This window comes from Gossypium hirsutum, chromosome A06 (genome assembly GCF_007990345.1).
Source record: "Gossypium hirsutum isolate 1008001.06 chromosome A06, Gossypium_hirsutum_v2.1, whole genome shotgun sequence".
In the NCBI taxonomy this organism is placed as follows: Eukaryota; Viridiplantae; Streptophyta; class Magnoliopsida; order Malvales; family Malvaceae; genus Gossypium; species Gossypium hirsutum.
The window spans coordinates 12,143,847-12,215,935 of NC_053429.1; the positions used below are offsets into that span (position 1 = coordinate 12,143,847).

The following is a 72,089-nucleotide window of genomic DNA, read 5'->3' on the forward strand; positions in this document are numbered from 1 at the left end:
TTTGTTTTATTTGACTGTGTGACGGGATATGTGATATGTGGAGGAAGTATTCTGTAAGGCGATATCTCGCCAATATACATGTAGCACGGCTGTTATTATTTTGATAAGTGTCGTATGGACACTATGTGGTGTGTAGGGTTGGGTGGGTGTTTTATACCCCACGTGGTGTGTAGAGGATGGGGTTAGGACTATGCATATTTGTATCTATATCTGTATGACATTTTAAAATCTGATTCTGAAAATGATTTATGTCTGTATCTGTTCTGTTATGCGATAAAATCTAAATTTATGTTTCCGTTGAGTTATGCACTGAGTTTTCTTAAAAACTCACTCACTATTTACCTGTTCTGCTAAGATAATCCTCAGGCTTAGCGGGTTGGTGTGATAGAGGCTCAGTAGTGACCACACATCCATACACTTCATTTTCATAAAAGTGTATTTAAATTTTTGGTTTACTTTTAGAGTTTTTTGTAATTTTGAACTCTCTGAACTGTTTGGTTTTAATTTTGGATTTTTTTTAAATTTTCCTGCGACGTTAGACAAAATGGTTTACAAAAACAAATGTTTTATACGATCAAACATTTTTGAGAAAAGAAACTCAGTTTTAAAAAATATAATGACTTTTAAACTTTCGCTACAAATTATTGTTTTGTCTGAAAGAGTAAACAATCGATGGTTTTATTAATGAGTATAATAACATATTTTTAAATAAGTGGACTCTTCTAATAACAAAGTATACTAGGTTTTAACATGATAAGTTTGGATTCTTGACTCTTCTTCTTAACAAAAATAGGTCATAACGTCTAGGCCGGGTTTGGGGTGTTACATTTGGTGTCAAGGCGTGTTATCGGTTGGATTGGCTCGTTTGAGCATTCGATGTGTTTCTAATGGATAATTGTGTACTCATATCTGTATATCATTCATTAGGCAATGTTTCTTGTGTTAAATGTCTTGTTGTTAAATTCGTTGGATGATTATTCATGAATTCCTTGATAGTATTGTGGCTTGTTAATGAATGATCTCGTATGAGTATCTCATACTCGTTTGTATATATACTCACATGTTATGGATTGTGGTTGATAGGAAATTCTGACTTTTTAGTATTGTTATGTTTAATTCGGTAAGCTTTATCATTTTAACCATCGAACTTACTAAGCTCTATAGAAGCTTACTCGTGTTATTTATCTTATTTCCTTAAAGATAACGTTTTGTGAAGTCAGGCGATCGGATCAACTTGAAGATCACATTATCTAGATATATTTTGGTAGATTTTGATATGTTTATTTTGGGTTATATGGCATGTAATAGGTTTTTTTGTATACGTTTAGATACTAATTACAAATGTTATGTTTTAAGCTTGGTATAAGCTTACTTGTTTAGGTCCCTTTAATCTTGGTGTGAATATGTTCATATAAAGTTGTTTTGGTCATGTGATATAAACCTTATTTAAGTGTTTGAATCATGGTATGAATGAATGTGAATGATTAAGAAGAAATGATAAGTTTGGCATGAGTTTTATATATAAACTCATGAATTTGAATGCAAATTAGTTGTTGTGTCATGTGAATTGAGGTTGATAATTGAATTGTGGTGTCAATGAGGATACATTAGTTAGGCACTTATGTTGATTGTTTTGGCATGTTTAAATGTGTTTTTGAAGTATGGAAATGGTTGATTTTGATTTGGCTTTGAACCTAGGTGTTGGATGAAAGTTTTGCCTTGTTTTGGAAGCTTTTTAAGGTGCACAGTGCCTGAGCTTTGCCACATGGCCATGTGTCTTATTAATTTTTAAGTGCAAGTTTTTTCACATAGACACAGTTAGTTACACGGTCTTGCCACACGGACGTGTGGGGAAGTCGCCGCACGGGTATGTGTGAAACCACACGGCCTAGTCTATTCAACACGGCCTGACCACACGACCTTGTGACCCTTGTTTTCAAAATTTTTAATTTTTTGCATATTTTTCAGTTTTGATTCAAATTAGTCCTGAATTTTTCCCAAACTATTTTTAAGGTCTCGTAAACTCGATTTAAGGCCCATAAGTGTATTTGTACCTTATTTATCATAAACTATTGAATGTTATCATTTATTTTATATTTTTGTTTATGTTTAATGATAAATGTCCTGATTTGTACAATAATGCTCCATAACCTCAATCTGGCGACAGAAACAGGTTAAGGGTGTTTTAGGACAAGGAAAAGGTGATGGAAAAAGGGGGATAGTCCCAGAACAGTGATCATGGAATCCGGTAAGGCATTAGTGTGATAACCTAATATGAAGTGATCATGTGAAATATTCGCCAAGGTGGATCTAGCCTGAAAGGTCGTTTAGAGGGTAGGCCAAAGAACTCTCTTTATAGTAAATAGGGGGAAAAGAAACCCACCCTGTAGTAAGGTTGAAAGAAAGGATATAAGTAAAGGAAGGACAGAGCTTGCAAATTAGAGGAGTCGTTCAGGGAACCATTAAGCTCGAATGATTTCGAAAAGGGAGGTTTGATGATTTATCCATCAATAGATAAGTTCGACAATAAAACAAAAATCGTCGGGTTGTCTCAAGAGAAAATTCTCCAAACGAATAGGGAGTTTATTTTTATTCTAGTATTATTTATTTGAATCCTTACGTAGTGGGGTATGTTTTGGTGTAACGAAGAAACTCACTATGTTCATGTGAACTTACCTAATCTGATTTATGTATGCAGGACTCGTCGAATAAAAAAGGATCTTAAGGAGGGACCCAGTCAGACCAAGGCAGATTAAGGAGCGATTAAAAGATAATGTCATGCACGTAGGGAAAGGGGTACGCTTAGAGGCGTCACCTCGTGGTGGAGTATTCTATAGTTACGTAGATTCTTTCAGGAACAAGTTTAAAGATGGTAAACCTTTGCCTTAAAACTTAGCGATTTTGTTGTAATCAAATGGTTCTAAATAAATAAAATTTGTCCATAAGAAATCAAGCTTAAAATTTGGGAATTAGTTCAACTCGACCCTATTGTGGCACGCCACACCTGGATTTGGCAATTAGGTCGAGTGAGGGTGTTACATAATTGAAGTTTGAAGTGAGAATTAAATTTATTAGTCATCAAAGATTTTTTGAATAAAGCAATTAAATATATTTTCCTCATAGATTTTAATACCGTAAAATTGTCATAACTATTAGAATTAGATTGAGAAAATAATTTAATAAAAAAATTAATTTAGTTTAATTTAATAAATTAATTAATTAGTATTTTGAAATAGAAAATATAAGTTGGATTAAAGTCCAGTAACACATGTAATTGGACCCAATACATGAAAGGTCTAACTAGGCTTTATGGAACACAAAGGGCAACAAACCTTAGTACTGTATAAGGCATGTCGCTGCCCCTACTACTTCTACTTAGAGTAGAAGTTGTATTTTCTATGAAAATATTATTATTTAATCAAACTTTATTCGAACAAAACCCTTGTACTTATGCTCTATCAATAGGAACTATGTGTTGAACTATTAACACACTTTATTTACATCATTATTCTGCCAAAAAACGGTGGCAATTTATTTTACAGAATAAATTCTATTTTCTAGAAAAAAAATGCATAATTTTAGTTGAAAAGAGAATTAACTTTCCTACTAAAAGTTAAAAAATTTTCATTATGTGCTATTAGTTCATGATTCTTGAGTCCACACTCAAAGCAACTCATGATTCGGGAATAGTAAAGAAAGACATTAGGTAGAAAGTTGGGATCAACTTAATAGTCTCGTATAAAGCACAAGTATAATTACAATTAATATCTATTGCTCTAAATATCACAATACTCAATTTAAAAAAAATTAAACTTCCTCTATGCCTAAAATACAATTTTCTAAACCAATTTTTCAACAATACCAACAACCAATTATCATCAAGCAACAACTAAAAAAACATAAAGAAATAACAAATCAAGAGAATCAAAGGAAAAAGAAGAAGAGGACTCCACCATGGATTCGGTAGTTTCTAGAATGTTTAAAGACAATCCCGACACTGAAGAAAGGAATTTCAATCTGAAGAACACCATACCTTAGATTCGAGGAGATTCAACGGGTAGATTTGCATATTTAAGGGGTTAAGGTTTGAAAATGGGTATTGAGATTCGAAGATCTTGAATAGCTTTTTCGGGGAATTTGACTTAAGAAAATGAGTGAGAAAGTGTTATGCTCTTATTTGGTGGCCCTAGTTGGTCGAAAAGGCACAAGTGATCGTCGAAGTAATTGATGGTTAAACCCTCACTACAGCAAAATAGGTTTTTGGCAGCGTTTTTTTGGGCTAAAACAATTTGCGGCGTTTTGATAAGCGTCTCAAAAAAAACCGCTATAGAACATGACCTTTAACGGAGCTTTTCCCAAAAATGGTGCCAAAGGTCATGTTCTTTAGCGGCACTTTTACCAAAAAAGCTACTAAAAGTTATGTTCTTTAGCGACATTTTTAGTAAAAGCGGCGCTAAAAGTCATGCTTTTTGGCAGCGTTTTTAGCAGATTTTTAACAACCCGTTTTCATTCATATAGAACCCTAATTGTCAACATAATTTCTTGTAACATCAAATCCAACTAAAAACTGAAAATTTAAATGATACTTCAAATCCAACAAAAGAAACATGTATATGATCTAAATTAATAAATGAAATAACAAAATATATTATATTCAAAAGTTAGATTGTTAAAATATTCTCATAATAAGAAAACAAACGTCAAAGATGGCATATTCTGCGACTGCTGAAACATCTTCATCATATTTTGAAGCCGTAGCCGGAGTTCGTCATATTTTTTGCTTCCCTCACTGCTACCTCCGCTTTAAGTTGTAAATGGAGTTCTTTATATTTTCTTTGAGCCTCTGCTTCTCTCGATGCTGCCTTCACTTTAAGTTGAGCAATCTACTTAACTGTGCTCTTTTGCATCTGAGCCATTTGGTCTCTTAACCTCTGAACTTCAGCTTGAGCCTAATTCCCCTAAGGCATGTATTGTTGCGAACTGGATCCAAAATATTGGGTTGGGTTAGCAAAAGATCCTTGAAATCAAACCCGACAGTACCTTTCAGGATCCAAAACTTCAGTAATAATTCAGTTATCAATGTCATCAAGATTAACAAAACTATCACTTGAAGCTATCGCTTCATACTCCGTTGTTTTATCCTTTAGTTTCTCCTAATAATTCAATCAACGAGTTAGAAACAAAATATATAATCAAAACAAATGCAACATAACTTAACATTATTTGCATTACAAACGACGATTTAAACCATTATAATTAAACATGATAAATATTTAAAATAATTCAAATTTTATTAAGTAAATATACCATAATTTTTACAGCTTCAGCAGTCATAGAATATCCTTCTTTCTTTCTATGTGTATTCTCAAAAAGCTGAAGGTGTCCAACTTTTTGACCAGACGACAGTTCCTACAATATAGTAGGAAAAATATTAATTTGTATAAAATAATTAATATTTGACACAATTAATAAATTCAAAATACCTCGTCATCAGCTACACAAGCAAAACTTTTCGACCCAATTGTGTGCGTGAATTTTGCTTTTGCCTACTTGTAGTTCCAACTTGCTCACAATCCTACATTATGAAATTATTATTACGTATATAGTAAACGCTATAAATCGAAACAATTATAAGAGTTTGGAAGTACATAATACCTTCCATTTCTTTGAATTCCAAAATCGAACTGCATCTTCCCGTTGGTACCTCAGCATTCCCGGCGGGACATTTCACAATTTCTCTTCGAGGCTTATATTTTTCCTAAAATATTCATTCTTTAAAGCATTTTTATGGTCTCTCCATTTTTTTCCTAATGCCTTCTTCACATAATTATCTGAGACCTCTAAAGCAAATCTCTCCTACAAATAACACAAGTTTAGAAAGTAAATGTAAATGAAACTTAAACCAAAGTATTATAAATTACATTAACGTTATTACCTTAATATTATCAAGAGATTGATTTTTGTTACTATCAGGCATATGATGCCATGACTCGTAGTTGATAGGCAACAGATTGACATTTCATGCTATAATGCCCAAGTATCCTGTTAAAAGTCGACCTTTTGATCCAATAGGCTGACCAAGACTGTTTCTAGCTACTTTGACATGCTCGACAGAATTTTACTCGCATAAATCTTTTAATAGAAAACGTCGTCGAGTTTTACACCTCCCACCACTTTCAGCTAAAAAAATGGTATATTATAATATAAGAATTTGAAACAAAAATCAATAATAAAAGTCAACATGCATGTAAATTAAAGTTAACATTACTTTAAATTTTTGCAGGTTCGTCAGTTGTATTCGGAACATTCGAAGATCCAATAGCAGACTGTTGTTCACTATTTATTTTTTTCCAAATTTGGAGGATTTTGAATAATACTAAGATCTTGCAATCTTCTTTTAGGCATTTTATTTGCAATACACATAAAAGTTCTTAATAAATAGATATTAAGGGAGAATTTATGAAAAAAAAATTTGTACGTGGATATTTTGAAAACAGTATTTTAAAAACCCAACCATCTCTATTTTAGAAGTGGAAACACAAAAATATACACATTTTGTCATGTCCTTTTTAACTCAAATTCATGCAGTTTCTGTTAAATTATTGTCGAAAAATACATAATTATTATAAAATAATTATTTTAGACATAATTTATTAACATAATGGATTTTAAATAATTTTATAATAAATTTTGATTAATTTTGATCATTTTCGACAGGTTTGCACAAAGGGCGAAAATTAGCTCGGCAAACACTGCTAGAAGTGCAAAACTGAGAAGTGATTTTTGAAGCATCGAGACGAATGAGTTTTTCAACTAAAGACAGTCCAAATTATGTTGGCCCAGTTGAGCTAAACCGAGAGAACCGAACCTATCAAGCTTTGGGGAACCCAAAACTATCCAGCATGCTGACCCAATCAGCTTGCTTGGCTGATTAATTGGCTTGCAAAAAAGCCCTTAAAGACTTCGTCAAACAGCAAACAAACCCCTCCACTATTCTTACCTTTCTAAATTTGCCCCAGCCTTAATATAGCAAGTTTGAAAACTTCAAACTTGCCACTTATGTGGCCGGCCATGGGAGGGCTCTTTGGTTGCTGATTTTGGCTATTTTTAGCATCCCTCTCACCCTATAAAAACCCCCATTGGCTGCTCATTTCAACACACCACAACTTTCTTATCTCTTCTATTCCTTCTCAACTTTCTCTCTTTATTTTTTCCATCTGTTTTCGTTTTTCCTCTTGCCGATTTCACCTCTTGAAAAAGAGTCGTTCATCCATCATTTGAAGCAGCATTCAAGTATTCATAAAAGCCTTGGTTCGACAAGAACAAGTGAAGAAGGAAGAGTGGAACAACCCAGCCAAGCCACGGAGAAACACCGGATTTGCTTCTTGTTCCCTATCTTTTTAAATTCTATTGTTGTTATTATGAACATGTCTATGAATATTTATGTTGATATGATTTATTTAATTAATATGACTTAGATTTTATTCGTGTTAGGTTGATTGCATTTCGTCTTCTTAATTTATTAAAATTATGTTTGTGTTGTTATAGGCCTCGGTAAGATGTTTGATTAAGTAAAACCATGACTAAGTTATTCTTGCATTACAATTGTAAGCTAACAAATGTATTAATTAGTTAAACAGATTGAAATTATAATTAATTGACACGATACTTAATCAGTGCATGTTTAATCATCTAAGGTAGCTGAGGGTTAAATTAGCAACGGTATCGAACGATACAATTGCCTTGCATAACTTGCAAGAATATTGTTACCTCACGTAATCTTTTATGTGCTTATGAGATTGAATTAATTGTTTGAATTAGCATAGAGATATGTACAAGAGATTATTTAAATTTCATAAGTATGTATTGCATTAATACATTTTCTTATTAAAATCTGTTTAATCAGTTGAATTGACATAGAGATATAGTCAAAAGATAAATGGATTTTGGTATGTAAGTATGTTCATAAGTTAGCAAATTACCGAGTTGCCGTGAATTTATTCGTAACAACATAAACATGAGCTTAATATTTCTAAGTTAAGAAATGTAATTAATCTAACACAGTTATGTCATCTTGATTAAAATCAGCTTTTGAAATCGTGCATTAGGACTTTACTTTATTTTATTTATTTTACTTTGTTTTCGAGCTTTTAATCACTTTTCAAATCAAAATATTTTTTCTTCACCAAAGTGTTTTAAACTGCATTCATAAATAATTCTTTTTACAATCCCTAAGGGTACGATAACTCGACATTTACTTGTCACTTTATTACTTGTTACGATTGTGTACACTTGCACATTTTTGTCGTTCCTAGAAGCAAATTATTATAAATTTAATAAACATATGATATATATTAAGTAATTTTTTTCCGACAAGCAATATATTTAACAAATTTTAAGCAAACTTTAAAAAAAAAAAGCATTCAACCTTAAACAAATTTCCTAAGAAGACCATCACTTGTGTTCATCATTCCCCAATCCTAGAGATAGATTGGTTCAGTGCAGAATAGCATCAACAATGACCACCAAATGTGAAGATATCCAAATTTAATCCATATAAGGTATTCAGACATTTATATACATAACAAAAGTTTGAAACAATAATCAACTAAACTAGATCAACAAAACATAAAACCATAAAAACGGCACAGATGAACTAAATTTGAACTATAAAACATTAAGGAGGAACCAAAATCAAGAACTAATGAACATCCACTAGCAGCAGAAATAAGACAACAATTATTTTTCTCCTACAAAAAAGAATCCGAAAAGAAAAGCAAAAGCAAAAAACATAACATAAAATAACAAAAAAAACCCCTAAACCCATAAATATACAAGGCCTGGCTTCACTACTGTACTTTTACAAGTTCAAATTCTTCATGGGATAATTCCATAAAATCAAATCTGATGCTAAAATCAAATCCGAACAATAGATGAAATAACGAGGGACCTATTTCTAAGCAAATGAAGAGCAATCTTATTCAAAAAGGTTTCCATGTTAACCAAAATAAACGCATGCAGAAACCCCGACTATTCTTTACATTTGGAACATACATAGGAAGACTTACATGGCGATGCAGCGAGGAGTATCGACGGTGATGAGGCAGAGGAGTGTCAACGGCGATGCTGCAAAAGGGACAGTCAACGACGATGCAGGAGATGGTCTAATGATTTGGGGAATTAAAGATTTGGGGAAATTTTTTAAGGGAAAAAAATAATGGATTTCAGGGATGAGTTAGGGATAAAACTGAGCATAGCAAAACGGCGTCGTTTCGTTTAAAATAAAAATATACTTTGCGGCGTTTTTCTCCTAGCACGGCTAATACATGACCTTTTGTGGCGTATTTCTGTTAGCGCAACTAATGTATAATATTTGCAACATTTTCCGTCCAAACGCCGCTAAAACCTTAAATTCCTGTAGTGCCTACAATTAGGGCGAAAAGAATAAGAGTGTAAAAAAAAAGAGAGAGAGAAAGAAATAAGAAAGAAGTGTGGGGGAGAGAAAAAAACGAATAAAGAATAAATATGATAAAGAAAAAAAAGAAATAAGTGGTAAAGCCTACAATAAACAACTTGAAGAATTAAAGACATAGCATCCAAGTAAGCATTTAACAAGCTACATGTGATTTTCATTACACCTCTAACGGCAAATAACAACACAGTGACCAAGTTGTTATAAATTGATAACATTAATGACCAAACAATAACAATAGAAACATCAATGACCAAAACATAAATTTAAACAAACATAAGGGACTATTTTGCAGTTTATCTTTAATATTTCTCAATTTTATATATAGTTATAGGTTATAGATATTGTTCCGGAAACAAATAACCAACTAAAGAAGGATATGTTGTGTATTTAATCAAAGCAAGTTTTCACCATTTGTTATTATTGTTTATATAAAAAGGGCTTGAAATCTATTCAGGGTTTACATTGTGAAGTCGAGAGCTGTAGAGAGAGGTTTCGAGTGAATCTTAAGAATGGGAAAGAGAGCTTCAATGAAGTTTGGTAAAGCAATGATAAAAGAATGAATAGATTGATGGGAGGTATTTAAATAGGTTGGTCTTCATTTTTTTTAACTTCCTAGTGTTATATGAAAAAAAAAAGGTAGGTTTTAAGTCATGATGAGCCTTTTATATAAGTCTTAGATCAACTTTAACAAAGATCAAATGAGGTTTACATGTGAAGGGACATGTATCTATAATCATGCAAGGGGGTCAAACCCCTCTAAAATGGAAAATTCGCTTTTAGGTCTCTTCAAAATTTATAAAATTATAAATAATATATGATAAAGTTATAGTTTGTGAAATACTCCATACTCAACCCGATTTTCAAATCCAAGCATGTGATGTCTTATTACGTTACCAAAGCAACTCAAGCTAATCTATTTCATAATCATAAAATTTAAAACATAATATAGCAATTAACCAGTTTAATCATCAATCATACTCACAATTATTCATTTATTATGATTAAGGTTCAAAATCATTGTTAAACGGTGTTAAGAAAGGTCAAATGTCGAATTCGAACTCAAATGTCAAATGTCAAATGTCAAATTTTAAATTCTTTTATTGAAACAGGTCATAAATTATTTTGGGATCTTTAGATTCAAAGTTATTATGTCTCAAGACATTACTAATTGTCTCAAGACGAACCTCCCCTATTTTCTTATTTTTGCTTCAGTGTTTGAATGTCTCGAGACAAAGATCACTTGTCTCGAGACCTAAGATCAATTGTCTTAAGAACATTTATGTCTTGAGACCTCGTGCTTTTAAATGTAAAATTTAAATGAAACTTGTTATAATGATCTTGAGACATGTTCTTTCTTTCTCGAGACTCAATAGTCAAATAGCCTAAAATGCACATTTTTTAAGCATAAAAACCTTATCAATTGTACCAAAAACATACTCAAATATTGCACCAATAAAAAGCCACCAATTTAGCACATGTAAACACAATCAAACATCGTTAAATCAGAGCATCCAAAGCATTAAGGTTTAATCTACTAACTAACACATCCAGACATATATAAACAAACATAGATAATCATAATTCAAGTGATGAAACTTAGCCTTTAGAAACGTTATCGGTCATAGTGCCAAAAGTATTAAATATTGACTTAAAAGCATACCAATAAACTTAGGTACATGCCACATGACTCAAAACACATATATACATTCAAAAAGGATTGAGATATCTTCTGAGTTGAGTTTGGAGAAATTAGATGCTTGAACTTGAGTCTACAAAAGCTTTCATTCATGACCTACACACAGAAGAAACAAACCATATGCTGAGCAATAGGGCTCAATGGTACTAATGTAACACCCGAAACTCGACCTGATCGTTGGGTCCGAGCTATAAGGTGCCACATTCATTGTCGGAGCAACTAAGATTAAACTACAAAAAAATGAATGATTAATTTTAGTAAATACATGCATACAATACAATATAAAACTATTTCTAGGTCTTAAACGAGCTTACTAAGGCTTTCATGCTAACTCGAGATCTAAACTGTAATGTTTACAAAATTTTAGGTTGACGTCGCGAAGTTATAGGGTCGCGAAGTTATAGGGTCCCTCGTCGCGACACAACATACTAGCTAGCTTTCATCTCAACAACCTATGCTTGACATCGCATCGTGGCATAGTGTCCTGATCTCGTCGCGATGATCTACACTCAACATCGTGACATGACAAACTGTAATGTTTACAAAATTTCAGGTTGACATCATGAAGTTATGAGGTTCATTGTCGCGACACAACATATTAGTTAGGTCTCATCTCAACAACCCATGCTCGACATTACGTCATGGCATGGTGGCTTGATCTCATCGCGACGATTTACACTCGATGTCGCAATGTGACAAATTGTTTCAATCTACCAATTTGCTTAAACACAATCTAGTTTCATCTAAAATATGATATTCAAATGAACCAATTCTTGAACTATAACACTTATTCAATGATACACCAATATCATATTTTTTATTATTTAACCATTTAACACAAATCATCCCTAACTTCAAGCATAAATACCTATTCATCAATGCCATAGAGCAAAGCAACATTTCATACCATTCAACCTTATATTTTGAATTCATCTAAACATTGTATTCAATTGACCAAATTCATACTTTAAACTTCTAAATCAAAAGTGTATATAGACATAGTTTTATACAAAAATTGACTCAACCTAGGTATACACCATACTTAAAACAAAACGAGATTTACAAACGTTGTTGAGTCGGGGTTGCTTCTTGGATGTTGGATCAATTGCTCAAACTACCGGCAATCTATTTTACTTGTGCACGGAGAAAACAAATCGTACGTTGAGAAAATACACTAAGTGGTATTTCTATGATTCAAGCCGACATTACACAAGTTTAATACATATGCATACATTCAATCCAATTTCAATTCATAGACTATTCTTAAATAAGTTTATACCAACAACTTACAATACATTATAAACATACAAATCATCATTTTAACATACTAACTCAATATGCATACATATCAACTTACCAATACCATTCATTTCACATACTACCTAATCAATTCATAATGCCATTTATATGTACTTATGGTTACTCTATTGGAGAAAATCTGGTCTAAAAACAGTTTTCTTACACAACAGAAAAACAAAATTTTAAAAATTGAGCCAGTTTGTGATATTTATAGCAATAAACCATTTACCGAAATCACAGATGTGTTTTCAGCTAGAAGGATCCTTGTTGTTCCTAAATTTTAACCGAACAGACTTTTTCGCTATTCTCGTACCATGAACTGCTTTTAGTGTGGGCTCGAACAATTCAAATCAAACACAGAACCAAAAATAGTTTTCTTTACTTTCAATGTGAAAGCAAAACTTCTCTCAATAGAAATCGGCAGAATTATTATTCTCGAAAATAGAATTAATACTTCGAGAATAAACTCTCACTATTTTTTACCAAAATGACAATATCTAAAAGTTGTGTATTTTTAGCCCTATCGATGTCATCTATTTATAGGGAGAAAAGGTGAAAACCTAATTGAATTGTAAAAGTCTATTTCAAATAGAAAAACAAACTCCTTGTCTAATTAGGAGTATAAGGGGTAGCAACCCTAGTTAAACAAACTAGGGTTTGTCGTCCCTCTCTTTAAACATGAAGGCTTTTGGGCCTCCCCATATTAGGTCCAATTACAAGTACTTTCTGGACTTTTAACCCAGTACTTTATATTTCAATTCAACCGGATATTTTTTTTATTTCCCAAAATAAACATCTTAAATAAATTAATTTCTCAATTAAATAATTTTCTCAGCCAAATTTTAATTCCCTTAAAATTATGACGACTTTACCGTAAAAGAATCCATAAGAAAATATATTTAATATTTTTACAGTCAACGGATTCAATATGACCAAATGACATATTTACAAACTTCATTTAATTCAAAAACCATAAATTCATTTCCAAGTCATTTTCATTTTCATTTTAGAGAAAACCAAATTCATTTCCAAATGTTTCCCATTTCTCCATTTTTACCATTTATGTTCATTTGATTCAACATGCAATTCATTTTTTGTTTCAACAAGCTAGCGGAAGACCGATCAGGGCTTAAATTATTTATAATTAAGTTTTAAATTTTTGCTTATTAATTATAATCTCATTTAGTCATGAAGTCATTCCACTATAGCATTGTGATTGAGCTCTCTCCAATGGCATACCATTACTAAAGTAACTCGATCAGTGCTCGTCCAATGAACTTGTCATAAATGTGTTACACTTATAGGATATCCTTAATCTCTTTGGGATAAATTTGTTCTCCTAATATGACCCTATTTTATCTCATGTTAATCCTTACATCTTCCTTTATAAAAAGTCAATTACTATTAATTAGTAATCAAGTCATTCATCACAAAGATAAACGACCCGTGACCACGTTTACTGTAACACTCCTAACCCGTATCCATCGCCGAACTAGGGTTAAAGGCGTTACCAGACGAATCGAAACATTTTAACTTTCATTTCATATTCATCAATGCATCAGAGAACAACATCAATGTAGAGTCCCTTATATAGGTCATCGAGACCTTAAACATGCTTTAGAAAGGGGTCGGGACTAAACTGAACACATACAAAATTTTTCCAAAACTTAAACATTTTTCAAACAAGTACAGGTCACACACCCGTGTGAACAGTCCGTGTACCTCGCACGGCATTAGACACACCCGTGTGTCTAGGCCATGTCAAAACAAGGCATACATACTGACTTGATCACATGGCCACAAGACACGCTCGTGTGCCTTGGCCGTGCTCGAGCCTGATTTATAATTGTAGGATACCCCAGGGGACATACAGCCGTGCAACATAGCCATGTGTCGCACACGGCTGAGACACACGCCCGTGTGGACAAAAACAGGCCATTTGATTAGCCAATTTGCCACCCCAATTTGGGTCAACCTACAAGCAAAGGAACAAGCATATTTGCTCAACCAATTCAGCCAAATACAATACCAATACATAAGCCATTGATACCATAACATTATCAATCATTTACATACTTATCAACCTTACCAATTTATACCAAAACATAAGGTAAGATCATATCAAAACCATCATTCAATCTCATGCCATGAACTTACCAAACTTACCATCTCTTTTAACCAACCAAAACATACCAGGATTTAACATTGCCATCACATATTATATACCATTATCAACTATAAGTTCAAACATAAACTAGCCAAATCACATGGCTAAAAATATATGTACATCACAAAGTATAATCCCACAACTACTAGCCTATACATGCCATACTTCAAAATTTACATTTTCAAAAGTACCAAAATGAAGTTCGATAGTGTGGTGTCGGTCCTTAACGATCCTCGAGCTCACAGTAGCTTTGATATCTATAAAACAATGCAAATACACACAAAGTAAGCTTTCAATAGCTTAGTAAGCTCGTACTAAAAAAAATCATTAACAGAGTATAAAATATAAAACATCAACATATAAGTATTTATAAATTCTCAAAACAGCTATCCAATTATACCAACACCATCCACATGTTTATACCATTTCAATAAACTTTATATATATAGTACCATCTACCACATAGGTATTATACGTACCTGAACCTTCCCATATTCATTCATTTTCATTCTCACCTCTCGTTTAGGATATTTTAAAACTTTCCGAAGATTATTCATGCTATAAACATCTGTACACTTAGTGCCTTAAGGGTTAGCCGAAGCTATAATAATTCTGCACACTTAGTGCCATCTGAATAAACCGAAGCTATATCGGTATCGCACACTTAGTGCCTCAAGTAGCCGAAGCTAGTTTGAACTGCACACTTAGTGCCAAATACAACTGATTTATCATCGTATTCATCCAAACCAAATATGTATACAATCTATGTATCATCAAAGCATCAAAATATACTTACACATCATGTTTTACATACGAACTTACCTCATACTCAGAATTTGTCGACTTAGATCATCTACTCTATAATATTCGACTTCCTTCGGTCTAAATCCGAATTCCTCTTTTCTTGATCTATATGTATTCAAAATTAACCCTTTTATTCACCAAATCATTCAAAACAATCCATAGACACATATTTAGGGCATTTTGCAAACTAGCCCTCACATTTTCACATTTTGACACTTTAGTCCCTAATTCACAAAATCACAAAATACACAAAATTTGCTTGTACACAAGCTTAGCCAAATTTTCATAATTCTCATAAAAGTCCATACACTTCATTTATTTCACATTTTAGTCCCTCAACTTCTCATTTTCACAATTTAATCCCTAATATGCATTTTTACTCAAAATCACTTTACAAAACATATATATCAAGCAGCAAGCTTTCATAATTCATCATTTAACATCACAAAACTCATGAATTCATCAATGGGATCTCATAAAATCATCAACAATTTCATGAATTTAAGCATGGGCTAGCTAGAGCACTTAACAACGATCACAAAAACGTAGAAATTATTAAAAACTGAAACAAAAACATACCTCAATTAAGCTTTGAACTAGTCGAAACCCTAAAACTCTTTTTTTTCTTTTGTTCTTAAATTTCCGGCACCAACAACATATAATGCCTTATTTTCATGTTTTGTTTTAGTTATAATTCATTTAATAATTATTTTACCATATTACCCTTGCATTAAAACATTAATATGCTATCAACTAATGTCCAATAATGTCATTTAATCATAACTTTGGTCAAATAACCTCATAAGGACCTCACAATTATAAAGCCAAGTCAAATAGGCACTTTTAACATCTAGCACACATCTTTTACATTTTACGCGATTAGGTCCTTTTCAAAATTAAGCACACAAACATTCAAATTTTCATACGAGACTTTTACATATACTCATTCATACATCATAAACACGAAAAATAATATTTAAATATTTTTCTAACTCGAATATGTGGTCCCGAAACCACTATTCCGACTAGGGTCTAAACCGGACTATTACAATTCTCCCCCTTAGGGATTTTCGTCCCCGAAAATCTTACCATTGAACAGATTCGGATATTGCTGTCTCATAGAATCTTTAGGCTCCCACGTGGCCTCTTCAATACCGTGTTGATGCCACATCACTTTAACTAACGAAATTTTCTTATTTCGCAGCTCTTTAACCTCGCGAGCTAAAATACGAATACATGGATCATCCAACTATCATTCCAATATATCTAGCAGTCAGTGCCTCATCAGTACGTCCAAAGTATAAGATGCGTTATGCACCTCATCGATATAAACTGAAGTAAAATCCTATACACTAATCCTATTGCATGTCAACTATACCCAACCCTATCTGAGACCGTTAATAAGATAATTATTATCTCAACATATATATATTACATTATATCAACCATCATATAGAAAGTTCATATCAATCAAACCATTTACGTATCAATACATAACATTACTTAACACGTCACATATCTTCAATTTAATCATAACATGAATATTTACCAGATCATGAGACAAGTATTGATGTTACTTTAATTAAGCTATATTTAACGAATCACATACATATTTAATTCAAAGTCATGAAAGCACAGACTAGAATTGGCTACTCGTCTACGGCTTTTACCTATGAAAGCACAGACTACAATTGGCTACTCGTCTACGGCTTTTACCTTTCTTTTATCTTGAGACAGTCTGACATCGTCTTTAACTGCATAGAATAAATTTGATAATAAAAATAATATTAGTTTCACACAAACATAAGAAACACAACAATTTAACGTAATTTTTATTTTATTCATTTTAGTCCCTATATCTGAAATGCTCATATCTTTCAATATTTAGAATCAAATCAAAATTTGGTTTTATATGTATTCACTATGGACTTCATACTTTTAATCTATCCTAACATGCTAAAAACTCATACTTCAAAATCTCACCAAAATCAAACTTAATTTCATCAATATCCATTAAAGATAATCAGATTAGAACTCAACAATTAAAAAATCTAATACATGGACATGAATTGTTAAGCTTATATAATTAAAATTCTATAAAAATTATTAAAGGAAACAATTCTCGCATTGATTAATTGATGACCAAATAAGGAAGAAAACTCAAAGCCTTTATAATTTCTTTTTCTTTGTTTCGGTTGGGAAAGATGAGGAAAATGATATTTTCGTCTTCTCTCTCCCATTAAATAGCTATATATATAATTGGTAGTTTAATTACTCATCACTAATAATGTGTTTAATGTTAATTAATTAATATTAGTGGAGAAAACCATGGAATTTCACTACCACCATATTAATTATGGAATTTATTTTCAAGGACTTGGTTATTAGCTTATTAAGGACTTATAAAATTAAAAACCAATTCTCTATTCATTTTTAATCACTATGCAATTTAATCCTCATACCAATTATATACTAGCTTAATTTCTTGAATTATTATCTAAGTTTGTTTCTTGATCCCAAATTAGACTCAATTTTTTTTCCATTCAACTTTCTGAATAACTCAAAATTTTCCAAAATTGACTTTTCCAACATTAAAAAGAATTAAATTGTTACAATTTGTCCCCCTAAAAATGATAAAATTTTGATTTAATCCTTTTAAAAACTAAAGATTTAAATTGACATATTGGTGAAATTAATTTTAGTTCTTATAATAAGATATAACTTAATTTCGTACCTTTCAAAAATAAAAATAAAAATCTGCCTTCCCCCCTTATGCAAGCGGTTTCTTACTCTTAATTGAGGTGGTTGTAGTGAAATGTTCCAAGCAAGACCTCTGGTGAAAGAAGTTGGACTTGATGAAATCCTACAAGCCAAATGATTTAAAGTTACAATTCTGAATGTTTTTTATTCATTACGTAAATTAAAGTTTTGGGTGTAAGCAAACAAAAACCTTTAATCGGAGTTGAGACAATGTTGTGTGTTTTTGCATGTTACATCAATAAATTAAAAGCAATCAAGATGAACATTTTAACACGTTGGTGCCAACCAAAAATGAAAAGGAATCCACCAATCTCACATTCTAGAAGTCTCCTTTGTTAAATCCAATTAAAAAAAGTCTCCATTGTCCAGCGCTTATAAAAAAAGAAAAATCATATTCAAATAAACAATCCTTTTTTCTTTAACTGAATTTACAAATTAAAATTAATGAAATGTAACTTTCCCTTTAAATAATGGTAATTTTTTTATTTTTCTCAGTTAAATTCTATTTTTAAACAGAATTATTACTTTTTTTTTAAAAATTTATACAACATTTTTTTCACCATAAAGCCATAAAAACTATTTAATTTTAAATTTATTTAGATATTATCAAACTAAAATTATATTCTAATTTTAATACACGTTAAACATTTAAATTTTATCTATAGATAAATACATTAATTTATTTTTATTTGAAATAAATAAATTATTAATATTTAAAAAATAAATATATTAAATTATACTTTGTTAATAATAAACTGAATTTTATTAATAAAATGGTAAAATTAATAAAAGTTGTAATTTATTTGATAAAATTAATTCCGAATTTTATTATCATGTTTTTAGGAAAATATAATTTAATCTATTTATATTTTAAATATTATCAAATTAAAGCTAATAAATTAAGACTAATTGAACTAAAATTTTCACACATGAAGAGATTTAGAAACTTATTGCGTATGATATGTCTCAAATTGCATACTCAAAATTTAAGACCTCGGCCTTTACCAAATGAAAATGCCACCTTAATTTTAATTACACATGTGATATTCTTTTTCTATGATAAAATATTAAAAAATTGAAAATTACTGTAATTGTTTGAATTGAATTATATATAAAAATTGTTAAATATATTTTTTTTAAAAAAAACACTTTAAAATAATATAAAAAGATGAATGTTATTTTGATAAGATAAAGTTAAAAACTAAGAATCGTTTAAAAATCCAAAGCAATCTATTTCTATCTTTCCTATAGCTGAAAAAGGAAAAAAACGAAATCCATAGAAAAAACAAAACGGCTGCGTCTGCATGGCGACACAGCTTCCCCTCTCTTCTCCCTGTAATACAAGAAAAAAATGAAAAGAAAATTTAGAAAATCCCTAGATTTTCTCTTTCTAAATCTATAACCTACATATAAATGGAAGGTGAACTTTCTTTATTTTTCCTTTTATATCATTTTTGGTCCATCTACAGTCTACTATATCTAAAATTAAGATTTAATTTTTACAATAATTTGATCCCTATTTTTTTATAATATTTACTCTATACTCTATTCTCATTAAATTATTAATGTGGACTTTTTTTAAAATATTATTTTCATAAAAAAATTATTTTAGGAATATATTTTTTAATCCAAATTAATTATCAGTGCTAATTATTTGGACTAATGACATGATTTTTTTTCATTTTTAGTCATTATAAAATAATGGTTAAATTGTTGTTTCAATTTCACTACTATGCTCATATTTCACATTTAGTCTTTATTTTTTAATTTAACATAATTTAATTCTTTACTTTTATAATATCATTAGTTAGTCCAAAGAATGTACATTATTGTAAGTGATAGTTATCTTATTATTTTACCATCACATCTTTTGTATGCTAACAAGTATCCAAAGATAAAAAGGTAATTTGAAGTTGAAAGGTCAAAAGTGATTCTTTTTTCAATTATATATGAACATTTTAGTAAAGAGAGAGCATGAACGTGACAAAGTGCCATGGCACCGTATTTTCTACTAAATATGGTCAGATATCAATTTTAGTCACTATACTACTCTTAAATTTAAGTTTTAATCTTTTTACTATAACTTCTTGACATAATCGAATACCTCAACTTTTACAATGCCATTAATTAACCCAAATATCTTATTTTGATTAAAATGATTATGTAAATTTTATGAGTTGATAACACCATTAAATTTATTTATTAAATTCATGTCGATTTTAATTTTTTTTTTGTAATTTTAAATGTGACTCCAATTAATTTAACAAAAAAAACCTCAGAACTGAAAATACAAATTTTGAAAAGGAGTGAGGATATAGAGTATAGAGGGACTAAATCCATCAAAATGCATGGTACAGGGATTTTATAGAGAATTTGACCTATGTTTTATTAAGGGAAAAAACTTTAAAAATAATAAAGCGGTAAAGCAGCCATTTATTTGATTGTTTTACTTAGTTCTTAGCTGTAGCAATTAGCAAAGCTACCTTCTTTCGAAGATCTACAATATTTTCTCTCTCCTTTGTTTCTATATTATATTTATATTTATATTTAATCCAGTTTTTTTTGCTCTGTTATTTACATAATATTCTTGGAGTTGGATCGGAATTTATTGAATAAGAAGCCACCACACGTAAAGCTTGAGAAAATTCATTTTTCTCTTTGATTCCTGGTCAGTCCTTTTCTTTTTCCTTTTCTAGAGTTCCAAACACGTCACTATTTATCTATTTGCGCTGTTTTCTGTTGTTAGGGTGGTTTGATTGTTCAGATCGATTGGTTTTGGTTAGTTGAATTCTTTTTTCTTTGTTTTTTTTTATATTACCAGCAAAATGTTGGTCTAGTAAGGAAAAATAAGAGATTTGTCGTTTCGATTGTTTGATTTTGCTTGGAAGTGTAGGGAAGTTAATGTTTAATCAGTTCTATGGAATTGGTAATAATGTAGATAGAAGGATTAAGCCAAAAATGAAAATAATGTAGAAAAAGGAATTTTGGAGTTAACTGGGTTAGAATCTAGTGATTTTTTTTTGTGCATCTGCTGGTGATTAATTATGATTTGGAGAAAATTCATGCGGACTCAATATATATATATGTACATTTAATTTTTATTTTTGTCTTTACTTATTTGATATAGGAAGAGTGTGATGGCGAGTCGACTAAAGGAAGATGAGAAAAATGAGCGAATAATTCGGGCTCTTCTCAAACAATCAGAGAATCGTAGATGTATTAACTGCAACAGTTTGGTATGGATTTCTTGTTTTCTTATAGATTGATGAAATAAAACTCTAGGAGTTGTTCATCAAGTGACTCTTTCGATTTAGTTACAGATATATACTTGCTTGTATACATAGGCTTTGAATTGATTGCTCGTTTGCAACTGTGATGTTGATGAAATCAATAATGCTTCTGGTCCGTTTGTGATTTATTGTATGTTATTGATACTTCTATATTTATATCCCTGCATTAATGGAAAATTAACCCCTGAGTTCTGAAGAAAAAAGAATGCAGGGTTTGCTGGGGTTGGTACTTATGTCTAGTGAATGTAGCTATATACGTTTGAATACTGTATGGATTTGTTACCATTAGAAAGTCTGATATAAGTTTTGATGATTTCTGGAATCTTCACTCTTGAACCTTTTGGGAACTTCTTATTGTTCCATAAATATTTGTTTGAATATCCTCCTGAAATGTTGCTTTTGCAGTTCAAATATGTTTTTGTAGCATTTTCCTTATGCTAAATTGAATATGATTTCTTTATAATGTGTAAATGTGGGAGTGCTTATACTTTGTCATAGTGTTGCTATTTGCTAACTTGTCAGCTGAGCAGGGGCCTCAATATGTTTGCACAAGTTTCTGGACATTTGTTTGCACCACCTGCAGTGGAATACAGTAAGTGTTCAAATTATTTTGGCATATTAAGTTTTCTCAACATATTGCCTGCTGATTAGCTTTTATCTGAGACACTAGTACCTAAAACTGGCTACTGGTTTAAATTGTTTACAGTCGGGAGTTCACACACAGAGTTAAATCAGTATCTATGGCTAAATTTACTTCTCAAGAAGTTAGTGCTCTTCAAGAAGGGGGAAATCAGGTAAATATTAACATTCTCTCTCCCTCTCTCTTGATAAAGAGTAAAAGGAAGAGATTTTTTATGTAAGTAATTCTCTTTTCATTCTATTAATCCATTTTCTCATTCTTGTTCTTTTTTTTTTCCCTTATTTGCAGCGTGCAAAAGAAATCTATTTTAAAGAATGGGATCCACAGCGTAATTCTGTCCCTGACAGCAGGTTATCACTTAAAAATCCAATCTTTTGGTTCTGTCTTTATTAGTTACAATGCTTCTAAGCCTAAGTTTTGTTGTCAGCAATGTTGAGAGGCTCCGTGACTTCATTAAGCATGTCTATGTGGATAGAAGATATAGTGGTGGGAGAAACTATGACAAGCCTCCTAGAGGAAAGATGGTATGGTGCCCTTCCCTGTTCCTATTTTAAATTGAATGTGAATCAGTTATGAAGCCTGGGATATGATATGATGGGCATTGAATTTATATGTTAGGTTCCTGCTTCTGGAGGAGGGAATTTTTATACTGTTGAATCTTTAATTAGTGTTATGGTTTTTTTAATTTTGGGCTTTGCAGGGTGACAAGGAAGACTTTTATGAGAATAGGAGGACAGATGGATATCAAGGAGGGTCCAGAACTCCACCATATGAAGATACATATGAACGCCGTTTCAGTGAAAGGTCCAGTCCAGGAGGAAGAAATGATGACAGAAATTCCAGATATGGTTATGATGAAAGAAGCCCTGGATATGATCAAGAAAGTCGACAATATAGTGACTACAGAAGTCCTGGTCGCCATGAAGTTGTCAATGACTGGCGCCGAGAAGATAGATTTGCTAATGGGAGGAAACCTGAAGATCATAGAGTATCTGACGGAGATCCAAAGTTGGAAGGTAGGTCACCTGAGCGACCAAAAGATCTAGAGTCATCCAGTCCCCCAGTGGCTCGTCCTGTTAGAGAAATTTTGGGTGAAAATGTAGTCTCCCTTCGTATAAGTGAGCCTCCAAAAGTAAATGGCAGCAGAACTATTGATGGCCCTCAAACACAGGTAGTTTCTGCTGGTGCCTGTCATATTAGTTTATTGTTATAGTCAAGGTTCTGTTTTGGTTTAGTTTGCAATGTTCACAAAACTTTTCTTTGTTTTTTTGTGCTGTTCTGATCCTGCAAAAAGACAAGTTTTTCATTCTTCATCCTCTTAAAGCAATTTTATTTGTCTTAGCCTGATGCATTTTTCTTTTCCCAAAAGTATGTATTTTCTGTTTGATGCCATTTACCACAATTAACTACTTGGCACAGTTTCTATTCCTTTGAATTTTACTTTTTCTCCTCATTTTCTGCAAGTGTATTTAGAGTATTTGTCCTACTTTTAGTTTGACTTAGTAGCTCTTGTCCTGTTGGAATTCCATGTATTTCCAAGTTATTCAGAATTATTGTCAATTTGATTATGATACCATGGTTCTTTGCTGCATCATCACTTTTATGATGTTTGTCATGATAATATCTACCTCAAAGTTAAATTAAGTTGTTTGCAATCGAAAAATCAGTAAATGAATGTTTATCACTGTTCAAAAATCATATTTGTGAACTTTTTGTAGTCACTTTTTAAGATTTTTTCCCTCCTAGTATTGCATGAAGGGAAAAAAATGTTGCCTGTTTTTCTTTACTTCTGCTCAACTTTTGTGATGGTACAGAGAAAGGAAATGGACTTAGGGGTGTGTAATCAAGTTAAGTTGAGCCGGACACAAATAGTGCCAAGCTCGAGCTTGACTTGAAATTCAGGGCTAAATACTTGACTTGAGCTCGGCTCGAGACATAATTGAGCTACTACAGCTCAAGCTCGATTAAGCTTGTTTATTAATTTTTGTACTCATAAAAATGTAATTTCATAAATAAACATATATTAAAATGAAAAGCTCAATTAGGCTCAGGAGCCATTCGAATCGAGTATTACGCTGTTGGAATTCGGCTTGAGCAGGTCAATAATTACCAAAATGAATTCAAGTATTTTTTTAATCGAACTCGAATAACTTGCGAGCAGCAGGATCTCATTTACACCCATATGACTTACTATTATTTTACTTTTGCAGAGAACTGCATCTTCTAGCAGCTTAGGATCTACAGGCAGGAATCCAGCAGAAGTTAAGCTGGAGATGACTGGGAGCTTAATTGATTTTGATGCTGATCCAGAACCTCCTGTTGCTTCCACAGTTACTCAGGCACCACAAACAACTGAGACTCAATCTGTTGTACAGACAATAAGTTCTAGCAATGACCAAAACTGGGCCTCTTTTGATTTTGCTTCTCAGAAAAATGTTTCTCAGGCTCGTTCAAATATGAACACCCTGGACTCCGTTCTTTCTCAATTGTCCGTTCCAGCATCTGTACCTGGTGATCAATCAGGAGTTTATAGCAGTGGCGGTGGACAAATACCTGCTTCTATGGCCAATGTGAATGGAACACCTCTTGGCATCAACACCAATATTGCATTCACAGGGCAGATCGAAATGTCACCCTTTGGTACTGCTGCTCCTGCAGCTGCACCAGTTAGCAATTTCACAACACTGCCTTCTACTGGTGCTTTGGCAGCTGCCCCTGGATTGATGCCTGTCAACGGTGGTAGTTCCCAGGTTGGTGGTTATAATGCTGAACAACAGCCTAATATGCAGCAGCAGCAACAGACTTCTTTTTTCTCTGCAGCTGGTGGTCAGTGTACTACCCAACAATTTATTCCACCTGTTGATGGAGCTTCAACCAATCAGGTGGGAAGTATTTTCTAGTATTGTGGTATTTTATAGATAATCAACTCTTTGTTCATCTAACTTCACGTTGCACTTTTTATGGCAGCCATGGAACTTTGCTCCTTCACAGCATATGCTGGGGCCTTTGAGTGCATCAGTTGCACATATACCTCAAGCTGTCTCAAAACCTGCCCAAGATGCCACTTCTACAGTTGCATCAAAGCCGCCTACAGAAACAAAAGAAAGTGGAAGAAAGGAACTACCTCCGGTAATATCTATTTAGGCCAAGGACATCCAAGTTCTTGGTTTTGAGGATTATTTATTGTGTTGGCCTCTTGGTTTTTGCAGGACCTATTTGCTTCAAACTATCCTTCCTATACTGCTGCTGCACCAGGGTGGCAAACTGGCCCACCACATGGGATGGGTTTGACGATGCAATATAATACTGCAGTGGTACTCCTACATCATAAGAGCAATTTCGTTCATGAGTTCATTCTTTCATACTTAACTGAATGTCCAATTACTTGATGCATCACTTATATTTCTACATGCTTTTTGTTGTTACAGCCAATGTCTTCATTTCCACAGTCATCAAGGTCAATAAACCCATTTGATCTTGGCAGTGAAGCACCTGCAGTTCAAACTCAAACAGTATGTTATTCACATCTTTTGAACTATTCCATTGCTTCTGGCCATGACCGACTTTTTTTTTTGGTTTAAGGATTCTGCAATAACTTTGTGACATACTTGTAATGCCGGCATGCTTCTCTTCTGCATTTTTTTTAGAATTTAAATCTCGTTGTTTCAGAGAGAGAGAGAAAGCAAGGTTATTTCTTTTATGCATGAGTGCCATTTTGATTGTTAAATCTTTTATGCACGACGATTCATCCGATAATCACTTCCCAACCTACTCTTACTTTTTGAAATTGGAACACAAAGCTAGCTATCTCTCCTTGAACTTACCCAGGACTTGCTCATGTATGGTGTTTGACAATTTCTTTATGTAATGTTGCTTCTGATGCAGTTTCCATCAATGGCTTCCTTACAAGGTGCACTACCAAATATGTCACCTCCTTCTGGCCCAGTGCGTACTTCTGGCCTTGGTACTCCATCACCAGCATGGATGTCACCTCAGTCTTTACCTTATGCATCAGGGATGTCATTGCAGTTACCTTATGCATCATCAGTGGCACAACGTAACGCTTTTTACCCCTGCCCCCCTTTCTTCTTTTTGCTTATTTTTATTTTGATCTTTTTGACAAGCTGAATTTCTCAAAAACTTATAGGGCCGTACCAAGGAGCACAGTTACCTAATAGCTTGCCACCTTCCAGGTAATTCATTCCTTATCTCTTCATTGCACTTGTTTCTGCATGTACGTTGTCCAATGTTTCTTGACATTACTGTGTTAGCCCACGCAATGGCCATTTTATGTTTAAACCATTGTTCTGTTTTATGCTGTGGCTTCAATCTGGGTTACTGGCAGTGCCTCAAATTGCTGAGCACCACCTGTTAAAAGTTAATTATAGGTTTATGTTCCTAATCTATGAAATATTCTATGCTTTGCAGCCATCAAATTGGCGGCACCGGCAGTGAAGTGTCTTTTAGTTTCGTAAATACCAATCAACAGGTGGCTGGTAGATTGGCAGCACCAGCTGCCCCACATCCATTCTCTTCTGTTGGGGGTAACCCGTTTGGCTAAGCATCCCCTTGCTGCCTGTAAAATTGATGGAAAGTTTTGGTTTTAAAGTTGGAATCATCCAAGCCCTGTATGAGTTTTTCAATATTTTTCATTTCGGGGTTCAAGGATTTGAGCCGGTATTGGCAATTTATAGTTAGTTTGAAGCTCATAACGGAAAAGCGAGGTGCAAAGCTCAAATGTAGCGATGGTATTGCAGCTAAGTTTGTGGGGATCTATTTTACTTTTTTAAATTCTTTTGTGCAGATATGATGTTTTATTCTAATTGTGATCAAAGTGATCTGTGCGTTTGCCTACAAATTTTATGCCCCCCCCGGATGTTGTATCATTTTGCAGTTGCTATTTGAACTGTAAAAAGGTAATAAATATTTGACATAATGATTTATTTGCCATCCAATTTTAAAAAAATTTATTTTAATTATGTATTTAATTTTTTGTTTTTTTTAATCTTTAAATTTATGTTGTTTATAGTAATTAGATTAGAAAAATTAGTGTTTGTTAATTTTGTTGATGTAATATATTGTTATATTGATTTCACGTGAGTAATTAATTAATTTTTTAAAGTTTAAAAAATTCACAAAAATTATAAAAGTATTTAAAAAATAATTTTTTAATTTTAAAAGAATAGTTAATTGCAAACATAACATGTGGCAATTCATGTGTATGTTACATCAACAAAGCCTCTCGAACTCACGTATTACTGTGTTGAAAACAATGTCTATATTAATCAATTTAAGACTCAATTGACTAATTTTTAATAATTTTTATATTGATAGTTTTAATAAAATTTGCAATAGAAAGGTTTTACATATATAATTATTTATGGAAAAATAGTAATAAATATTATTTTAAAATTTTACCTAAGCTTTAAATGATACGGAATTTTTTCTAAAAGTATATCCATCGTAAATATTTTTTAAGGAGTTTCCATATACAATTATGAGTATAAATTATAAATAATATAAATTCGGTAATCAAAACACATCAGATAAAAAATTAAACTATATCTAAACTTTATTACAAATACAATATTTTTAAATTATATTTTTGTTATATTAATTCAAAACCTTATGGCATCAATGTTGTTATGAATTGTGATCCATGGTGTAAAGGTATTGTAAATGTATAGTTTGGAAACCCAAATTTAGTTATGACCTAGTTTTGCTGTTATCATTAATTTAAGAAAATTATTTGATATATTGTGAGTGATGTTTTTAGATTTTACAAACAACATTAGAAAATTGATAAATATTCAATAAAAATATAATAAAATATTAAAAATAAATATTTAATAAAAATATATATTAAATTTTTGAAGGGTAAACTATTAAAATAGTCACTTTTGTTTACCTTGATTTTTATTTTAGTCACGTTATCACGTTGTAACATTTTAGTCACTGAATCGTTAATTGTTGTTAACAGTGTAACCGTAAGCTGACATGATACGTTAAGTTGTCATTTCAAACAAAAATTTTAGGTTAATTTAGACAATCGGTCCCTATATTTTTTCGTTTTGAGTATTTTTTTCTTTTATTATTTTTAACTTTCTTTTTTTTCTTTATTTTCCATTCTCTTTTGCTTCTTACTCTGTTTTCCTCCCTTCTTCATTTCATTTAACATAATTTTTCTATGTTTTCTATCTGTTAAAACTAGCCTCTATACTTTCTTTTTTTTTAAGTGAAGCAAGTTTGTGGACTAGTTTTAGCAAATGGAAAATGTAAAAAAACTACGTTAAAAGAAATAAAAAAAAGGTAGGAAAACAAAAGGGAGAAGCAAAAGAGAATGGAAAAAAAAGTTAAAAGAACATACAAAAAATTAAATTGCTCAAAATGAAAAAATATAGGGACCAATTGTAGAATTTAACCTTAAATTTTCTTTTGAAATGATGATTTAATGTGTCACGTCAGTTTACCATTACACCGTTGACGGCAATTAACGGCTCAGTGACGAAAATGTTACAAACGTAAGTAACTAAAACGTAACATTTCAAACATATATAAGTGACTAAAATGTAATCTAAAACAAAAAAAATGACTATTTTGATGATTTATCCATTTTTAAAATCACTTATAAAATAAAAAAATACATTATAAATATACCAAATAATAACCCACAATTTAATTACAACTAAACATTTGTTGTTGTGTGGAAATATTATTAAAAGTGAAGGCAAAATAAGGACATTAGTAACTAACTAAAAATTATTTTTTGAAGCAAATGTGGTCGGAAATTGAAAATAATAGAAGTATGAATTGAATTGAACAAGTAATTAATTCATGTTTTCTTCTATTCAACACGGTTGCCCTGGCTGCCTACATTTCCTGCTCGGCCGCCGCCGCCGCCAAATCCTCCTCCACCGAAACCAGCACCGCTCCCAAAACCTCCTCCTATCCCGCCTCCACCACCACCTCCTCATCCTCCCCCACCATAGTAGTGCCCTTTATCATTTTCCTTATAATGCTTTCCAAATTAAAGGCACCAATTCCACCACCACCACCATTCTGAACATAACCAGGACGTCCAAAACCAAAGCTGAAGCCTACACCCTTGCCGAAGCTAAAGGAATGTCCAAAACCAAAGCTGTTCCCCCGTCTAAAACCACCTCCGCCAATTCCCCAACTGGGGTTACCATCAAAAAACCATTCTGGCTTTTTCTTCTCCGCCTCTACCTTCCTACTCTCAACACTCTCATATCCCACCACTACCACCAAACAAACCCACAACCCAACCCAACTTATAAACTTATTCCAACCCATATTTCAATGCAATGCAACGCTCTCCTCTTTCACGGCCATACCAGCTGAGCTCACCATGTTTATAAAGCTATTTCTTCTCTCTACAAAATTTAAAAAAAAAATGATAACCATAGTTTGGAATTAGTTGAGATGGATTAATTTCTTCACCGCTGGCTATCTTTAAAACAATGTTCCACTTTTACGTGATTTGATATTGGTGTTTGCATTCAAAGCCACCATTTGTCGAGAATCACGTTCTACCCATTACCCAACCTCCAAAAGTTGGCATGCCATGCATGCATGATTTTAAATTAAATGGGAACCCCATAAATGAAGATGCAATGCAATTATTCATCTTCATTTTGACTTCTCACATTACAAAATAAGCAGCTTTAGCAACTTAGAAAGAATCGGTCCTTGATTAGCTTTTGTTCCTAAACTTAATTGAAAGCCTCCAATGATCGTCCGATTCAGGTTCATCTCCTCCTCCGCCCGAAAAATCCAAACCCTATAGGGTTTATTCTCCTATTTACCGCAATCTCTTATATCCATATCGGTTCTATTCACCTTTATTTTATACAGTGATTGAGTTAGTCTTACGAGTTAATCGAGTACTAATTCGGTTAGGAAATAATTAATATACCATTTCATTAAATGGCTACTATTATTATTTTAGTTACCTTTTTGTCTTTTCATATTTTTAATAATTTTTAAATAAAAGAACTAAAATTAACATAGCTAGAAGATTGAACTTGTGTTTAATAAATTTATAAATACTTTTTTTACCACTACTGATAATAATTCTTAAAGATAATTTTACCGATTGAGTTAATCTCTTAAGTCACCTCGATACTAACTCATAATTGATGACATCACCATAAAGTTAAATAGGTAAATACATGTAATTAAGAATATTAAACACACTCAAATTATTTTCTAGCTTGTACTATTAATAAAGCTTTAGTTGAAGTGGAAAAGTTAAGGTATTGTAAATATTGGTGGCATAGGCTCAAATCTTGCCATATGTAATATTTTTACCCGTTTTATTTAATATAAAGATAAAAATATCATTGTAATAATATATCTTATTTTAAATATGAATGGTCGACATTATAATAACCTAATCGAGTTGGTATCTGATTGACTTGTAACATCAACTCAATTAGGAGATTAAAATCTTAGTATAGATACAAACGATGTGGGTGAAAAGGTTTGTTTAATAATATTAAAATGTACACAATTATTAAAATAAAGCTTTAGTTGTTGTGGTAAATTTAAGGTTTTGCAAATGTTGGTGGCATGAATTCAAATATCACTATATGTAAATTTGTTGTTAGTTTTATTTGAAATATAAAAAGACAAAAATACCATAGTAATAATGTAACTTATTTTATATATGAAAGTACATTTTAGTATTTTTTTTCAATCGAGCTAGTGTCCGGTTGACTCGTAACACCAAATCAATTAAGGATTTGAATAATAGTAAGTATAGATATACAAACAATGTGAGTAAAAACAATTTGTGTAATAATATTAAAAATGTATAAATAATATTTATTGCTTTGTAAAAAAATGGTAACCCTCAATAGTATATAGTCAAACATTGTTATGTGTCGTATCTTTTAAGGATTATTATCTTATACATAGCTAATGGAGTAAAAAAAAAAACACTCCACAAGTGGGTTTAGGTAAGGATAATTATTTGACACACATGCGATGAAAATATTAAGATTTTTTCATGTGCTATAGATTCGACAAAAGGTCTTAGTCATAACATAAATAACATAAAAATGGATTGTGCAAAAATCCATAGTTTATTTATTTATTTATTTTAGTTATTCTAGTAAAATATAAAATAAATGGAAATAAAAAGATATAGGAAGAAAGAAAAATAATAGAAATAATATTTGATTTTATATCATAGGAACGGAAATAGGACTTTTGCTTTTGATTGTTGATTTAATGCAATAACAAGATTTTTTTGTTACAACAAGTCAGATCGTAAAATCATAGGAAAAATGAATTAATTGAATTGAAAATAAAAAAATGAGCCCAAACGGGTACTGACCAGGCCGGTCTGTGGAAATTGAAAATAGAAAAGTTCCATTTTGCGCGAAATCAAAGCGATATTCTTTCCTTTTTTTTATTTGAGATATTTCTTTAGCTCCTTTATTTTATTTAAAAATATAAATGATATAGAATATAATATAAATGAAATGGAATTACTGATAAAAGTTCTATATCTCTATAGAAAAGTTAGATGTATCTATATAATCAATCTATATCTATATAATAATAAAAAAATTTAGAATCTATATATCTATGGATTAGTAATACTCGACCAATTGTCCAAAAAAAGCCCATTTCCAAAAAAAAAGGAAAATGGGCTTTTTTTTCAAAAATAACGAGAATAGTCCAATTTTTTTAAAATGTGCTAAGCTGGCGTCATTTTCAAGGAAAAGTCAGAAAAACGTGTACAACTCAGCGCTTTTTTCCCTTTGACATGTAAAACGCGTCCAAGTCAATGCGTTTTGTAACAACCCAATTTTCAATGGTGTCAGAAACAGTGATTCGAGATTACTAAATCTGACGAGTGAGTTCAAAAATTTTATTATTTAAATATTATTTATGAGTCAAATATAATTTTAGAAGACTTTTGAATTAGTAATTTGTGGTTTAAAAGAATTTATTAGGTCAAGTGGTTCCAAAAATGAGGTATCGAGACCTCGATTTCATAAACCGAGCCGTAAATATTTTTATAAATATTTACGTAGTTTTATTAAGTTAGTATAAATTTTCGTTAGAAAATTTTAACGTTTTAATAGTTAATTAATTAAAAAAGACTAAATTAAAAAAAGTGAAAAACTTGCCAGAGTGATAAAATAGGCTAAATGTTAAACGAGGAAGAACTTAAGGAGAAATTATGCCTAAAATAAAGGCATGAGGCGGCATAAGCAGAAAAGAAAACAAAAATAATGTGATTAAAGGGTAAAATTGTAAATTTTATGAAGTTAACTTAAATAAATTGAATTCTAAACTTTTCTTGGCTATTCTTCTTCAATTTATCGGCTAAAAACGCCATAGGATAAGGTTTTAAGCTGGTTTTATTTATTTTACTTCATGTAAGTTCAATTCTTGCCTTTTTCTTGTAATTTTTGTGTTTTTAAGACTTTTGCAATTAGGTCCAACTATCTAATTCATTAGTTTTTTATTTTATGGGTAACTTTTAAAGTTACCATTGATGAGTGCTGGATGTTTATGATGAATTAACATGGAATTGAGGCTTTAATTTTGTTATATGATGATCTTATCAAGTAATTTTAATAGAATTGATTTTAGAACCAATTTGTGAAAAAGATTAAATCTTAGGGTTTGGTATTAAATTATGTTTATCAAAGGCTGTGTAATAGCTTATAATATTTAGATAAAATGTTAATTGAGAAAAATTAGCTCATTTGATGGGTTAATTGGTGAGGGACTAAATTGTAAAAATTGTAAAAGTTAGGTCAATTGTGTAATTTCAAAAATTAAGGGGTATTAATTGTGAATTAAATTGAATTGAAATGTATGATAATGAATAAATAATTTTACATTTTAGATCAAGAGCCCGTAGATCAACAAGAAAAAGGGAAATTAACAAAATAGTCCCTAACTACTACAAATTCCACAATTAGCCCAGGTAAATTCGTTTGGTTAAATTTTAATGTTTATTTAATAATTCATGAATGTTATTATGTAATTAGTCATATTTTTGTTGTTGAAAATAAAAATTATTATTAAATTGTAAAATCGAATTGAATGATTAAATTGAGTAGAAAGCGGGATTGAGTATAATCGTTTTGTGACAAAGGATGATTTGACAAATAAAACCATGGTTGGGCCATGGCAGTGTTTATATATAAGACCATAGTTGGGCTATGACATTAATGTAAAGGATGAATTGACGGATAAGATCATAACTGGGTTATGGTACTCTAAACGTAAAACCATGGTTAGACCATGGCAGTGTTTATATATAAGACCATAGTTGGGCTATGACATTAAAGTAAAGGATGAATTGACGGATAAGACCATAACTGGGTTATGGTACTATAAACGTAAAACCATGGTTGGACCATGGCAGTGTTTATATGTAAAACCATAGTTGGGCTATGGAATTCTGATGATTAGACCATAACTGGGTTATGGTACTACGAATGTAAGATCATGGCAAGGATTATGGCAACATATATGTAAGACCATAGTTGGACTATGGCACAAAGAAAACGATGTACTCATATATGTAAGTCGTTCTTCGATTTAGTAAGAATTGGTAAAATACTTATGTGATTGGAATTTGAAAGATTTATTTATCATTATTGTTATTAATTTGAAGGAAGTGTGTTCATTGATTTATGTTGTGTTTGACAGAAAGAATGTATGATTTATTTGCAATTTAATTTATTATATTGAGTTCGATAAGATCAATGTTTAACCTAATGAACTTACTAAGCTTCGATAAGCTTACACGTGTTGTTTAATGCTCTTGTAGATTAACGTGAAATTAGAGGATCGGATCAACACATCGAGCCACACTTTCCAGTTTGTTCCGGTAGATTTTATGATTTATACTATGGTTTATATGGCATGTATAGGGATTGGTATGATTTTAAGTAAAGTTGATTTGTGTAATATTATGATGTATATTTTGTTTAAGTTTCAAATCAACTTATATAAGTATGAATTAAACATGAATGAGATGTGTTTAAAATGGTTAATTAATAGGTATAACGAGGTATAATTTGACTTAGTAAATTTAGTAAAATATGCATAAATGTGTATATAGTTTGATTTGGTAAGATTGGATATTTGAATATTTGTAATGATATGTTAGTTATAAGACTTGGTATTGGATTGAATTGAAGGTCTTATTGTATTTCGTGAATATGTAAATGGTTGTGCCTAGGTTAATACCAAGATGGGGTGAGACAAATGGCCTATTTTCATCCACACGGGCGTGTGTCCCTTGTTCTTAAGAAAATTTTTGAAATTTTGAAAAAATTTTCTGAATATCCGGTTTTGTCCCGAATCACTTCTAAGGTGTATTTTGGGTCTCGAGGGCCCATCTAAGGGACAATATAAATATTATATAATTGATTCTTAATATGAATAATAAAGGTGGAGAAATATCCGTATTTATTTCATAAAGTCCGATAATACTCTATAACCCTGTTCTGGTGACGGATAAGGGTTAGGGGTGTTACACATTTCATATGTGCATGTACAAATTTCATATGTGCAATTTATTCTTCTTTTTCTTTTTTTATTATGGTCGTTTTGTATATGCTAACAATTCTAAAATGCAAGAAGATCAAAGATCTCAAAATGTAATTTTATAATATGAGAAAAAGTTAACAAAATATAAAAAATGGAAATTATTTTGTAAAAAAATTATTAAATATAATGTAACGTTTAATCTTATGTTGTTAGTTAAAAAAAATAAGGAATCTCGCATTATTTAGAAACAAGCTACAAACCTATTCATGAATTTATATATACACATATCTCACATCTCACATTGCTTAAGAAAACAAAGAAAATGAGACATTGGATCTATATAAAGTTTTGCTTTGTAAGTTTTATGTCCACATTAATTAGTGGCACAAAAAACTTAAAAGAAAAATAGTGTTGCCACTTTGGGTCTATATAAAGGCTCATTCTTGTAAAATTTCAAAAAATTGGCCTATTTTCGTAATTCTTTTAAAAAAATGTATTTTTTTGGAAATTTAGTCATTGGAACGTGGGCAAAAAGAGTGCTGACTTAGAAGTGCTTTAACAAAACGTGCTGACCTTTATGCGTTTTACAGGTCAGAGGGGAAAAAAGCGCTGAGCTGGACATGCTTTTTTTACTTTTCCCTGAGAACGACACCAGCTCAATGCGTTTTAGTAAAATCAGACCATTCCCGTTATTTTTTAAAAAAGCAGTCCATTTTCATAATTTTTTTGGGAAATGAGATTTTTCTAGTCAATTGGTCATAATACTCTATATAAATAAATAATAATCTATATATAACAAAGTAAAAAAGGGCTTTTCTCAAGCCTATCTTTTTAGGTGTTGTAACATAGTAATTATCTTTTCTCAATTAGGAGAGATAGTTGAGTGGAGTAAAGAAGTTGTATTTTAAAAAATAAATAATAAATTAAGAGGAGATATGACAAAACCTTAATTTTGTTTGTGTTTTTAATAAGTTTTCATCGCCAATATACTAAATAAAAAAAAGAGGACAATTATATTTTTTTGAAAATTTTTATATATTTCGTTAAATTTTTTTAAAATTTGGACAAGTTAAGAATATTTGTAAATTTTGAGATTTAATTTTTTAAAATTATGATTAAATTAATATAATATGTAAAAGTTAATTGCTAAATTTGTTATTATACCAATTTTTTTAACTGTCATGTTAATCGAACTATGTACCGTGGATACTTAAATTGCAAATTTTTTATTTTGAGTCACTAAAATGAAATTTTTTTTGTTGGATGATTGTATAGTTTACTAAAAAAAACAAAGGGGTAAATCTCAAAACTATACATGAACTTTGGTCTAATGTGCAATTTTATATATAGACTTTGATTTTGGGCAATTTTATATTTGAAAATTTGAATTGATACAATTATCACAAATTATTAACACAAGTATTGATTTAGCATCATTTTATGTTTATATATTGCATACATATATAATTATATTTATCAAATATAAAAAAAATTGATGTATTTATTTCTTTAAAATGTGTATGATTGAATCAAAATTAAACTTCTATGTATACATTTGAACCAAAATTAACGTTTCATGTGTATCATTGCACCAAATCAAAGGTCGTGTCTCAAATTGTAGAATAAATCAAAATTATTGTATAATTTTGAGATTTATTTCAAAAACAAAACAAAATTAAAACACGGTGGGCAGCGACTCGAATCCGAAACACGTTGAAGTTTTACCCTATTCATTGAAAATTTAAAACTTCTCAACAGATGACACTAAAGATGGAAAGCATAGAGGATACGAGTCGAAAGCAACCTTTGCAGTGTCCATTGAGAAGGCTGAACTTCATTTAAAATTGAAGCTACGCAACGACCAAATGGCCCTTACATATATAACTATATATATATATATATATTTTTTTTTTTATATTCGATTTTGTTCTGTCAAGATTTACATGCGTAATATAATACAACATTCATGACTGTTTCAAGAACAAGAACCGAAGAATACATTGATATCAATACAGGGATTTCCCACATACAGATTCCCCTGCATATTCTCAACTCAAATACACACTCAACTACCCTCAACCCTATGTTGCTCAACAATGCCATCATTAAGCCTGTTTGTCGTCTTCCTTCCATAAGCTTTTTAGCTTTCCATAGTGAGCCAAGTCCGTCACATTCACTCTCCAATACTGCTATCACGTTCGCCATGTTCCCCACCACCATTACATGTGCGAACATCACGCAAAAAGGTATCCCTAGCAACCCCACAACACCCCAAAACCCCATTCCAACTGAGCTGATTCCAAATGTGTAAAGCATCTTTGGTGCCACTGCTAAACCAACCACCATTGCTCCAAACAGGCCTAGTATAACGAGGAGCTCCAAAGACCTTGTGTGGAGAAGCTTAATCCAAGCCAAACCACTTCTCATGAATAGCCTTCTTCCATCAAGTTGTATGCCATTGTAACTATCTGAAACTGCTTGGATGGTGGCTGCTCTTCCAAGAAGAGAGAACGTAACGGAAGAAGGGGTGCATACCATGATGTGAACAAGTGTTTTGGACGGGCAATTCGGCAGCCCTTGTGCGAATAAATGATCTGTGATTGTTATAGCTGAGGAAGGTATTTGGGGGAAATGGTGAAGGAGAAAATGCGATAAGAAAAGAGAAACAGGGAGCGGCGAGAAGAGGAAAACAGAGATGGAATGAAAATGAGTAGGGTGAAGAAGGATCACCCTGATGGATTCTCTAAAAATCTCAACAGTGTTCATCAGATAGATGGAGTCAAGAACTTGTGTTGTTCTTCTTGCCATATTCTATGTAATAACATTAGAAGCAAGAAAGAAACATAGATAGCTGAGTTAATGTGAGAATTTGTATGGGTGTTAACCAGTGACAAGGAGAGTATAATAAGATCAGATTGCTGATCGCTTGCGTGCAAATTCATCATGATTGAATAGGTTTGTAGGTCGGTCGTGTAAAAGTTGGTTGTTTTTTTAAAATGCTTTTAATCATATGAATGAGAGGTAACGTGTTGGAATCTTGATATTTTCTCAATATATAGATAGTTGAATCTATAGCTTTTGCTTTGGAGTCTTAAAGGGGGCGTATGTTATGGCTGGTAGTTGCCTAGTAAATCATTCGTTTGGCCTTAAGTAGATGTGTATGCTCGTTCGAGAGCAAGAAAGAAGATAATTGTGGGGTCAAAGAGAAAGGTTAAGGTGATAATTTTGCCTTGTTGTAATGAGGTTGTGTAATGATTGGAGCTGATGCCTGAAATATAGCAAAAGGGAGAGAAAATTTTAATACCAACTTGGGGGGGATTAACTTGAAAGCAAAGGCAAATTAGACATGTGAAAGCGTGGGGGCCAATTGAGGACCCAATGCCAAAGCTAAACGATTAATGTCAAAAAGTTGGAAAATGTTAAAAATGAAAAGTTACTAGCTACTGAAGAGCTATCCCAATTTGTATTAGATATGCAAATCTGATCATATGTCAATCATGCAGGTGTTAGCTCTTTTCATGCATACAGCTTGGGGATTTTAACCAGATTCTTTTTGCTTTTGATAAGCTTTCCCCTATATGTTGGAGGTAAAAGAAAATTCGGAACTAAACAGAGCCTGGACTAAGGGCAACTTCTTCACACGGACTAGTAGTAGGGATGGTGAAGAGGTGATCTGGGGATTTGCCTCGATAGATGGTTCATGGCTCCAAAGAAAACTACCGACAGGCAGCAGTTACAAGCCTTCCAATCGTACATTCTGATTACAGAATTGTAAAACAAGAGAAAGAGACCTTACCGTTCGAGGCTACGTGTTTATCCCACCCCCAAATGTAAAGTCAATAAAATTATGTTGTATCGAAGATCAAGGAGATATAGCAAACTTTTAGGGCGTATTAAAACACTCGAGCCTCTTCTTGGTGATCCGATCAGCCCGTTTCCCAACACTTGTACTGGAGGCAGACAAACTACTGACCGAGGCAAGGTGATCTGGCTATCCCCTTACCGTTTTATCCCGTGTCAAAATATACTGTCTGCTCTCCTAGAAGGAATTAAAATAGAGCAGAAATGCACGGCTATATAATCATCTGCAAATTGCAGATGATTGTTTCTTCTTCAAAGTAACCGAATACATATCAAGGATAGCTGACATGATGAATATTAAAACTAAAAACCAACAAAATATATAGACAAGAGTTTAGTACGACTCTTAGCAAAGAAAAGAAACTGTACAATGGAGTTTTAGTGGCTGCAGCTGAATATGTACCTATGACCCTTAGAAAACATGGTTTCTGCAATGCAATCTGACAACCAAATGCTATTATTGTATTTAGTTGCTGGCCCCATATGAATTTTTTAGCTCATGCCACAAGCAAAATAATGTGTCGTAATCGCAATCATCGAAGTTACAATTTTCAACCTGTGAGACACTTACTAGGCTCCTTAACCACTCTTCATGGAGACTTGAGAACTCTGATCTCTGTTCACTTGACTTAAAACTTTCCCCAACACTTATTTTCATTACTTGTCCAGCCTTTGAGGCAGCTTCAACTACCTTTTCTGGGATCCCAGCCATGATTGCAACTTGCAAACCATAACTCTCCGGGCATGCTCCATTAGTAAGCCGATAAAGGAAACTTGGCTCTTGCTCACCTTTAGAACAACCTTCAGACTTCACCTTAAAAGAGCAAGCCATGTGTTGCAGTATAACATGTGGATGAGATGCAAATTCCTTTGTGAGTGGATGGTAATGTGTTGCAAATAACAGCCGACAATGAACCTTTTCAACAAGATGGCGGAACACCTACACAAACATCAAAGTAGGTTGTTTGAAAGGGGCATGAGTATTCAAATTCTAGAATACGTAATAATTAAGTGCTGCAGAACAGAACAGAAGAAATCCAGATCATTCTCAGTTAGATTTGGCTAAGATGTTTCTCTGAAGCTATCAAGTAATATTTCTCTATACTATGAGCATAAGCAAACTTCATTTCTCAAAGATTTGCAACATCATAAATACAGTAGTGAAACCATTTGTGCCTGCCTTTCACAAACATGATTCATGGTGGCACTAGATTTTTTCAGTCTAAAAAAAATGCAATATTTATTCTCATCATCAATTGGAGCACATAAAACATAAATATTTTGCTTATTATACCATATGTTTTTGTTTTGTAAAGAGACTAAGGGTCAATATCTAGCAATGTAGCATATTGGTTCTCCTACTTTAGGGGGAATACGTAAAGTTGAAAAAGATTATTGAAGTTTGAAATCTCACAGCATATGCAATAGCATATCCATCAAAAGTGCTTGTTCCTCGACCCAGCTCATCGAGAAGAACAAGAGAATCTTGGGTGGCATTTTGAAGAACTGATGCCGTTTCAGTGCACTCCACAAGGAAGGTACCTACAAAAGTAGGTTGCACAATCAGACTTTGCAACAGAAAACGTGAATGTAGTCATGCACCACATACCCTAATGAAAGGCTATAGACAGATTAAGGAAACATGTTTTTAACTGTTTGAGAAACCCCGGAAAACATGTAGACTTAATTGAGGTACTCAACAATAGAACTATGTATTAAGCACAATCTGGAAAGGCAATTTTGAAAATTCCAACAATTAACTGTATGTATAAGGATCAGAAAAGTACACAGGTGATGCAACTCCCACTTCAATTAGGATATATTTGACAATAAATTCAGAAAAGCAAAGCATATTCATTTGGAACAGATAGTGTTGGACCACGAGAAAAGTACGTTAGGAAACTGTTGTACTTACTCTCGCCAGTCATGATCCGGTCAGTAGCACCAAGCCTTGTAAAGATTGTATCCACAAGTGAGATAACAAATGTCTCACACGGCACAAAACTTCCCAACTGCATGTAAAAAGATTAATGTGTGAAACACTGCAGCAACAGGTGAGACTAATAACAAAACATGCTGATCACCAGAAGCCTGTGGAAGCAAGTGTTTAATTAATGGCAGCTCTTAGGGACCAAGAGAAACAAACCTGGGCCAGTATAACAGCCAGACAAGTGGCACGCAAGAGAGTTGACTTTCCACCCATGTTTGGTCCAGTCAATAGCAAGGCACGAGGAGTATAGTCATTTACACCTTCACCAAGGAAAATGTCATTTGGGACAGGCAGTACACCATTCTCCCCAAGGGCAAATGGATGCCAAAGCCCTGTAATTTTCAGTATTGGTCCTCCTTGATTAGAGGTCATGGTTTTTGATTGGGGCAATACAACAGGCCTTCCCATAGTCCCAGATGAAAAACTTGCAGTTACTGCAAAAGATCTTAGTACATCGATGCAGTTTAGGGCATGAATAACTTGAGACCATTGAGAAGCTTTTTCAATAAATAACTCGATCAGTATGGAAAGTGTTTCAGCATCCGAATCTGTTAAATCATGGTTCTGGCAGATATCGTGTCAGTTAGGTACCCAGAAAGCAAAAAAACTAACTTAAGTCACTGCTGAAACCAAATCTGTTACTAGAAAGCAATCAGTTTCTAGACAATCGACATGCATACCACATTGAAATTGATCGGCTAGCACTGCCTAAATGACAAGCTAAAGATGGGCCTTTTCCACCATTATCAACCCTATTATATTTTAGATATAATTTGAATTTAGAATATAAAATGCATAATTTCTACAAGAAAATATCAAAATATAAATCCATAGCTACATACTCAGCCTAAGGATTGCCTGCTTAGAGGCAATATCCAGTAAAAATCAGAACTAATAGGATATTAGTGAAAGCTTAATACAAAAAATACTCCCATTGATACATAATAAGAAAGCAGACCTGGTAATTTGGGAAGTCGCTCTCTATGGCTGCTTCAAATTGAGTGAGGAATTCATCAAGCCCATTAGCACCACTTAGAATTGGAAACTTAAAAACTTTTGATAATAGAGATACCATATCTGCATCCTTTTGTAATAGCCTTAACAAATCCATTCCACTCCAGAGACCTTTGACAAGTGTACCAAAAGCCTTTACCTGCCCCACAATAGGAAACGTTATATATCAAAATGTTTAGAAAGGAAGTGTCCCTGGCCAAAAGACCACAAAAGCAACATGTTTAACTTATGAGTCCAATATCTTCCTTTTCTACATGGAACCTATCAGTGAAACAAAATAAAAGAACATGGACTGTTGTTGCCAAAAAATTTGAGGAATAAATATTTTTAGGTCAACCATGCAGTTGTAAAAATATTAACAGTGAACGAGATGCTTTCCAAACACTAGTTTCCAAAACATGCAAGCAATGACTCATTTAGCATTTACTTTCCAAGTTATTTTACCCAGACAAAGCTAGAGGAGTACCAAATGGAGAGGGGGGGGGGGGTGACGATACAGATGTAGAGTTGTTTGAGTACTTTTTTGCCTATCATGGGAAGAGCGAGAGAAGCTGATGATTGTATGCTAGCCTTAACACATCCAAGTAACCTTTCTAAGTCTGGAAGTTTGCGAAGATATTGACCAATGATTAACATAATTTCTGAATGTGACATAAGTTCTTCAACCACGTCTAGCCTTTTATTAATGCTGTCAACATCTTTCAGTGGATGACAAATCCAGTTCCTTAAGAGGCGCTTACCAGATGATGTCACACAGTTATCAAGATACTTATACAATGTACCTGAAAATAAGATAATTTTAAGGACTAAAAAGCTAAAAAACAACAGCCAGCAAAAAATATTGCTAAGCTAACAACATTCACCACTTGCCTGAAGAACCACCATCAGCACTATTACTGAAAATCTCAAGATTTACTATTGTCTGCCCATCAATTCTGAGGCAACCTTGATAAACATGGTAGGGTAAAACATCTCCACTCTGTAAAATGTCCTTCAGCTGTATGAAATAGAATTAATTAGATATCTAATGTGTATACTGACATGCTTATATAAATGCTAGTCCGCAGGCTTACCATCAATCGTGACATATGACTGACTAATCCACCAAGAGCACACATTGCAAAATCATGGTGCACCACACCATCAAAAGCATTAAAATATGAATTAGGCGACCCCTTAAAGTAACCTTTTGACTGAATCATATTTCTAACTTCAGAAGCATCCAGAAAATCAGTAGAGAATCCGGGACTCAGTTGAACTGCTTTAGTTCCTGCAAGATAAACAAAAATCAATATGCAGTTTGACTAACCATGATTAACATAGTTTCTCAGCATTTAAAGCTACATGAATCTTCAAGATAAAGAATCTAATTAAAAATGCAAAAAAGGAAGGGCTGATTTATGACAATTTTCAATTTACAGGTGCAGATTGTCCATAGAGTAGAAGGCTTTTTAACCCTTAAATGCACATGGACAAATTCATCTTTACCATATTGAATTACTGTTTTCGAAATTTAAACAAGACTTATATAACATAATTAAGAACCCAATAGGAAAGCAGAAGATGTAACTGTTTTCAAATACAAGAATCTCAATTCAGCTTTACAATATACTTCCTCTTAGGGATAGAAGGTACTCAAATAAAGCTAGACATATAGATTCATACACATAGAGAGAGGTATTGTTCAACCTGCAGATAAAAGAGTTGATAAAATGCTCACCGCTAAATGAGTACTTCTTTAGTGCTTTATGAGCTTCTCTGGACAGCCCTGAAATACTTGAACATATGCTTCAAATTAAGAGGCAAAACTTTTATAAAACTAGAACTCAAAAGAAGAAATATTGAAAGAAAAGTTCACCTCTATGTTCATATAAGACTTCCTTAGGAGACACCTACATCAGATTCCAACCAATACATTAGAGCTTATTTTCCAAACATAAAAATCCATCATGGGTAAATACAAGAACCTACCTGCATCAATAAAGCTCCCAGAGCAGAACAAGTAGCATCATCACTAATAGAACCAACCCAAAATTTTAGAGCAGCACAATCAACAAAAGCAAACCCATATGTAGTTGAACCATTCTCAAATCCATAGTTGCCCTAAGTAAAAAGGCAGTATGTAATCATAACATGTATATTCCAATAAATATTCAAATTACAAATAGAAAAGTAATGCACTTTAAAATGGAAAAACAAACTGCAATAACTTATGCCTAAGAACTTTGAAGATCCAAAATAAATGGTGCAACACTGGGAAAACAACTATCAAATCAGCTCATGCGGAAAAGGAAGCATGCATGATTACATAAATATTTCAACAATATGCAAATACTTAACACCCTGTCCCAGACCCTGACAATCCCACCTACCTAACCCGTTAAAGAAAAGAGGAACAGAGAAAAGGAGAAAGATAATATCACTTCAAGAATTCAAAAAAATGAGAACGAAGTAATATATAAACTTCAAGAAAACAGCAAAAGATTCCACCACGAAAATATGGTATGATAGATAAGCAATATGTTCATCCGATAGATAACACCTTCCAAACCCATATCTAAATAAATAAATAAATATATTTTAAAGAGAGGGGGTGGATTACTTCAAGCCTCGAGGAGTCAACAGCATAGTAAAATACATCCAAATTCAGTATGATAAGTTTCAGGAAAGCATCCGACAATTTGAGCCAGAGAAATTCATATTACAGTTGAACTAGATATATTCATTCAGCAGACACTGAAGAACTAATTATTGGAATGTATAAATATATAAGCATAACCAACCTCCTTTATAGCAAGTAGATGAACAGCATCAGGTCCAATGTTACCATCAACTGTTGTTGATGGGGTGATCACTTGAACTAACTTTCTTTGAATGACCTGATAACAATCCAATGTAGTTAGTCAAACTATTTAGACAAGCTACTGAGCACAGCCATGGTGTAAAATTAAAGACATGAAACCACTAAAGAAAGTCAACATAAGTAGCAGAATATTTATTCAAGAAGCATGTACAGGGAGCTTTGTTGGAGAATCCAATTTGATGAAACCAGAAAGTATTGTAGTTTTAGACACATCAAGCATTTTTGAAGTTGGAAATTTTTAAAACATTTCTCTTCAAAACACGACTCTTGCTTGTTAGCCTTAAAGAAATACAATATCAAGGCACATAAAGGATGACATATCAAAGAGTAACAATAATATAAAAATAATATTTTTAAAAAAAATTAGATTCAAAAATGCATCTCCAAACATGCAAAATTAAAAACTTACAGAATTTGCACCCCTAGCTTTTGCTTGCTGAGATGTCTCTAACTGCTCCATACGTCCCACTTTGTATCTTCAGAAAAAAACAGAAAATGTGAATAAGAATATGCTAAATTAAAGAAAGATGCCCCATCTAGAATTCAACATTGCACTCTCAAAAAGATGACCAAGGACATGGATCATCATTCCCTCTTTTGCACTTTCGACCATCAAACCTAGTCTTTCTCCCAATTCCAGGATGATTAAAAAACAACATTCTTGTTGACAGCTTATTGTAAAAGATTCTAAGACATAATATACACAGATGAGGATGAAGACAATCACAAATCCCTTCATCATTCTTACCCACGAGCAACTAGCTTTTGAACAGCATCATCAATTCCACTTTCTGGTATACCAACCTGAACATAAAGAAAGATACCATGGGTATTGCATCTACACCACCACTGTAAAGGCCATATACAGAGATAATATTCCAATAGACCAATAGAAGAATGAAAACTAGAAAATTCACCTGGCGGCATTTGCCTACTCCGCTTACTGTCATCTTCCAATCAAGCTCCTTGTGGCCAATTTCAGCATCTATCTCATAAAGCTCATAGAATTTTCCCTTTTATAGAAAATCATATGGTTGAATTAGGTAACCACGACTAAGGAAAATAAATACAAAACTCATAACATGCATCATTCAATTAAATCCAGCTTACAGATGAAGGGAGGTCTCACAGAATATAAGAGACCATTAGGTTGAAGAATAAAAAATCTAAATAGTGATATTATCCACATCACAAAATTAAACACTCTTTTCCACTCCCCCATATAAGTTATCCAGTTAAAGGTTCATCTCATATGACTAACATATAATCCAATGTTGGCAATAGCTAGTGACAAAATGAAACTAGAATGTGGCGCAACAATAACTAACCACTTTAAAGAAGAGAACAATATCCATATATTGACATTTGACACCCCAATATTGTTTTTGAGATGCTGACATATTCTTGAGAACATCGGGAGGTATAAAAAGAGTCTTCTTGTCGTAAAGGGGGTCACTAGGCCTTCTTCCATTAGCATCCTTTATGCGAGAAGGATCAAGCCACTCAAATTTGCTAGCAACATCACTATCATTCTTGTGATTATTGTTCCCAACAATAGATTCCTGGAGAAGCTTTATTCTTTTACTGGAGTCTAATAAAGAATTGTCCTTTTCCCCAAAAGTAGGGAAATAATCTTGAATTCGCTTGAAACGGGAAATACCAGGTCGTGTAGCAGGTGTTTCAGGTCTGAGATCGTCATCATTCTCGACGTTTAGAACATTAGCCTTTTCAGATGGTTTAGCAGTTAGCTCAACTCTAGGCAATTCCTCCACATCAGAAGATTTGTCAGCTGCCAGGTTCCTGCAAATTAAACACAAATTATTGACGAAGGTTATATACTCCGATGCTTGATAGTTAGAAATTTGAATTTAATTTTCTGAAGAAATTTATTTCAATGGACTACCATTTTCTTTTGTCCTTACTCGTTAAAGATTATGTAAAGTTTCCTAAAAAAAAGTAGAGAAATAAAAGAGATAAATTCCATCCTGTGTCTGATTATTAAACCCTAACAAACTTTAAACCGTAAAGGTACGTCCAAATCGTTTTTAGAAATACAACGAATTGATTTGTACGCCTAAAATTAACCCAAAAAAATACCTCAGACTTCCATTTTCTCTGTCGTCAGCCTTCACAAACTTGTGCATGATACTAGAAAACAGAGAAGAGGAACCCCTAGCCTCGGCATTCGATGCGAAGTTTACCGGTAAAACCTTACGAGGCACCTTCTCCGGTGGAGTATCAGTGCCTGTGACTTCTAAAGAGGAGCCACAAACGTCACCATTCAAGTTCTGTTTTGAAGGAAACAGACAAGCTCCTTGACCTTTTGCCTCTCCGACAGCACCGTTTTGGCTCGCCGGCGAAGGTTTTTGCAATAACGAGAGTATCGATTTTTGGCGCTGCATTTTCAGAACGTGGGAGGGAGAGAGAGAAGACGTTGCGATAGCGGTAAAAAGCACCTTAAGAGGCAAAATTTGGCGCCAACTTTTGCCCCCCTCCTTTTGCAGTGTTTTAGCAAAAATATAGAGCGTCAGATTTCTGAAATACGATCTAAAGCGAGTCCTTAATACCTTCGCTATATACCATTTTGATGTGTTTTAGCTATTAACGACTTGTATTGTACCCATACCCGATTCAAAGGTGACAAAGCCAATATTTCACTATTGGGCCAAAATACCAACCACGCAATCATCCCATAAATTGATATAATAACTATAATTGGATTTTGTTGAAATGATAATTTTTTTTAACTCATAAATAGGAGAGTTATAATGTGTTTCAATGTATTTGAAATAATATCCTTCGCATTGGTAACAATGCTCATGTCAATTGAGTTAAAACTCAATCAACTATTAAAATGGTAATACTAAATGTTAAAATTTTACAATGTTTTAAGTTTGACTTTCACCATGTGTAAGTGTTTTTTTTTTAGATTTATAAAATTAATCTTAAAAAAATATCTATTGTTTATTAAAAGTAAGGGTTTTTAGTATTTTTATAACTAAATTTGAGACTTCGTCATGAGTGACATCAACTCAGTAAGTCACTTAAATATAATATTAATATACCTATTGTCGAAATCATTTTATTTTGAAAAACGGGGATCGACTTTTAAACGAGGTAAGGAGTCACCACCAATCCTTTTTGTTTAGGTGTGATCGGGTCACCTTGTGATCGATCATTTTAATAAAGCATTTTGGTTTATTAAAACAACGTTTTTTGTCTACGAAAAACTAGAAAACGGATTTGGGAGACAGTTACGCGCGAGGAAGGATTAGCACCCTTGCAACGCCCAAAATTGGTATCATCGTATTGATCAATTAACATCCTAATGTTGAAAAGTTGAAAAGATTTTAAAACATGATCCCTTTAAAAATGTTTAGATATCCTAAATTGAATATTGAGATTCTTTCGTTCAGAATGGATAAAATATCATATCCAGCACAGTAGGACACAACATTTCCAAACCTCGATACCCAATCATCTCATGATTTCCAAAACTCATGCATTTGAAATTTTAAAAGGATATTTGGCTATTTGGCCAAACGGTAAATCGAAACCCAGCACGATTGGGCACGATTTATCGAATTTCCAAATACGAAATACTGCCTCATTTTAATTTAAGAAAACATGGATGAAATTTCAAAATAAAAAAAGGGAATGAATAAATGTTTTATAATACATGTCAATGATGAATATTATGTTATATGTATTATTAAAAGCAAATTATATTACTATATGAAATATTGTGCTGATGACTAAATTACAAAATATATAAAAGTAATATATGAAGTACATGATAAGGATTATTAGAGAATTATGAATGAATAGTGAATTTTAAAATATAGTACATGTATTGAAGATACAGAAGATATAAGTATATGAATTATTGGTACAAGGATTAAATTGTAAAGCATGTAAAAGTATTATGCGAAAGGTGTAAAAGTGATATGCGCGCATGAAATAATTTGCCCGAGTAGACAAGATTAGAACTACTAAGATATTAAGGGACCTCAGTGTGTTCTCTGATTACTAGCACGTTAGTGCTCTCTGATTATTAGTACATTTAGCACATTCGTACTCTCTGTATAGCAATTCAGTGTTCTCTGTTTAATAATGCATAATAATGCACCTCTGTATAAGTCTCGTATATCCGAAGTTTTCTATCTAGTCTATTGGGCCTCTGCTAAGTAAAAAAAAAAGTAAACAATTTTCGTTACGAGGTAAAAGATTATCTCTAAGTAAACATGTTAGTAATGATGAAGCAAAACTCGTAAAAGTACGGATAAATGTTTTATAGTACTTGAGAATGATAAATGTTATATGAGTAAATACATGAAAACTTAATTATAAGGCTTTACGATTTATACTATACAATGAAATTCATGAGATTAAGTTCAGAAGTGGAAAGTAAAAAGTTCAATAGATGAACAATCGATAATGCAGTCGGAACTGAGAATGAGTTAATAGGTAAAGATGGGTTCTGAATAGAGATATTAGATTTTTCTGAAAACTAGTTGAGATATACAGTATCACTGTTAAAGAAAGAAGTTATTTATGAGAAAATCAAATTATTCAAATATGATATTATTTTCTAATTACTGTTATTGGAAGCTGTGAAAGGTAAATGTGATATATTGAATTAAAATAAATTGTGAAATGAAATGATAGAGAACGGATATAAATGATAAACTAGGTAAATATGTGCAGAAAGAAACCGTAGAATTATAAAACTAATGAAGTTCACGATCAAAAGAAAATAAGGAAATTTCGAGGACGAAATTTATTAAGAGGGAGAGAAATGTAATAACTCAAATTTTACAGTTATCGGAAAAAGTGTATTTTCGAGTCTCCGTTGCTGAAAATGGATCCGAAAATAATTATAATTTTTTTTAAAAAATTTAATTGAGTGGTTAATTAGAGTTTAATTAAGTGAATTTAGCTTAATTAAGGATAATGGATAAAAGGATTAAATTGAATAAACTGTGAAAGTTTAATTGTAGATTAAAAGAAAATAAAAAGGACCAAAATGGAAATTATGTCATTTAGCATAAGTGATGCGGTATATACTTAGATTTCAAATTATAAAATATATATATTTATTAGTAATAAATGATATTATATTAATTTATTATAATTATATTATAAGATATTTATATGATAAATAAATTAGTACAAAGACAAATGTATAGTAAATAAAATATACAAGTGTATGGATAAAAATACATACATTTGTAAAACATGTATTAGATATTAAATAGATATTTATTATTTTATAAAAGATATTTATTAATTAAATAATTATATTATAAGATTTTATATGATAAATATATTAAATAATGACAAATGTATGGATATAAATGAATACAAATGTACTAATAATATACACATGAATAAATAAATAATACTTATTATTTAAGTATAAATACATATGTGTATATATATATATGAAAAGAAAGAAAAAAGGATAGAAATGAAGAAACAAAGCAAACGAAACAAAGAGCAGGGGAAGGAAAGAAAGAAAAAGAGAAAAGAAAGAAGAAAAGGGAAAATTCAAGGTGTGATGCTTGGAAGTTTAATAAGTAAGTCAATTTAGCTCTTTTTACTTAATTTTGATGTTTTAGAAGCTTTGGAACAAGATTTTGATAAAATTAAGTTGATATTTTGAAAGTTAATAGATTTCTAAATAATGTTCATGTTGAGTAAAATGATGAAATAAGGGTTTAATTGATAGAAATTCAAGTTAGAAATGAAATAAGGATTGAATTGTAAAGTAATTCATAAGTTTTATGTTGAAGGGCTAATTTTTAAAGTTATTATGGATGAGTGATGGAAGCATTTGATGAATAAACATAGAATTGAAGCTTTAATTTTGATATATGATAATTTTATCAAGTAAAATTAATGGAAATTGATTTTAGGACCTAATTGTGAAAATGTTTGGAATTAAAGTCTAGTGCTGAAATTATGACTTCCAAAAGTTGTAAAGTAGTTTAAAGTGATATAATAAAGTGTTAATTGAGAAAAATCAGCTCAATTGAGAGGCTAATTGAGTAGGGACGAAATTGTTATTTATTAAAGCTTAAGGGAAAAAATGGTAATAAACAGCTTGCACTAAAACAATATTGGACAGCAGCAGTAGAGTAACTTTGAAAAATCATCATAATCTTTATAAATCGAATTAGAAGATGAAAAAAATATGAAATTAAATCTTATTGAGACTAGTTTGTCATAGAAGAAACGGTGTAAGCAATGGATTTGTAAATCATGAGATATAATGAATTTTGTGAGACAAAGTTAGAATGAATTCGGGTTCCTCTGTTCTGACTTTGGAAAATCATAAAAAATTGGATAGAAATAGTTATGGGCTTAAATTTATATTTTTATAATTCTGAATGAGTCTATTTTCAAGAGAAATAAATGGAAATATTATTCGAATTCTGTACAAGGAGATAATTAGTTTTTAGTGAAGAAGGGTCAGAACTGTCAGACAGCAGAACATGCGTAACTTTAAAGAATAAACTGTACTTATTGGCTAAACCAAAAATTTTATGGTAAGAATATATATGAGTCTAGTTTCAGAGAAAATTAGCGGATCTTAATTTGGAGTTCTATAGCTCCAGATATAAATAATTTAGTGACTATGACACAGATGGACAGCTTAAATATTCATAAAAATAAATAATAAAAATTATAGATGATGTTACTTACAAGTGTGTTATATACATTAAGGCTGTGGAATGGAGAGAAGGAGGAGGAACATATATATGAATATCCAGCTAGCATGGCTAATTTGCATGTTTTAGGCTTAAGGACTAAATTGAATAAAAGTAAAACTTTAGGGGTAATTTTGTAAAAATGTCAAAAAGGACCAAATTGAAGGGAATGAATTATTTTATTATCCAAATTAATAAATTGAATGAAATTGTCAATTTAAGATCGAGTGAAAATTGGGAAAATGGTAAATTACCAAAATGCCCCTGAATCTTGATATTTCTGCAATTTCATTAGGTAAGTTCGTGTAACTTGAATTATATTCTTAAATGCTTGAAATGTATGTTTTTTATATGAATATGATTTGAATGTTTATTATATGAAAATTGATAAAACATTGATATATTTGATAAAAAAGGGGGAAGAAATCCCAGTTGAATGAAAAGAAAATTCGATGGATCTTTGAAAAGGAATTGACGGTAAAAAGAATCTAGCCCCGATGGGTGATCCTATCCTGATATAGCCCTCCCGAAGAATATGTGGAAAATGGATTTAGCCCAGACGGGTAATCCGAATTAGGGTTTGAATTTAGCCTGGACTGGTAATTCAGATCCAAGCTCATTAGAGTAATTGTTGTTGCAGGGGATTTAGCCTGGACTGGTAATACCAACAATACTCTATGAGTTTATATTACAGGGGATTTAGCCTGGACTAGTAATCCCACTGTAAGGATGAGGTTCGCAGGAGTGTGCTCTCTGATATGAAATGTGTAAGACCATGGTTGAAAGATACCATGACAACCTGATATGAAATGTGTAAGACCATGGTTGAAAGATACCATGGCAACCTAATATGAAATGTGTAAGACCATGGTTGAAAGATACCATGGTAACATGATATGAAATGTATAGGACCATGGTTGAAAGATACCATGGCAACATGATAGAAAATGAATAAGACCATGGTTGAAAGATACCATGGCAACGTGACATGAAATGAATACGACCATGGTTGAAAGATACCATGGCAACATGACGGGAAAATGAATAAGAACATGGTTGAAAGATACCATGGCAACATGACAGAAAATGAGTAAGACCATAGTTGAAAGACACTATGGCATCATGTCAAAGATAAATAAGACCGTGGATGAGAGACGCTATGACATCTATTGAAAGACACTATGGCATCATGTCAAAGATAAATAAGACCGTGGATGAGAGACGCTATGACATCTATTGAACAATTGATATTCAAGTAATATGTACCGGATGACGAATGGTTATATAAAATGTTTGTGTGAAATGCTTACCAGAACTGGTCATATGGAAATATATGTACAAAATGGTTGTATGAAATAATTATGAAGATAGATAAACGAAATAAAAATAAGTACATGGAATATAATTTATGTTAAGTTTGATATAAACTTTACCGGAATAAATATACATAAAATATATGGAAATGATGGAGCATGAAATATTTATATAATGAAATGATTGATATATACTTATGAAAAAAAAACGGTAAGAGAATGACATGTTTCATGACATGTACTGTAATAGCCCGATTTTAGGCTTAGTCGGAACAGTGGTTTCGGGACCACAAATCCGACGAAAAAAAATGTAATGGCTTGAATTTTCAGAGGTGTCGGAACGGTGATTCGAGATCACTAAATTCGACAAATGGGTAGAAAATATTATTAATTTAGTAAGTATAAGTTAAATATGAAGTTAGGAAAATTTTTGAAATAGTGAATAGTGCACTAGAAATAAATATTAAAATAATTAGAATCGAAATGAGGTATCAAGACCTCGGGGATTTTAAACTGAGCCATAAATATTTTTATAAATATTTATGGAGTGTTAAAAAGTTAGTATTAAAGTTTCGTTAAGAAATTTTAAAGTTCCGATAATTAATTGAACAAAAATGACTAAATTGTAACAAATGCAAAATTTTGGGAAATGATTAAATAGCTTAAATGATAAAAGGAAGAGGGCTTAAAAGGAAAATAGACCCAAGGTCTATTTGGGCTGGACGGCAGAGGCATGAAATCAGCAAGAAAGTAAGGAGAATTAAGGGCAAAATTGGAAAATTGCAAATTTTGCTTAATAAAGTTAGGACCCAAGTGGAATTATCCAGATTTCTCTTCATTTTCTGAATTCTCATCAGCTAAAACACCATGGAAGGGCTTCTTCAAGCTGGTTCTTCATATTTTTATTACAAGTAAGTTCAATTCTTGACTATTTCTTGAAATTTTGTATTTTATGACTTTTACAACTAGGCCCACTTGTTAAATCCATTAGTTTTTGATTTATGAAAGAAGTTGAAAGTTGATATGAATATGTGCTGGAAGTATATGATGATTTAGCATGAAATTAGAGCTTTAAATTGTTCATATGCTGATTTATTGAAAGAATTGAATAGAAAGTGAATGTTTGGGACCTAATAGTAAAAGAGTTTGAAGATAGAGTTATATGTGGAATTCTGAATTTCAATAGTTGTGTAACAACTTATAATGTCTAGTAAAGTACTAATTGAGAAAATTAGATTAATTGAGGGGTTAATTGAGAAAGGACCGAATTGTATAAACTGTGAAATTTGGGGCAAAATGGAAATCAACATTTTGCACTAAAGCAGTTTTGGACAGCAGCAGTAGTGTAACTTTGAAAAATCACCAAAAATTGTAGAGATTGAATTAGAGGATGAATAAAATATGAAACTAAAGCTTATTGAGTCTAGTTTCTTATAAAAGAAATGATGTGAGCAATGGAATTGTAAATCATGAGATATAATAGATTTTGTGAGACAAGGTCAGAATGAATTCGGGTTCCCCTGTTCTGACTTTGGAAAATCATTAAAAATTGTACAAAAATGATTATGAGTTATAGTTTATACGGTTAGAATCCTTAATGAGTCTATTTTTATAAGAAACAAGCTAAAACATCATCCGAATTCTGTACAATGAGATAATTAATTTTTAGTGAAGAGTGGTCGGAACTGTCAGACAGCGAAACAGGGGAAACTTTAAAGAATAAACTGTACTATTTGGCTGAACCAAAAATTATGAAAATTTTATGGTATGAAGATATGTGAGTCTAGTTTCAGGAAAAATTAACGGATCTTAATTTGGAGCTCTGTAGCTCCAGATAAAAATAATTTAGTGACTCTGACTCGGATAAACAGCTTTGAATATACATGTTAGTGAATATTGAAATTATGGTTAATGTTGTTTAAGTGTGTTATACACATTAAGGATGTGGAATGGAGAGGAGGAGGAGGAAAATTGGGAAACATATGAATGATTCGTGTATAAATGGTCATATGTTTGATTATAACTCATAAACGATGAAATATGAATGATGCTTATTTTTGTGCATTATTGGTCATGGTTTAAGCTCATGTGTGAAAATAAAGTTTCATAGTATGTGTGTATGGTATATTCAGTAAATGATTTGGCATGAAATAATACCATGAATGGTTTATGAATTAACACATGTTGGTAAGCCTGATATATGAATAAATGATCAAATTGAGCGGAACGCCGGATTTGAGTACTTCTGATCAAGTGACAAAGTGATAAGTGGTAGCTTTAGCTACACTTATCTGATCAAGTGACAAGTGGAAAGTGATAAGTAATAGCTTCGGCTATACTTATCTGATCAAGTGACAAAGTGATAAGTGATAGCTTCGGCTACACTTATCTGATCAAGTGACAAGTGAAAAGTGATAAGTGATAGCTTTAGCTACACTTATCTGATCAAGAGACAAAGTGATAAGTGGCTACACTTATCTGATCAAGAAACAAAGTGATAGGTGGCTACACTTATCTGATCAGGGACAAGTGATAAGTGATCATACGTAAGACCATAGTTATACTATGGCAAAGTGAAAGTGAAGTACTCAATTTTCCGTGACCGTTCCCTAATTTGATTAAGGATGGTAAGTGACAAATGGACCCAAAAGAATTAAAGTAAATGGATAAGTGGTAGTGTATTTATATCAGGACGATGTTGTTATTCAAACTAAAGTGATATTTTCATTGCTAAATTGAGAATTTCATAAATGTGTTATTGAATGGTATAATCAATAAACATTGAGTTAAATGGTAAATACGAATTAGTTTTGAATTTGATGTCATTGAATTGTATGTGAATTAAATGGAAATTTCTAGTGATATGATTTAAATTATGAGCATGAGAAATTGCGAATTGAATGAAATGGAAATGAAGCATTAAATTGCATGAGTATGTATCGGGTCTCGCAGGCCCTAATTATTATGATTATAATATTTTGAGGATATACTGTGAAAAGTTATAGAAACATGTTAATTATTTTGAAAGTTTTAATTTTGATGAAATTTTATAACTCGGTTAAATACGTTTACAAGTGTATGTGTTTTGGTAATGCCTCGTACCCTATTCCGGTGTTGGATACGGGTAAGGGGTGTTACATGTACATATATGATTGTCTTTGATATGTTGATACAAGGAAATTATGTAAGTAAAGACAATTATTAAACTCAAGTGTGACATGTCGAGAAAATAAGTATATCAATGTTGAATTTATATGAAATATGTGCAAGTATACTAACAATGATGTTGTTTGACGCTTAGACAAGTACCAAGCTATTGATTGAATGGTAACATGTTTAATTATAAGGAGCATTGAAATGGTAAGTACTTAGATGAAAATAAACTTTAAGATTTTGCGAAATTTTTTTTATAATCCCGATTTAATTCCAGTTGGTTTCTAGTGTATGTTTGGGGCTTCGAGGGCCCAATAGAGAGACGTTATGATTATTTTCAAAATCTGAATAATAAATGACTCAGAATTATCTGAAAATGTTCAGTAAACTCGTCAAATGAAAAATCGAAACCCAGCACGATTGGGCACGATCTCTCAAACTTCTAAATGCGAAATATTGCCTCGTTTTAAGAGGTTTTTTTTAAATGAGGGTGATTATAAAAGCGGTGAAGTACATTTATTCGGTTTATATAAAAAAACTGAATTGAACAATTTAAGATGACAAAGTAAGCAAGCTCGATCATAAATCAATACACAGAAATCCAAACGCAAAGTAACTAATATGGAATATGTACATAGTTAATATATTACACCATTTATCAACAATATTATAAAGGTGCAGATATGTAAATTAAAACACATAAAAATAAACAATAAACAAACGAACAATACATTAAATAAACTATATGTATACAGATAAACAATACATGCAAAACTTTAAAATTAATTATAAAATAAATAAAAATAATTAATGCATAAAATACAAAATATTGATCTATCTAAATTAATAATATACATATAATGAAAAACTTATTATAAATATATGTACAGAAATAATAATATAAAACGTTTGAAATAAACAAAAATACATCATAAAATAACTTTAAAAGGCATAAATTATATATAGATTTAAAAGGAAATGTATAATCACAAATAGATTTAAAAGAAAATATATAAAATAATATAAAATCAACAATATATATAAAAAAAATAATGTACAACAATTCAAAGCTGATGATATAGTAAACATTTACATATATATAAGTGTAAGAAATAATTTTGTAACGAAACAATATAAGTGATATACAAAACAATATATATATACGAATAAATAATATACACAAAATACAAATAGCTTAATATAAATAATTTATACACAAATAATAATATAATATTTTAAAAAATATTCATAAAAGAGAGAATAAATAAAATATAATAAAACAGAATGAAAATATACAAAAGAAAATAACAACAAGAAAAAATTAAAATAAGGTGGAATCAATTAACAAAATGTTAAAATAATATGAAAAGGGGGGAAGAATGAATGAATTATAAATAATATAAAAACATGAATTTTAAAAGAACTCAATGGAAATAAAAACAAAATTAAGGGGATAATTTGTAAACAAATAGAATTCCTAAAGCGTAGACAATGACTAGAATGAAATGTACCCAAATAAATAGGGATTTAAAATAAAAATATTCCAACTCACAAAAGGCGGTATTTAAATGAGGAGCAAATTAAAACGATGAGCAAATCCTTCGAAATAAAAACCGTTAATCAATCGTTGTTTTTTTGTGTTCGTATTCAGCATCTCCTCTCCTTTTCTCCAAAAAAAACTCCATTTACAATAGTTTTGAATGGCTTTTATAGCCAAGTTTTACAACTGATTGCCTCCTTTCATGGTGGCAAGTGGGGTAATGGAGTTAGTGGGGTGGTTTAATGGGGTGATGGAGTTAGTGGCAAGTAGGGTGATGGAGTTAGTGGTCGGTTTAGTAGGGTACTAATTAGATGGTTGGTGTTCTGAGCTCAGCTTGTTGGGCCCGGGCAAAATTTGAGCTCTATAACTATCACACATGTATTTGTGCAAAAATTATATTTTAAAACAAACATGTTCATACGAAAATCAAAAGATATATAAATAATAAAACATAATATTTAAAACTAATAATAACATAACACATGCATTGCACAAAATTTAATTAAAATCAATTAATTTAAATTATGAGTTGAATGGCAAATAGTTTTATATGTATTCTAATTGTTTTTCAACTTGCTCTGTCATGTTTTCATAAAAGTCAAAATGTTATAATGTTTTCTTTTTTGTTGTAAAAGGCGTATAAATAAAATTTTAAAATAACTTTAAACAAAATTACATGAATTAAAAATAGTTTGCTACTCTCTAGCACGGATTTCCGTCTGTCCTTATTGACAGGTTTGTTTCTTTAGTTTTTTGCGGTTCTAGTTCGGTTTTGAGCGGTTTTTCGGAGCATGGAGGATGAGATAGCAAATCTGCGTTTCACTGATGAAGAGGAAGATGTTTTCCGGGAAGATCCTAAGGCGTCCGATTATGATATTCAATTCTGCCTCGTTGGAACTTACCTAACGGATAATGTTTTCCACTTCCCATCTCCTCGAAACACAATGGTCGATCTATGGCACCCGATTGGAGAAATCGCTATTACAAATTTGGGTGAGAAACGGTTTATGTTTAAATTCTTTTATGCGGTTGATAGAAAAAGAGTGTTAGATGGAATGCCGTGGTTTTTTAATAATCATATTCTTTTGCTCCACAAATTACAATTGACTTATTATCATTTAACAATCAATCTCAACCATGCTGTGTTTTAGATCTAAATACATGATTTACCTCTGGGTGTGATGTCAAAAACAATGGCAAGGTGTTTTGGGTCTTTCTTGGGAGAGTTTTTAGAGTATGATACCATGATTTCATCTTTAGGGTTACAGCGGTATATACGAATAAGGGTATGGTTGGATCTGACATTAGCCTTCAAATGGAAAAAAAAACGGTTCAATTGGGAGATAAAATGTAATATGCCAGTTTTAAGTATGAAAAACTTAGTCTATTCTGTTTCATTTGTGGAAAGCTTGGCCACGGGGAAAGCTTTTGTTTGGTACAAGTTTGTGTAAACTCGAAAAAGATTGTTTTCGGCTAGAATATCACGCTTCAAGCATCAACAAGGGGAGGGTTGGCAAAGATTAGTAGATGGTTGCATCAGTTGGATGGAACGAGTTGTTGGATTTTGGAAAAGGAAAAAGGTCTAAACATGCGTAATTCAAGGGATTGCTTGTGTAATTTAGGCCATCATTCTAGTTAGTAGGGGTGAGTATTCGATCAAGTCGAGTAAAAATTTTTTGAGTTAGTCAAGTTGACAAATCCTATTTTAGCAACCGTACTCAATTTGAATTTTTTTCGAATCGAATCGAATCAAGTCAAAAAATTTTGAGTCAAATTGAGTCGAGTTAACGAATCCTATTATTTATACTAATGTTGCATTTAGATGGACCGATTATTTAACTAGTAGACGAAGTACAAGATTATTTAACTAAATGAACAATATAATGATTTTGCCTTTTAACTTAATGGGTAAACATTTATCAAAACGACATAGTTTTACCTTTTAACTTAATTATTTTGAATTTTAACTTTTAAAAAAGTAAACATTTATCAAAACGATGTAGTTTTGTCTTTTCTTATTCGAATTTTTGAATAATTCGAATTGTGTAATTTATATTCGAGTTAAATCGAAAAACTTATTTTTTTATTCAAGTTGATCTGAATAACTTGATTAACTCAAATAACTCAAACTATTTAATTCAAAATTTGAATTTTTTATCGAGTTTTTATAATCAGATAGAATTTTGCTCACCCCTACTAGTCAAGGATTTGCTTCCATCAATGGGGGATATCGTTGATAATTAATATTGGTACTAAAGATGGAATTTAGACCGAGCGGTATTGGAGATAATGTTACTAGGCTCATGGATTTGGGATCCGATAAGGAAAGTAGCCTCATTCACATTGATGAAAGGAAAACGTCAAAGGACTTTGGTAAGTACGACGACAGTCCTAGGAGCTTCAACTATGTCACGTGAACAGAATGATCAATTAGCTGGCTCTGCTAGGCAAGGCAACTGGACATTAAGAAAATCTTCAGTTGGAACGTTCATGGACTGTGGAATCCATGGGTAGTTAATCATCTCAGGAACCACTTGAAAGAAATTTGTCCTTAGATTTTGTTTCTAATGGAAACAAAAATAAGTGCGAGGAAAATAGAGGGTGTTCGAAGAAAATATGGTTTTCATAATGGTATAGAGGTAGGTGGTGAGGGTTCAAAATGTGGATTGTGTCTAGGGTGGACGCAACATGATGTGGTTACTCTTCAGAGTTTCTTTTGAAAAAAAAAAGGAAGTTGTATCCGGGTAGAGAAAAATAGGTCGGCATTTCAATCGGCATTATCCGATTGTAATCTTACAGACCTGGGTTTTTTGGAAAGTGGTATACTTCGGAGTGAGGCAGATTTGTTAACATAAATATACAAGAGAGACTTGATCGAGAGGTTGCTAATCAGGAATGGTGGGAAATGTTCACTAACTTCTTTGTAGCTCATTTATGTCATTCAATTTATGATCATTGCCCTCTGTTGGTAAATACAAGGGGATGGAATCCTTCACCTCACAAGACTAGCAGAAGGTATTTTTGATTTAATGAGGATTGGTGCTTAGAATGTAACTATGATGAAGTAGTTAGGAATTATTGGGAGTCTATTTCGGACAATCTCCCTACGAAACTTGAAAGTTTGGGTAAGGTTTGCGTAAGAAGCTTCTTGCTTGGAATTCTTCAGTAAAGACAAACCGGAAAGCGCACAAGCAAAAGTTAGTTCATAGGATGAATGGATTGCATGATGTAAAACCAATTTATGACACTCTTGTGGAATTAATTGAAATCCAGTTAGGCTTGAATTTTGAAACGGACAAGGAGAAAGTGTTTTGGGAACAAAGGGCCCGAACAAAATGGCTCACCTATAGAGACCGCAATACTACCTTTTTCCATAATATGGCTACAGGGAAAAGGAAATGAAATTATATTAAAGGGCTTGAAGATGAAAATGGAATATGGGTCTCTGATCAAGATGTTGTTCTGAAATAGCATTCGGGTATTTCAACAAATTGTTCACGGCTTCTAAAGAGGGAGAGGCTTCGTGCATATTTGAAAATGTACAATGCAGGATATCAGACGAAATGAATGTATAATTGTTACAGTCGTTTTCTGCCGATGAGGTTTGGAGTGTAGTCAAGGCTCTAGGGCCACTAAAGGCTTTCAGGATTGATGGATTGCTTTGTTTTTCAGAGATATTGGCACATATTAGGACTGGAGGTTACTTTTTATTGTCTTAAGGTGCTTCGAGGTGATGTTGCGGACGAGTATATTAATGCCACACATATTGTTTTGATTCTCAAGGTTAGTAAACCCCGTACTATTATGCAATTTAGACCTATTATCCTTTGTAATGTAATATATAAAATCATTGCTAAGGTAATTGTCAACAGAATGAGTAAGTTTTTAGATTATTGTATCTATAAGACACAACGGGCATTCATACCGGGTAGACAAATTTTCGATAATGTCTTGATTGCCTGTGAGATTCTTCACACTTTGAAAAATAAGAAATGGGGTAAGAAAGGTAACTTTGCTCTCAAACTCAATATGAACAATGCTTGTGATATTATAGAGTGAGACTTCTTAGTCGGGATGATATTAAGGTTGAGTTTTCATGAAAATTGAGTGACGTTGATAATGAGATACATAGCTTCGATCACATACACAGTGGGTATCAATGGAGTATGTAAAGACAGTTTTGTGCCGTCAAGAGGTTTGAGACAATGAGATCGCCCCAGCCCTTATCTATTTTTATTATGTGCTGAAGGGCTATCAACAATCCTAGTCAATGCTCAAAAGAGAAATCTACTAAGGGGTTTTGTTTAGGAAAAGAGTGTATATCCATTAATCTTTTTTTTTTTGCGGATGATAGTATTATCTTTGGGGAGGCTACAAAAGAAGGAGTAGAGAACATCCATCAGGTGATATCGGAATATGAGAAAGCTTTTGGTCTATTGGTTAATTATGATAAATCTTTGATATATTTTGGGGAAAATATGGATGAAAGTGATAGAAGCACGATAATGTAACACTCCTAACTCGTCTCCCCACCAGATTAGGGTTACAAAGCATTACCAATCAATCGAAAAACATTTAACATAATATAATTAAGTAGATTAATCTCATCCGAAATCATATCAATCATATGCATTTTTTCCTAAATCGAGCCTTCAAAGCCCTAAAAATAGTTTAAAAGGAATTCGAGACTAAATTGAAACAAAACAAAAGTTTTAAGAAAAAGTTGCAAAAATTGGAAACATGGGTCACATTGGCGTGTGATATAGTCCAGGCTGTGTAACATTTGAACAAGGGACACACGGTCATGTCCCACCCCGTTTCCTCACCCGTATAACTCACTAAGTAGGGTCACACGGCTGTGTGCCAGGCCGTGTAACTTACTGACTTGAAGCAATAGAATTTTACAAATGACAAACGACTGTGTGAACTAAAAAATTTACCTAAAATCAAGCGATTTAAAGTCCAATTCATACCTAATCATCTATACCATTTGGACATAAATTCAAGGGTCTAAATATCACTCAAACACATTTAAACATGCCATTTCACATCCTAATTCATCTAGCAAATAAGCCATTCAAATGCACCACAATTGTATCAAACATTATTGTAAAATTACACATTTACAACTTATTTCTATCAACAAACAAATGTACCATCATTGGTACCACATGTAAATAATCAAACAACCTAAACACTAACACAATCAAATTCCAACTATTTCAAATATTATATATATGTATCACTTATCATATTTACAAGCATAAACACCAAAATATCAAGCTTATCTTACAAACATAAAATGACCATTTATAACATTTAATTCCACCACAAAATATCATAGTACCACAAGACTCTTCTTAATACATGCCACTTTTAACCAATTTCAAAACAAGCACAAAATGACTACCAAGGTATAGATGATAGTGTGTGAGCTTCCAAGTTGATCCAATCGATGCTACGATTCCAAGAGTCCTACAAAATCAAATTAAACGAGTAAGCATAAGGAAGCTTAGTAAGTTTAATAAGTCAACTCATTTGCTATCACTTACCAAATTTCCAAGGAATGTTAACATTTATTACATTGGCTCAAAGCCTGCTAGGCATTAAGCCTGAATAACACTGGCACTAAGCCTGCTAGGCACTAAGCCTGAATAACATCGGCATTAAGCCTGAATAACACTGTATTTGAATATATAGTACGATTCAACTTTTAAATAACGATACATAATAAAACTAAAAGATTAAATCATTACCAAGGAATTGAATATAACCATGCATATACATAAAATGAACTTACAGGACTTGTTTGCAGTAATCGCCAAAGTAGAGGAACTACTTCGCAATCTTTTCTTTCCTACAATTGTCAACACGCTCGTGATTTAAAACAATAATTTCATTCAATTAACAAAATAAACAGCCAAAATCAATCATTTTATACAATTTAGTCTTTTGTTAGCATTTTACAAAATTGCCCTCAACTTTTTACCTTTATTCAATTTAATCCCTAAGCCTCAAATATGAAATTTACCCATTTTCTTTTACACCAAAACCTAGCTGATTCTTCTATGGCCTCACACCAGCCCCTACTTGCATTTATGTCTTTTCAAGTACAAACAATTTCATCATTTTAGCAATCTAGTCCTTAAACATTAAAATCATCAAAAACTACTTTACAAAATAGTCTAATCTAACAACAAAACTTAGAAATCCTTCAAAAGCTTCAAGAAAACAACTCAACTCAATAATGACATGATCCACATCATTTGACAGTTTTACAAATTAATCCTCGGGCTTGCTAGGTTAAGCTAATACAAGTCCAAAAACATAAAAATTACTAAAAACAAGTATCAAAACACTTACTAATTGAAGCCTTAAATAAATAATAATATGAACCCTAATCTTAATTTCTTTCTCTCCTTGTGCCATGGAGATGATGAAGAAACAAGCCAAAATTTCTCTTTTTCTTTTCTTTAATTTAATATATATACTTAGGCATTTTTGTAAATATCTCAAAGTTCTTAATTAAACATTAATTAACCACAATTTACCTTAATTAATCTTATCCATGTAAATAAATAGCCATGTTGATTCACCCATTAAATCTTTATTGGCTAATTTATTCATTTAGCCCTCCTAATTAATAAACTCTACTTTTATAGCTTTTACGATTCAATCTTTTTTACCTAATCAACTATCTAAATGCTATAATCTCTTAACCAAATTTAAATACTACATTAATGACCTCATAAATGTTTCAAAATAATAAATTTTTATGAACCGACAAGTTGAATTTGTAGTCTCGAAACCACTATTTTCGTCATTACTAAAAAACAAGCTGTTATAGGTAAGCAGTATATTGAGGGTTTAGGTGTCGTTGAATCCTGAAAAATATCTTGGATTCCCTATGATAGTGGGAATTAATAAAATGAAGGCTTTTGCACATTACGTGGACAGAATTCATTGTAGGCTAGAGAGTTGGAATTTTCGGTTCTTGTTTATAGGTGGGAAAGAAACTCTAATTAAGGCAGTCTTGCAAGCTCTTCCGGTATACGCGATGCAATGTTTCCTTTTCCGAAAACTTTGTGTTTAAAAATTGAAAACATGTTTAATAATTTTTGGTAGAGAAACTCGAAATCTTTAAAAGGCATTCATTAGAGTTCTTGAAGGTCTTATGCCTGCCTAAGTTTGTTAGGGGCTTAGTTTTTCGTGATTTAACCATGTTAATGTTTCTTTATTAGCTAAACAATGCTGGCCTATTTGGTCTCAACTAGGCTATTAGTTAGCTACAGTTTTGAAAGCAAGTTATTTTTTGCATATAGGCTTCTTATCTGTGGGATTAAGTTCTTACCCTTCTCTTACTTGGAGAGGCATTGTGAGTGCTCGCGATTTGTTGGAGAAGGGCATGGGTTGGCGTATTGGTAATAGGGAGACTATGAATATTTGGAATGATCATTGGATTCCAAGACCTGGAGATGGTCAACTACGATGTTAGAAAATTGATTTAAGATATACAACGGTGTCATAATTACTTAATCAAGAAAGTAGTACTGGAATAACGCAACCATTCGCAAGATTGCTAATGAGGATCAAGTGCAAGTCATACTGTTTATACCTTTGGCCAGGACAAAACTACCCGATTCTAGGATATGAAGGCTAGATGGATTGAAGATGTAAACTATGAAGAGTGGTTACAAGCCGCTTGCTCGTGGAAATTAAAAAATTCAAACAGATTCATCTACTCCTATGTCTACCTCCGTACAAATTTTTTTCTCGGTCTTATGGGCATTACAACTTCAATAGAAGATAAATATCATAATGTGAAAAGTATACAACAATTTTATTCCTACATATGCAAATTTAAACAAACGACATATTCCTACTCTTGGTTTTTGTACGTTATGTCATACATATTTGGAATTTGTTCACCATTTGTTGTGCTTTCGCCCAGTAACGAGGCAAGTTTTGGTTTCTTTGCGTCTTAATGTGCCCCCTATGTCAAAACATCTAGATTATAAATCATGGTTAGTAGAGGCCTTTCAAACAACAAGTGACAGAAATAGAAAATTGGTGACTCTGTCTTTTTGGTCCATTTGGTTTGCACGAAACAAATTAATCCATTAGGGTACAAGGTAATCAGTGAAATGCCCTAGACGCTCCTTTATACTCTCAAAATCTCTCTCACTTGACTAAAATTGAAGCCCAAGGTATGAGCCGCAATATTCGCTTCTCTCTTAACATGACGAAAAGTAATTTGCTCAAAGCAACCCAACTTACTTTTCCAAATCTCTCACTTTTCCAAATATAGTCATAAAATTTAAAAAAAAATCAAAATCACTTACAAAGTACTTAAAACCCTAAACCTAAGTTACTTTTATAAACCCTAAATCAATCCCCTAAAAATTCCATTTTACTTTTACATTCCTAAAAAAGGTTATTTTTTTAAATATTTTATTTTATAATTAATTATTTTGTTTTTAAGAAGTTTAAATCGATAGGAAAATTGTATACACCTGCACCGACATATAAGCCATTAAAAATCAAATTGATATATCGTCTTTCATTTTTGGTTTCCGAGGTGCCCTGTCCATTTTCAACACACTTAATACATCAATTTCAACCCCAAATCATCAATTGCTTTGCTAACTTGAGGTTTCATGCATCTCTCATATTATTTCGATAATTAATTTATTTTTTGTATTATTCTGTAAAGAAAGCAAAGGTATACTTATAATTATATATAGTGTACATGAAAACATTTAAAATATTAAATTATGACATCACATGGGTGAAAAATAATTATGTGGTAGTTATAGTTATTAAAAATTATATAAAAACCAGTTAAAATGGTAAACTTATATAGTTCATCATATTTGAATTTTTATTAATTTTATGTAAAAAATATATTTAAAAAATCCTTTCTTAATAATATATTTTATTTCTCATAATTTTAATTGTTTTTGTGCCCATCAAGATTTGATGTCAATTCAATTAAAAGTTAAATATAATGATAAATTTAGCTCTCAATATTTATATATTTTTTATCAAATTGGTCTTTATTATTTTTTGAATTAAATTAACTATTAATCTCTCGAAAAGAGTCAAATTACTTTTTTTCGAAAATGCTAATTGAAATATTAATTGTAATGACGATAGTGTAGTAACTTGCGTGGTAATTTATGTTTATTTCATATTTATATGTCACTATTTATATTTTATATTATATCTACAAATAATTTAAAAATTAAAAAAATTTAAATAAAAATAAAAATTAAAAAAAATTTAAAATATACATGAATTATCATGTGAGTTATTATAGTTAAAAATTTAACATTTTAATAATCGAAACTTGAAGAAAGCTGAATTTAACCAAGCTTTTAAGTATTTTATAGATAAGTATTGTGGAAACAGTAGGCGTATATATTGTACCAATGAAAAATCCATTTCTTTAGATTTTGGCTTGGGCATCACGCTAATTATGGTGTTTCCATTATCCAAGTCAGCAACTTCCACGATTGCAATGTCATCATATTAAATACGTAAAACTTGCAAAGAACCTTCCAGATATTAAGAAGCCCAGGAACTATCCCGACCCTTGAGCTTCTATATAATCTCCCATGTATCTTCACCATTACCAGTTGTTTTAGTTTGTTTGATCAAAGCTCTACTTCTCATTTACATTCGTCTTCAACAATGCCGACCGGATTTGGTGGAGCCGTGACTCAGGACTGGGAGCCCGTTGTGCTTCACAAGTCTAAACCCAATGCTCAGGACCTACGTGATCCCAAGGCCGTGAACCAAGCGCTGCGGTCGGGTGCACCGGTTCAGACCATCAAGAAATTCGATGCTGGATCGAACAAGAAAACGGCGGGACCAGTGGTGAACGCTAGGAAGCTCGACGAAGGGACGGAACCGGCAGCTCTAGACCGGGTGCCTACGGATGTTAGGCAAGCCATACAAAAGGCCCGGCTGGAGAAGAAGTTGAGTCAGGCTGAGCTAGCTAAGCTGATAAACGAGCAGCTCAAGGTGGTTCAAGAGTACGAAAACGGGAAGGCAGTGCCTAACCAAGCTGTGTTGGCCAAGATGGAAAGGGTTCTCGGCGTGAAATTGAGAGGCAAGTCAGGGAAATGATCCCGTAACGCCGTTATTGTAGAACAGGGTGCTGATGTTTTTATTGTTGTTGAATATATGTGTTTGTGGTTGTTGTTTGGATCTCATGAAAGGAGCCGAATTGTACTGATTTGATATCATGAAAACGAAAAATTCTCCTTTGATTTGTGCTTTCATGGTGTTACAAAGTTGCAGCACTTTTAAAAAATCTCAAATTTACTCCAATAAACAAGGATACTGTCTGTTCCAAAAATTTAAGCTTTAAATTGAGAAAACAATACATTAATATGAAATCGAATGGACATGTATCTGAAGAAAACTATGCTGTTGTAATAACTATGAACTATGCTGTTGTAATAACTATGTTTTATCGGATAAGATCCGGTTACAGGTAATAGATGAATAGGACTATGTTTTGTCGGATAAGATCCGGTTACAGGTAATAGATGAATAAGGCTTAGTGCCACGGAGAATCATGAATGGGAGTTACGACAGACTTGATTTGAAGATACTGATTAAGGGCCTCCAGTCCAAAATCCCTTCCGAATCCACTCATCTTGTATCCACCGTAGGGGCAATCCACGTCAAATGCAGTGTAACAATTGATCCAAACCACGCCGGCACGGATCGATCTCAACACGGTGTTAGCCACGTTCAAGTTCTTTGTTATAATCCCAGATGCCAGGCCATAAATTGTGTTGTTTGCTCTCTTGATTGCTTCTTCCATTGTTCTGAAAAACCCCATTTCAATGACCATCATCACAAAAAGGAAAAAAAAGAAAAACAGTTTTGAAGTTTAGACACTATTTACTTGAATTTCATCAACGACATCACTGGGCCAAAAATTTCTTCTTTTGTTATGATCATGTCTTCCTGTTACAACAATACAAATCACTATGGTTTAGATATCTTAAACCAAACCTATTAAGACATGATAGCTTTATGGTTGTCTTACATTAACATCAGTAAATATGGTAGGCTCGATGTAGTATCCCTTCTGGCCGACATGCTTGCCCCCTGTTAGCAAAGTAGCTCCTTCTCTCTTTCCATGCTCAATATAAGATAGAATTTTCTCGAATTGCTTCTTATCAGTCTATACACCAAACATAGTCCGTTAAATTATAAAATTCCAGGCTTCAAGCAAAGGTAACTACATAAAAATTATGACTTGGCTTACTTGGGGTCCTTGATTAACTTGAGGGTCGAAAGGGTCCCCAACAACAGTTGCTTTTGCTTTCTCTACTAATTTCTTCACAAGTTTTTCATAAATACCTTCTTGAACATAAACACGAGAACTCGCCACACAAATTTCTCCCTACAAATTTACAAGATAGACAACAGTCGAGTACATGTAAGGTTTGTTCAATTGTAAAAAGCAAAAATAAAAAATCACCTACTTTGTTGTAAAACATGCCTCTGAAAGCAATATCTGCAGCCTGGTCAATATCAGCATCATCAAATATTAAAAGAGGCGATTTGCCTCCCAACTCCAGTGACACTGGCTTTAGATTACTTGCTGCCGCTGCTGCCATTATCTTACGCCCAACTTCCGTAGACCCTGTGAAAGTCACTTTATCAATGTCCATATGAGCACTAATGGCAGCTCCAGCAGTCTCTCCGAATCCATTCACTACATTGAGCACTCCATCAGGGATACCAGCCAGCTTGGCAAGATGAGCATAATAAAGGGCTGACAGAGGAGTCTGCTCAGCAGGCTTGACGACCAAGGTGCAGCCAGCGGCTAATGCTGGGGCAGCCTTCATGAAGAACATGATAGTGGGGAAATTCCAAGGGATTATACTTCCCACAACGCCAATAGGTTCTCTGAGAGTGTAGCCTTGAAGTCCCTTTGACATTTTTAACACTGTTCCATGAATTTTATCGGCTGCACCCGCATAGTAACGCAGAGACCTTGCTGCTCCTGGGATGTCGATTGCCTTGCAAAGAGTAAATAGCTTGCCCCCGTTTACGGCATCTAATGCCGCTATTTCTTCTGCATTTTCTTCAATTAAGTCTGCAAACTTCATCATCATCCTTCCTCGCTCCTAACATCATATTTAAAAGGATGAATGAATACGGACATAGTACCAAATTCGCAGTTTCTTTACGGTACCAATTTATATTTCTTTTATATTTGTTGCACTTTGTTAATTAAGATTTTGGAAACAGAACTATTCGTCTTTATTGTTAAAAGTTTCTTATGGAATTAGAATTGGCTTCATATATTTACGAGTTTATATTAAATCCAGAGTTAGTCTAGACTAAAATTTTCCAAAGTTCTTAGAATTTAATGAGAATTTTTAATAAAAACTTGAAAAGTTCAGGTATATACATTTTGACTGTACGGTAGAATTTTGTAAATAAATGAAGGAGACAATTGCATCTAACTTCAATTATTCGGGGTAGTTTGTCCACAGGTGGCGTCAATATATGTGCCAGATAATAGCATGTGAATTCTTGAAATACCAACACCACCCTGTATGTTTGTCCACTTCCCGTACTTTTAAAACGTCAAGCTATATTCATTGAATTGAACACTAAATTTCAGTTTAAAGATTTAAAAAAAAAATTATTATGGCTTTTGTTAAGGGATCTCCACTCCATGAAATAAAAAACAGTGTGGTTGGGACTTGGGAGCTGACAAATCTTTTAGAAAGTTGATATTGTATTTTCTCTTATATTTGAAGGACTGGTCAATTTACAACGTGAAAAGTGCTTTGTATGATATTTAAGAAAATGTATTTTAGTGACCAGGGCGCTTAAAATGGATAAAGTTTTAGTTAGGTTTTTTATAATTTATAAAATTATAAATTAGTAGGATGATATTCATTCAATGAAGGATTTAAACTGAATTCTATTAGCAAATATTTTAATGTTTAAGTAATATTGGGTTTGAGTTTATAAATAGAAAAAAAATAAATGATGATAATATTTAAAATAAAGTAATTATAGAATATGAGTAGGAAGAAAAGAGGAACATACAGAGCCGGACATGCGAGGCCAGGGGCCGTAGTCGAAAGCATGACGTGCAGCCTTAACAGCCAAATCAACATCCTCCCTATCGCCTAGCGAAACTTTTGTTATCACCTCCCCCGTTCTTGGATCAATTGTATCAAACGTTTTCCCTGTTCATAATTATTCATTCATTCCTTCATTAGCAATAATCCCAGACAACATGAGACGCAAAAACAGAACCCCCCCCCCCAAGCCAAGCAAATTCAATCATGTTAAATGGAAAGATACCTGAAATAGAATCCACAAAGTTGCCATTGATAAAGAGCTTGGTGAATTTTATCGGTGGAATCTTGACAGAAGACTCGCAGTGACTGCCCATTTTCTAACTTATCTCTGTTTCTCTCTGTCTCTGCTATTCTAGTTTATTACGTAAAAGAAGAGGAGCCCCCTTTTATCCTTACAAGTTGCCCCAAGCCCAAGGTCCTTCATCTTTATTTAATGCGGGAAAAGACAAGAGTTTCACATCTCAATTAGAATCCATTGTCTTAAAAAATGGAGTTAAAAACTCATATCCGATAATAACAATAAAATATATTTGCATGCCGTCTGTATAGGTTTTATTTTATTTTTATGTCATTGGACAATGCCTTTTTAAAGGTCTATGAATATTATTCAACTTTATTTGGAAGAAAAATATTATGATAGTTTCACATTTTCAGCACCATATTATTTAAGTCATTATAAAGTCATTTTCTCAACATCCCCTTTTCAATATTCAACCCTTCAACAAAAGGAAAAATCAATGTTCCATAAATACATTATTAACATAAAATTAAATAGACATAATGACTTTTAGAAAAAGTCTTTTTATCATTTCGTTTAACTCTTAAACTTACGTTTTTTGTTGAATTATTTTAAATTAAATAGAAAAGTTGATATATTTTTTATTTTATTGGTGTTGCATACACATGAATGACATGTTAACATTTAATTAATTTTTTTAAAAAATTTAAAAAGAATTATAAAAACTGTTTTTAAAAATAATTAAAAATATAAAAAAGATATTTTCTTAAATATTTTTTTAAAATTTTAAAAAATTAATTAAATATTAATGTGTCATCTATCTAACACTCACATGTATATCACGTTAAAAAATATTAATTTTTTCAATCTATTGTAAGTTGATTTGATAAAAAATGTAAGTAAAAAACTAAAAGAGAGAAAAGCTTAAATGAAAGAATAAAATAAACTTTATTTTACAAAATTAAAGGACAAAAAAAATAATTATAGCGATAAATAAAAGTCAAAAGATTGCAACGGTGCTAGTCCGGCCACGTTCAACTCCTTTGGCGATAAACACGATTCAATTTTATAATGATTTAGGCATAAGTTGTAATATTTTGATAAAAAAAAATAGAGCGAGAAATAAAATTATTTTAAAAAGGGTAATAGAATAAATGAGATATTATTGATTTGTTAAAAAGAAGAAGTGAAATTGAATAGATTTCCCGATCTGAATTCCAACTTGGCTTCTATTTCCTAACTTCAAAATCTCTTATTCCAAATTTGACCAAATTTATTTTCTCTTTAGTTTAAGGTGTCGGCTGAAATTAAACATATTTAAGTAATAAATTTCATAAAATCTAAAAAAAAACTCCTTTTTAACTCTTTAACATCAACTCAAATATGCTCATAACATTTAACATAAATCAATTATAGATTAATAATCTATGTTTTTAATTTTTTTTTTGTTTTTCTAAGTAATCCTTATTTCGTTTTCCTAAATTCCCAATGTTACTGGCAAATAATATGTTCACATTTCCAATTTGAAATGAAAAATATATTATTTGTTTACTAATTTCAAGTATGATAGTGTATGTTTCAATTTTTGAATTTT

At 32.1% G+C, this 72,089-nt stretch overlaps 5 protein-coding genes across 6 annotated transcripts; 2 read left to right on the top strand and 3 right to left on the bottom strand.

Annotated features, from left to right (window-relative positions):
* Positions 1–20,556: 20,556 nt before the first annotated feature.
* On the top strand, positions 20,557–27,081 carry LOC107962661 (probable ADP-ribosylation factor GTPase-activating protein AGD14). Of its 2 annotated transcripts, none has more exons than XM_016899129.2 (14): positions 20,557–20,869; positions 21,329–21,437; positions 22,022–22,083; positions 22,198–22,285; positions 22,420–22,481; positions 22,559–22,655; positions 22,832–23,302; positions 24,342–25,013; positions 25,099–25,260; positions 25,341–25,445; positions 25,560–25,643; positions 26,017–26,188; positions 26,279–26,324; positions 26,560–27,081. In XM_016899129.2, the coding sequence occupies exons 2-14, from the start codon at positions 21,339–21,341 to the stop codon at positions 26,690–26,692; spliced, it is 2,253 nt and encodes a 750-aa protein (XP_016754618.1). In that variant the 5' UTR covers positions 20,557–20,869; positions 21,329–21,338; the 3' UTR covers positions 26,693–27,081. The 2 variants fall into 2 exon arrangements, with proteins under 2 accessions (XP_016754618.1, XP_016754619.1); XM_016899130.2 differs by having other exon boundaries at positions 20,657–20,979.
* A 9,404-nt stretch (positions 27,082–36,485) lies between these two features.
* On the bottom strand, positions 36,486–37,993 carry LOC107963544 (uncharacterized). Its single transcript, XM_016900014.2, has one exon. It carries the CDS (start codon positions 37,486–37,488, stop codon positions 36,613–36,615), a length of 876 nt encoding a protein of 291 aa, XP_016755503.1. The 5' UTR covers positions 37,489–37,993; the 3' UTR covers positions 36,486–36,612.
* An 871-nt stretch (positions 37,994–38,864) lies between these two features.
* On the bottom strand, positions 38,865–46,977 carry LOC107962662 (DNA mismatch repair protein MSH7). Its single transcript, XM_016899133.2, has 17 exons — positions 46,506–46,977; positions 45,737–46,208; positions 45,326–45,421; positions 45,157–45,212; positions 44,818–44,884; positions 44,329–44,424; positions 43,517–43,648; positions 43,404–43,437; positions 43,266–43,313; positions 42,619–42,815; positions 42,416–42,542; positions 42,065–42,327; positions 41,490–41,684; positions 40,688–41,095; positions 40,457–40,553; positions 39,956–40,083; positions 38,865–39,481 (listed from the first exon to the last, which is right to left on the bottom strand). Exons 1-17 carry the CDS (start codon positions 46,808–46,810, stop codon positions 39,008–39,010), a joined length of 3,195 nt encoding a protein of 1,064 aa, XP_016754622.2. The 5' UTR covers positions 46,811–46,977; the 3' UTR covers positions 38,865–39,007.
* Positions 46,978–66,692: 19,715 nt separating this feature from the next.
* Positions 66,693–67,401, top strand: LOC107962665 (multiprotein-bridging factor 1c). The gene has a single exon (XM_016899135.2). It carries the CDS (start codon positions 66,821–66,823, stop codon positions 67,256–67,258), a length of 438 nt encoding a protein of 145 aa, XP_016754624.1. The 5' UTR covers positions 66,693–66,820; the 3' UTR covers positions 67,259–67,401.
* A 118-nt stretch (positions 67,402–67,519) lies between these two features.
* LOC107962664 (aldehyde dehydrogenase family 2 member C4) lies at positions 67,520–70,770 on the bottom strand. The gene is made up of 7 exons (XM_016899134.2): positions 70,481–70,770; positions 70,220–70,362; positions 68,635–69,282; positions 68,415–68,552; positions 68,193–68,330; positions 68,049–68,110; positions 67,520–67,968 (listed from the first exon to the last, which is right to left on the bottom strand). The coding sequence occupies exons 1-7, from the start codon at positions 70,569–70,571 to the stop codon at positions 67,695–67,697; spliced, it is 1,494 nt and encodes a 497-aa protein (XP_016754623.1). The 5' UTR covers positions 70,572–70,770; the 3' UTR covers positions 67,520–67,694.
* Between the last annotated feature and the right edge of the window lie 1,319 nt (positions 70,771–72,089).

What these genes read in the sequence shown, in the direction of transcription:
- LOC107962664 (XM_016899134.2), bottom strand. Translation starts at nt 70,571, where the DNA reads ATGGGCAGTCACTGCGAGTCTTCTGTCAAGATTCCACCGATAAAATTC. An exon ending in CTTTGTGGATTCTATTTCAG is followed by an intron (nt 70,363 to 70,480) that starts GTATCTTTCCAT and finishes AATTATGAACAG; the next exon opens with GGAAAACGTTTGATACAATT. An exon ending in AAGTTAATCAAGGACCCCAA is followed by an intron (nt 68,331 to 68,414) that starts GTAAGCCAAGTC and finishes TTTGGTGTATAG; the next exon opens with ACTGATAAGAAGCAATTCGA.
- LOC107962665 (XM_016899135.2), top strand. Translation starts at nt 66,821, where the DNA reads ATGCCGACCGGATTTGGTGGAGCCGTGACTCAGGACTGGGAGCCCGTT.
- LOC107963544 (XM_016900014.2), bottom strand. Translation starts at nt 37,488, where the DNA reads ATGGCAAGAAGAACAACACAAGTTCTTGACTCCATCTATCTGATGAAC.
- LOC107962662 (XM_016899133.2), bottom strand. Translation starts at nt 46,810, where the DNA reads ATGCAGCGCCAAAAATCGATACTCTCGTTATTGCAAAAACCTTCGCCG. An exon ending in AAGCTAGGGGTGCAAATTCT is followed by an intron (nt 44,425 to 44,817) that starts GTAAGTTTTTAA and finishes GATTGTTATCAG; the next exon opens with GTCATTCAAAGAAAGTTAGT. An exon ending in AAAGAAGTACTCATTTAGCG is followed by an intron (nt 42,816 to 43,265) that starts GTGAGCATTTTA and finishes TTTATCTTGCAG; the next exon opens with GAACTAAAGCAGTTCAACTG.
- LOC107962661 (XM_016899129.2), top strand. Translation starts at nt 21,339, where the DNA reads ATGGCGAGTCGACTAAAGGAAGATGAGAAAAATGAGCGAATAATTCGG. An exon ending in TTGATGGCCCTCAAACACAG is followed by an intron (nt 23,303 to 24,341) that starts GTAGTTTCTGCT and finishes TTACTTTTGCAG; the next exon opens with AGAACTGCATCTTCTAGCAG. An exon ending in ATGGAGCTTCAACCAATCAG is followed by an intron (nt 25,014 to 25,098) that starts GTGGGAAGTATT and finishes TTTTTATGGCAG; the next exon opens with CCATGGAACTTTGCTCCTTC.